General features: G+C 36.4%; 1 pseudogene across 1 annotated transcript; it reads left to right on the forward strand.

Annotated features, from left to right (window-relative positions):
• The first annotated feature begins 15,494 nt into the window (after nucleotides 1-15,494).
• LOC309849967 (protein STPG3 pseudogene) lies at nucleotides 15,495-52,725 on the forward strand (annotated as a pseudogene). Its single transcript has 3 exons — nucleotides 15,495-15,539; nucleotides 30,036-30,258; nucleotides 51,878-52,725. The product of its transcript is annotated as a protein STPG3 pseudogene (transcript).
• Nucleotides 52,726-72,089: the final 19,364 nt, after the last annotated feature.

Consider the following 72,089-nt stretch of genomic DNA (forward strand, 5'->3'; position numbering starts at 1 on the left):
TAGTCATCAAGGAAATACAAGTCAAAATTATAATGAGATATCACCCCCACCAGTACATATTAAGTTGGTCATTTAAAAAAAAAAAAAAAGAGAGAGAACAGAAAATAACATGTTTTGGTGAGGATGTGGTGAAATTAGAGTCTTTGTACACTATCAGTAGGGTTGTAAAATGGTGTAGCTGCTACGTAAAACAGTATGAAATTTCCTCAAAAAAGTAAAAAATAGAACTACTATATGATCCAACAATCCAACATTTGGGATTTACCTGAAAGAACTGAACACAGAATTTTGAAGAGATACTTCTGCTCCCTTGTTCCTTGAAGGATTGTTCACAATGTCAAGATATAGACAGAACCTAAGTGTCTGTCAACAGATGAACAAAAAAAGAAAAAACTGTAGAAATGTGGTACACAGGTACAATAGAGTGTTATTCATCCATCAAAGAAGGAAATCTTGCTGATGTGACAACATGGCTGAGCCTGGAGAGGATTATGTTATGTGAAATAAGCCAGTTGCAGAAGGACAAATACAGCATGATTCCATTTATAAGGTATCTGAAGTAGTTAAATTCATGGAACAGAAAGTAGAATCGTGGTCACCAGGGCCTGGATGGCTGGGGGATATGGGCAATTACTATATAATGGATATAGAGTTTCAGTCATGCAAGATGAAAATGTCCTAGAGATCTGCTCTATAAAAATGTGCATAGAGTTAACAATACTGTACTATACACTCAGAAATTTGTTAATAAGTTAGATATCATGTTATATGTTTTTACCACAATAAAAAAGATTGAAACCATATAAAATATGATCTTTGACCACAACAAAATTAAACTAAAATTCAATAACATGAAGTTATCCTGAAAATCCCTAAATACATGAAACTAAAACAACATACTTTTTAATACCCTTTTTGTCAAAGAAAAAATTACAGAGGAAATTAGAAAATATTTCAAACTGAAAGAAAATAAAAACACAAGTGTATTCGATCCAGTTCCAATCAATAGCTAGAAATCACAGAAATATACTGAATAGACAAAATTTAATGTAAAGAATGATTAACTAGTAAACGGTGATTAACTATAGAATAGAGGAATAGCCAATGCAGAAACCTTTTCCTACCTCAAAGCTGAGGGAGAATCCACAAGGAAAAAGCTTAAAATTGGGAAGAAATCTATCTCCCATAACACGAGTGTAAATTTAAGACCGTATTGGAGAAAATATGCCATAGGAAACCACAACCTGCCAATGGCAAACAAATTTGCAAGAGGTTGAATCCAGAGCTAGTCAGTAAGAGGAGCCACTAAGTGTTCAAGAAACTCAGCAGAGAATGAAGACAGTCTGGAGCTGTTCTATCAGGATTCCCAGCTTAAAGACAATAAAATGAGCCAAACTGTGCTGGCTGGTCAGGGCTGGTCGAAAGAAAGAGCCTATATGATGGCCAAGGAATTTACTGTAGAGTGCCAATGAGCCAGAGTTGATCCACTATCAGCAGACCCAGAGAATTCACTGGGGTCATGGAGTGTGTCATCTTCTCTGCAGAAGACCCCCACTGGGTGCTGGCAATATGGAGGTGTCCCCCCAGCGAGAGCCCACATGAGTGCTGGAGGAATTCACTGATGATTAAGCATCATCAGGCCTCCCTCACATCCCTTGTTGCTGAAGGAGAAAAATGAGAATGAAGACTATTTCTTTTTTTTTTTTTTCAGTGTTCTACTAGAGCCCACTACTGACAAAGCTAACTTCACGTCATTCATCAAAGGGAAATTTTTACAGGTTCATCTTCTGTTTCCTAAAGTAGAACAAAGAAGGGTGGATACAGAATGAGAAGCAATAAATTAATAAGCATTACAATATACCAAAATTTGTGAACTACAGCAAAAAGCAGGGTTTAAAAAGATATTTGTATCAAAAGAGCATATACTAGGAAAGAGAACAAGGTTTCAAATCAGTGATATAAGCTTCCATATTAAAAAAGAGCAAATTAAGCCAAAGTAAGTACAAAAAAATAATAAGCATAAAAATTAATGACATAGCAAATAGAGAAACATTGGGGAAATTGATGAAACCAAAAATTAGTTCCTTGAAAGGATCAATATAATACAAGAAAATTAAATTAAGAAATGCATAAAAAGGATATCACATCACAATCAACTGGCCTTAACTCCAGAATGCAAGGTTAGTTTTACATTTGAAAACCAACCCATATAACTAAGTAATTACTGTTTTTAAGAATAAACAAAAAACACTATGACCTATATCAGTAGATATATAGAAAGCATTTGGCAAATTTCAGCACCCATTGGTAACAAAAACTCACAGCAAACTAAAAGCAGAAAAAAATTTCCTCAAGTTAAAAGTGAACATTTATTTTTTTTTCTAGAGCTAATTTAACACTTCATTGATGAAAAACTGAAAGTTTTCTCTCAAAGATCAGTCATTCATGATAAAAGCTCTCAGGAAACTAAAGATTGTAAGAAACTTTGTCATTCTGAAAAAAACTTCTACAAAAGTCCTACTGCTGACCTTATACTTATGACCTTATACTTATACTTAATGGTAAAAGAGTAAATGACCATAAACAAGACAAGAATGACTGCTCTCAATCAATTCTTTTGAACATTACACTGGTAGCCAGAGCCAAAGGCAAGAAAAAGAAACGAAAGACAAACAGATTAGAAAGGGGAAAGTAAAAATTTCTTTATTAACAGATCACATAATTGTCTATGCTGAAAATCCTTAATAACCCACCGAAACTTACTAGAATTAATATGTAAACTATCAAGGTCAAAGGCTATAGAACAACAGTAACAAACAAAACAAAACACACACAAACACTTCTATCTTAGAAATCAAAATATTAACAGCTGCATAAAATACAACTTATGGATAAATTGAAGCAAATATATGCAACTTCTCTACACTGAAAATTACAAATCAAATGACAAAAGAGACAAATTTAAAAAGACTTAATAAATGGAGATACATGTTTATTGATCAGATGACATGAGATTATCCCCTGATTGATTTTCCCAAACTGATGTCCCCAAATTGATCAATAGACTTATTTGTTGAAACTGGCAATCTCAATTCAATTTCTAATAGGTTTATTCATTGAAGTTGGCAAGTTAATTCTAAATAAATGCAGAAATTCAAAGACTCTTGAATAGTTAAAAACGATTTTGACAGGGCCCCCTGGGTGGCTCAGTTGGCTAAGCAACTGCCTTTGGCTCAGGTCCTGGCCTTGAGCTGCACATCTGACTATGCTCAACGGGGAGCCTGCTTCTCTCTCTCTCAATCTCTCTCCCTCTGCTGCTCCCCCTGCTTGTGCTCTCTCTCTCTCTCTCAATCTGACAAATAAACAAACAAAATCTTAAAGAAAAAAAGAATTTTTTGACAAAGAAGAACAAATGTATAAGACTTAAACTATCTATTTCAAGATTTACTTTACTTGTATAAAGATAGACATACAGATCCATGGGCCAGAATCAAAAGAACAGATATAAACACATATATGGCTAGTTGGTTTCAACAAAGATATCAAGGTAATTCGGAAAGGAAAGGATAGTCTTTTCCACAAGTGCTACACAACAATTGGATATTCATATGCAAAGCTAATAAACCAAACTTCCTTAAAGTCATACTATATCTAATTAATAGGACTAACATTTTTAAAACTTCTGGAATGAAACAAAATTCTTTTGACCTTGAGAGAGAGAAAGATTTCTCAGATAAAAATAAGAAGCATAAGTCATAAACAATGCTAAGTTAGACTTCAAAAATTTTTAAAATTGTTCTTCAGATATAGCATTTAAAAAAAAATAAAAGGGAAGGTTACATACTGATAGTATTTCCAAATATGTATCTGATAAAGGACTTGCATGTGGCATATACAAAGAACACTGCAACTCTATAATTTAAAAAAATAAATTACAGTTGAAAAATGGGGAAAGATTTGGACATATTCACTAAAGGAGATATGCAAATAAATAAGTGTATGCAAAGAGGCTACACATCAATAATGATTAGGCAAATGGAAATAAAAAACACAATGACATACCTTTACACACCCACTAAAGTAGCTGAAATTTAAAAAAAAACTGACAATTTCAAGAACAGAAGAGAAGATAAAGCAACTAAAAATTACATACATGTATTGCTAGTGGAAATGTAAAATATCACATCTACTTTAAAAAACAATATGACAATTTCTTATGTCCCTGCAATTCTAATCCTAGATGTTACTTTAGGGAAAAAAAATGATACAGATATAGATATAGATAGATATACAGTTATTATCTCCACAAAATAAAAAACAAAAACAAACCAAAACTTTGAAGTTAAATGTTCATGAATGTTTACTCTTAATGTAGCCTCAAACTGCAAACAGTTAAAATGTCCATTGTATGGTGAACAGATACACATATTTTGTTATACCTACATAAGAGATTATTATTCACTACTGGAAAAGGTTGAACTCAGGATGAATCTTGAAAGCATTATGCTATGTCTTTACAGTGACACACTTCATGATCTACATGATTCTATTCATATGAAATTTTTTAAAATGACAAAATTGTAATAACAAAGGAGTTGCATGTCTACCAAGGCTTGGAGGTTTGGAGATTGACTCAGAGGACATGAGGAAACTTTGGGGATGATGACAATGTATTATATCCTGATGGTGGTGGTGGTTATACAACCGAATGTATCAAAACTCACCAAATCATACTCCTAACGTTAGTACATTTTTTGTATGTATATTATATACCAATAAAAGCTAATTAAGTTGAAAAATCAGAGTAATCCCACAGCCTCATCATCTTATTTATTTTTATATCTCCAAAAGTAACAAGTGATAGAGGAATCCTCTTGATTCCCCTCTTCTTAAGTAATAAAGTTCTTGATTTTTTTTTCAATTCTTGATGTTTTGATGTTGAGAAATCTGAAGGTGTCTCTGTCACCTTTAGATTACACACTCTAACTTCAAATTCCTGTGGCCTTAGCCAAACAAAAGGAGCTGTTAGGGTACAAAGAGACACTCAATACCTAATATAATTATTATTGTCTAGAGTAATGGTACAAGACGAATGTTGCAGGAAAATACTGCAATACTTGTAGAACAAAAATGTATCATCATAAATAATGATTTAAAAAGTAGTATCAAGTGTTTCTTTGTTGGCATACCTAATTATTGGTCATTGGTTCCCCTGAAAAAGAATTTTTTTAAGATTTTATTTATGTGTTTGACAGAGAGAGCACAAGAAGGCAGAGCAGCAGGCAGAGGCAGAGAGAGAAGCAGTCTCTACATTGAGCAGGGAGCAAGTCAGGGGGCTCAATCCCAGGACCCTCGGATCATGATCTGAGCCAAAGGCAGATGCTCAACTTACCAGCCACCCAGGGTCCCCCTGAAAAAGCATTTGACTTTCAAGTTATTTTCACTCTTTTTCACTGGGGATACATGAAATTTATTCTGTTGGCTAACTGAGAAATCAAATCTCAGTATCTGTCTACTAAAGCTTGGAATTGTTCATACTAGAAAATCCTCCATGTTACAGATATTTTTCCCATCATGTTTATGAAACATTATATTGAATCTGTTTTAGTGTTTGTACAAAATTTCAAATCACATACTATGCTGGCGTTTGGATTTTCTGTGATTTGAAAATAATCCATAATTATATCTCATTTTGAGTTAATAAAAAATGATCTGCAAGACTACACAGAGTAGGCTATATACAATTCGGTTTCTTAAATGCTGTGTTCAAATAAAACTTAAACACAGAATGCATTAAAAGAACCAGAGTATATGACATCAGAATTTATATTTCTATCACTCTCTAATACAAGAAGGGGAGTAATTCTAAAACTAACTGAAAATGCATACCAAATGGAAACACATATCGATGAAATTAGGTATTTCCACTTAAAATTGCTACTTGGATAATATGTTTTCCATATTCCCACACATTATAATTACATTATAATACTGTAAATATTTTTTTGCCCAAAGTTTGCCTCTTCATGAAGAAAAATAATGAGTTACGAAGAGAATTATTACTTTCCAGATCTTATTACTTCCTGATTTGGAGTTTCAATGATCAACCTATATCTTCCTCTTAAATATCTGGCTGCATTTTGATATAGAAAATTCTGTACCAAGGGAATACGTAAGGCAAAAGCTGTACACAGATGTTCACATTTTAACTGTAGTTTGGTTCCCATAATCAGGGTCTTATCCTCACTTTCTTACTTGTGCACTAATTTGTTCAAGTCCTACCTTTTGAGCAAGGTTGTCTACAATCATCACATTTCTAGACCCCTGGCTGAGACATGCTTTGTCATTATTCCCAACCCTACTGTACAAATGCCAGACTTGTCTCGCACCTTGGCCTGGCTTAGCATCTGGAACTCCAGAGGTCCACTTAGGGGAGGGCACGCATTGTTTGGATGGACCGTATCAGACCACGGAGAAAAGGAGCCCAGTGAACGACCAGAATTGGCTCATCAGAGGAGAAGCGGAGATGTGGAGCTGCCGAAAGAGACGGGTGAGCTTTTTTGTAGTGGAGACGAAGCCAAATGGACTGATGGGGTTCAGGAGGCAGTAGAAAGGTGTCGCTGAAGTACAAGCAAGTGATGCCTAAGATTGATGGTGTGGAACTGGGCTACGCTGCCTGAAACAACAGTCATGTTTTCTTTATTTCTCTTGGGGAGGCAGCAGGGTCAAGACCTAAATATCCTATAGGAACCATTTTGCCATTTTAAACGAATCAGCGATCTCAAACCTCCCTACCCCAGGGTTCATCGGACCTGTGTAATCCTTCGGTTACAAAAAGCACTTCAGAACCCAAAATGCAGGCCAGTTGTGAAGCCTTCAGTTCACCAAGGCCCAGCCTCGGGGCTAAATGGGAGCATTCTGCCAGCCACCAAACTTAACAGGCTTTAAACATGTGCAACATTTCTCTAAGCAAACTGGTCCCTTAATAGGGTAAAATGTGCGGCACCCAAGGGGAAATGCTGGTGATCTCATGGCCCAAAACTGATGGAGTCGCAGAACCGTATTCCTGAAAAGCACTCATACTTTCCACTTTGATAAAGCCAGAAGCAAATACGAAAGTCAGTTGGTTTTGACACCCATTGTTCATTCTCACTGAACTTTTCTTCCTATATAGCAGAGCACACTGGTTTAATTCATAGTGTATGAGATTTTTAAAATAGAAGCCATTTGAAATTTTTTCTATATTAATCCGTGGTTTCTAAAGATCCACAGGGATAAATAAACCCTGCAGGCTGGCAGGGGGTTTTGTGGCATAACCTCTGGTAGTTATAAACAGTAAACAAAACATAGTAACCATTTTAAGCACAAGAGATTGCTGTATCGCAGGGGGCATAAATCATTAGCTTAATAATTTCAGCAGCAGTGTCTCCAAAGCAAAATTAAGCCAACAGTTCCCCCTGTGGCAATAATGAAGTACTGTAATGCTAAAAGAAAAAAAAAAAAAAAAAGCAACCAAGAGAAGGCATGATTGTGCCTCTCAAATGATTGAAAATCCAAGTTCAATACATAACTGTAGAACTCTTGTCCCTGTGCTGCTGTTTTGAGAGATGGGAAAGGAGCTGCCTCCAAAGCCCATGTCTATTCTTGTAGACAGTTTGACAAACACAAGTGTGCTTTCATTCAAGCCCCCAATGGCTAGGATGTGCTGTAGGTAGGGCATGAATGTGATGACATATCATCATTGAGAAGATGACAAATTTCTCTCTGTTGTATAGGGAGACATTATTCATAGATTTAGAAGACAGCCAAAAGAATGCTAGGCCCAGGATAGGACAGAGAGATGACAAAGCTCCCCTCTCAGAGGCTCTCAAGCCACATGCCAATAATCTGAAAGAAAACACCTTCCAGTCGTGAGCGGGACCCCTGTACCCAGCCACAGAATAAAACCACCCTGCTCCCCCCTCCTTCCCCTGAGTCTCCCCAACTGCCAACGCTCATGTTTTTCTAACTGGCGAATGACTTATTCATTTTGGACAAGTGTACTTGGCTATGGGACATTATCAAACAAGAGGAATCAAGCAGGTCTCGGTTGTGTTAAGTCTATAGAACCTTCAGTTTTCACCTTGATTTTTTCATCCAGTTTAAGAAATCAGTATAGTCTTGCCCTTATCCTCAAAAAAGAAAGTTCTGATTGAAGACAGCTTTTTCCCCTCAATAATGCCATTTCTTTAATTTAGCATCTTACCTACTAACCACATTCCCTATGTTTTTGGAGTGCCTACTATGGATATAATGATCTCTTGAGAATGGATCTGGTTTAAAAATGGTATGCTTCAGTTAAATAGAAGCTGTATTATTTGCACAAAGTTAACTATCACTTCGACTATTTTATTCAGTGGACTGAGGTGGTGATCTGTTTGACAATATAGGGATACAGAATAAACTAGAGTGTATAGGGTCAGGGTCACTTGTATTGGATAAACTTATCTAGACACTTTAAAAGTGGTCAGGAAATGTCTTTTCTTTCTCATTTTTGTTATACTTTATTTCCAACTATGATGCTTTCTTTAGACAAAGTTGTCTTAAAGAACCCAATGATTGTCCTCTGAAAAAATTTAATTATAGATATCTTTTATTTTGGATACATAGCCTCTCTTTTATTAATCCGAAATAAGAAAATGGGAAGGAGAGATGGCTCTCTCTGCAACTATAGGAAAAAACCTTTCTCCACCAACTAAATAAATTTTTACATCTCGTAATTCTCTTAAAAAAAAAAACAAAAACCCACCAACCAACAAACAAAAAACCACCTCTAGCCTAATCACTATTCCGTGTGTTGTAAGAATGGCATGGAAGTAATCTTGCATACAAAGTGGTGAGCAGGGCATCTTGCTAATCGTCCAAGAAGGTCAAAGCTGGATCCTAAGGAAAATTGTGTATTTGTCTTTATTGCTCCTTTCTCCCTTCTCCAGGCCCTCCCCTCTTCTTAGCCCCTCCCTGTCCCACCTTACCTCTTCAGGGAGTCTGCTAATTAACGTCACCATTCTTATCTAAATTTAGTTCCTTCCAAAGGTACCTCATTCTTATGGCTGATAACAGGATACTACTAACCTAACTCCTGCAGCCAGAGGCAAAAACACATAGAAGATAAACCCATCTGACACACAGTGGAGGAACAGGCTAAGAATGAACCTAACCAAAGTCAACCCCTCAGAGTGGATTGGTAATGCTCCACTCTAACAGGCCACAGAGCTCTCCCAACCCAAATAAGCATCAAAATACACCAGCTGGGCCCAGAGAATGGGAGATCATTTGAAATCATGTATTTCGTGTATTTGATAAGAGTCTAGTATTCAAATATATAAAGGAAACTTACAACCCAACTATAAAAAAAAACTAATTCAAAAATGGGCAAAGGATTTGAATAGACATTTCTCCAAAGAAGACATGCAAATGACAAATAAGCACTCGAAAAGATGTTCAACATTATCAGACATTCGGAAAGAATATGCAAGCCAAAACCACAAAGGTGCCCAGTTGACACCCACCTAGGAAATCTATAATCAAGAGACACACAACAGCAAGTGTTGAGGAGGATGTGGAAAAATTGCAGTTTTTCTACTTTGCTGGTGGGAATGCAAAGGTTGCAACTGCTTTGAAAAACTATTTGTTTCTCAAAAAGGTAATCATAGAGTTACCCTATGTCCCTGCAATTCCACTCCTAGGTATACATCCAAGAGAATTGAAAGCCTATGTCCAAAAAAACTTGCACACAAATTTTCATAGCACCATTATTCATAATAATTAAAAACTGGAAACAACTCAGATATACACCAACTGATGAATGGATAAGCAAAATATGATACAACCGTGAGAAGGAATAAAACCCATAAAAGGAAATGAAGCATTGGTACATGCCCCAACATGGATGAACTTTAAAACATGCTACGTGAAAAAAACCATACATAGCGGGCTACATAATGTGTATTCCATTTATATGAAGTGTCCGGAACAGGTGATTCCCTAATGACAGGAAGTACATTACTAGTTTCCAAGGGCTGAAAGGAAGAGAAAATATGGTGTGGCTGTTAATGGGTATACAGTCTCTTTGGGAGGTAATGAAAATGTTCTGGAATAAGGCAGTTGTGATGGTTGTACAACCTTGTGAATATGCTAGAAACCAGTGAAATGAACACTTTTAAAAAGATGAAATTTATGGTGGGTAAATTTTATCTCAATTTTTTTAAGTATTAAAGAAAAAGTATTGATTACCATTCCTCTTTCAACCTACCTCTACCAAAGCTAGTAATTCCCTTTCCTCTCATCCTGATTCAATACAAAACAGGGTTTTAATTAAGTGATATCTTTATTTCTTCCTGTGTCTAGAAATGCCTCAGATACCTAAAAAGTCAAACAGGCCATAGGTTCCTAGAAAGAGGTTATAGAAAACAATCAGAATGGTACATATCAATGTACTCAGCTACCTTTTCTACTAATACAGTTTTTCTATCTTTACTACTAATTCAGCGCTCACTTTTCTGGAAACACATCCCAACACCCTCCCCTCACTTACTCTCCTTGACTTTTCCTCAAAGGACTTATAAAAATGAGGCAAATCATGTATCCATTTTTTATTTGTTGCCTATTACCTATCCTCCCCTCTAGAATGCAAGCCCCATAAGCCAGGAAGTTAGTTTTGTTCACTGCTGTATCCTTATCACCCAGAACAATGCTTGGCACAGAGCAAGCACTGCACTGAAGAAATGCGCATGGAGTGAGAAAACTGGAGTAGGTTTTTTCCCCCCAATTAGATGATAAGGAAGAATAAAATGGTAGAGACATCCAATACTTGCTGAAGAACATCAAGTCCTCCCTTAAGCCTACAACTTACCTTCCTCATGTGATGTACCCATATCCCTACAGACCTCGCCACTGAGTTCTTAAGCACCCCTGGTCCCAAGGGCTCCAAACACCAGGCATCCCCACCTTCATCTTCTGCTTTCTGTGTCTCACTCAAAGATCCTTTCCAGTATTTCTGAACCTAGTCTAAAAACCTAACTTCTATTCCTAATCGAAGTACATGCTTGGTAGTTTGGTTTGGGAATCTAAGGCCTGACCTGGAAATGAATTCTGACTACTACTGTTCTTGTGGTCAAATCAAAAGGCCAAAGGTCTTTTCCTTTCCTACAACTATGCATTCAAAATCATATTTTGAAAACACACACACACACACACACACACACAATCATATTTTGATGAAACAAGACATCCTATTATCAAGTTTAAGGGGTATGTAAGTCATAGCCTTTAGCCATAAGAAGCTAAACTTGTCACAGAGATCTTCTCAAAACAAAACAAAAACAAAAAAACAAAACAAACAAATACAAGAAACCACTATAGCTTCATTTTTGACATTACCCTTGTTTTGCCCTAAGTTTTGACTTGGGCTTTATTTATTTATTTTTTTAAAGATTCATTCATCCGTTTGAGAGAGAGGAGAGAGAGTGGGGGAGGGACAGAGGGAGAGAATCCTCGAACAGACTCTCCACTGAGCGCAGAGCTAGACACGGGGCTTGATCCCAAGACCCCGAGATCATGACCCGAGCTGAAACCAGGAGCCGACTTGAGCCACCCAGACACACCTAGACTTTATTTTTAGATGTCACATTGTATGGGCCTATGCTGAATTATTCCAGATCATTCAGTTCATTTAAAGCTGCTTTTTTATATTTTTGCTGCCATTATCTATTAGGTAGAACTCAGTTAGTCATCTTTCAGAAAGTAGGATTAAAAGTAAATGATATGAGGTGTGCTTGAGTGGCTCAGTAGATTAAGCATCTGCCTTTGGCTCAGGTCATGATCCCAGGATCCTTGGATCGAGCCCCTGCACTGGGCTCCTTGCTTTGCAGAGAGCCTACTTCCTCTCCCTCTGCCTGTTGTTCCCCCTGCTCTCTCTGTCAAATAAATGGATAAAACCTTAAAAAAAAAAAAAAAGACATGAAATTTACTTTTAAAAAATTAACTCTTCAATCATTTCTAACATATAATTCTTTCACTAGAATCTAACAAGTCAAAGCCCCTGGTATTGCTCCAAGGGCCATGAAGACAAAGGATGGTAACTGATCCCCACCTTTCCATAAACTCCTTACAGGCTGATCATGCAGAGCTCTCCTATGACTTATTTCTGTTCAACTTCCATTTCAGTACGATTTCAACGGAGTAGAAGTGTTTGAGGGGAGTGTGGGAAGACAACGGAGTAGAAGTGTTTGAGGGGAGTGTGGGAAGACAACGGAGTAGAAGTGTTTGAGGGGAGTGTGGGAAGACAACGGAGTAGAAGTGTTTGAGGGGAGTGTGGGAAGACAACGGAGTAGAAGTGTTTGAGGGGAGTGTGGGAAGACAACGGAGTAGAAGTGTTTGAGGGGAGTGTGGGAAGACTGATCTTTGCCTTCGCTCTGCCCCTCCCACCCCGTGATGACCCTGATGACAACACACATCTGGCTGTTTTGAATCACCCCAATGATTGATTTGATTTTTCCACTCTTCACCTAGGCTTTTGGCATTGCCTACACAAAGCTATCTCACGTTGGGCTTTTGTCCCCAACTTGCTTCCAGCTGCCTGTTTTGCACTACACTCTGCTTCACCTTCCTTCTTGGCTACATGCATCCTGGCCTCAATGCGCTTTTTTCCCCATATGTCATTCCAGTCCAACTGAGCATCAAACCTCACTCTATTCTCTGTCCAAGATATACTTCTTCCTTGAATTCTGCCCAGGGATTCACAGTCACAAGTCACTCTGTGTCTAATTACACCTATATAGCGTCATAGGAGATAGCAACAGGTAAAAGTGGTATGAAGAGAAATGCCTGCCCCCCATCCAGCAACTGACTCGCACTGATTAAGTGTTGCCTTTATTTTTAGCATGCAAGCAGGTCCTGAGCATCCAGATTATGAAATCTCACTCTGCAATCTTAGCTCCTCCCAGCATGAACTATATGGAACAATTCCACTTCACTTAGGCAACGCTGACTTGAACATCTACTTCCTTCAAAGGCTACTGCTAAGATGTGTTAGGGGTTACAAGGATAAAGAGCAATCACCCCCTGCCCTCAGACCAGTTTCACAATACATACAAATGAGATTCTAACATGCAAAAAATTGAAACTCTGGGATTAAAGTAATGTTTATACCAATTTTGAACTGAGAAGAAACTCCAATTTATTTAATTCTTGCAGAATTGCATAATTTGAAAACTGAGTCAATTGCAACCTGTGTTTATGTTATTGCCATCACCTATAATGCCTGTGAAGAGAAACACAAACCCTCCTTTGTCAGTATTATGAGAACCACTCTTGATTACTTACATCAGAATTTCTAAACTTGACTTTTGGTTCCATAACCTAAGCAAGCAAGCACTGTTATTATCATTTCAAATCTCATTTTCTGTATCTTTGCACAATGTTATCCAAGTTTATTAAATGGTACTGCTAAAACTAAGGCTGAAAACAAACCCAAATTCAAGAACTTTAGAGTAGAAGATAGGATAAAGCGCCACAGAGAGCAAAAACAAAACAAAACAAAACAAACAAACAAACAAAAAAACCCCAACACTAATTTAGAAAAGAGCCCTCGGTCATGTAAAAAGAAACTTCAAAGAAAATATACACTAAAATAATTATAAATTTATAAGTTCCAAAAGTGCATTCTCCCTTTGGGAAAATTCTTTTTGAATTATTTGAGTTTTAGGTTGTACAAAGTCTCCAGGAATAACATTTCTCTCATATGAAAATCAAGTGCCCTGTACTTAAATTTTATTTCCCACTGATCTACCTTACAATACCCACAGTTTAGTTAGAAAAATCTCTTTATTATTCCACACATCCTCTGCCAAGGAAACCAGTATTATTCCTTTCACTATTTCTTTTATTATGCTCCTCTTCCTGTTTTAAATATCTTCCGCTCTTCCTACCCCTAATCCAAATATACGCCCAGCTTCAAAGGCCCTCTCAAGCCCCACCTCATGTGCAAAGTTGTACCTGATTTAGTAGAGTCATAGGATTTTATATTTGGAATGGATCTTGGAGATTATCTAGTTCAAATATTTTCCAACTGTGCAACACAAGAGACATTTAGGAGCCTTCTGAAAAAGCATCAGAAATGGGAAGAGAGGTGTAAATGGGCAGCTGAGTTTTGGGGCTCTCCCCCTCCCATCTGGCCCTGTTTTCAGCATTTTAATAGTTTTCTATATCTCCAAGAAAGATATTGTAAGACCAACAGATTGCTTTAGGGGCAGGGAAAATCCATAGCCCAACATGGTAATGAAGAAACTCAGGTTGTAAGATAAATGTCTTATACTGGTTTATAAACAGCCAAGGGGCAAAATCAGGCTAAATCCTAGGACCTTTGGACTCCCAGCCTATATACACTGATCTATTGTTTTTTTTCACTAAAATACTTGAAATTCCCTGTGGGTGATTCTATGGTGTGTTCTGCTAGCTGCATATGTCTGTCCAATGCACCGAGTGAGGCTCTAGCTGCCCCATGCTGGGGCATTTATACTCTTCTGTTCTCTCAACAGAGTGGCCGTTTCAGCAAGTATGCTTGCTCTGTCTTTCCTTCCCAGAAGCACGGGCATTCCCACCTCATATATAAAGTTGGACAAAATAACATTAAGAAATCAACATTAGGGTATGGACGGAAATACCCTAACCTCCATCCTTTACAGAAACTCTCTCTTCTACTTCCAAACTTTACTCATTAAAGTTGGCATTAAGGTAGTCAGTACAGCCTTTTTTCATTAAAAAAAAAAAAAAAAAAAAAGATATTTCTGGTCTGGTCTCCTTTATATTTTTATTGTCATTGTGTTTACAGATCTAGGTTTAATCAATTAAACTTGTTCTAAATGGCACTGTATTTTTGACCTTGGGGTCTCATTTTGGTGATCTTTTACAACTGCAACAAGATACTTTAACAAGAAAAACTGACCTCCACTCTTATTAAAAAAATTCAATTTTTTAAATAATTAAAAACTCTTCTCAGTTCTTCATCCTTTGTAACCTTTTCCTCCAGCTGTTGTTTCTTGCGGTGAAATTCTTGAAAGGGAGCAGCACTGTTTAGTCACCTTTCCCTCCACTCCTCTCACGCCATCTTCAGATTCTTCATTTATGTCTTCGGTGAGGTTCTAAGGTTCCATCTCTTTTCTTTCTCTATTGAGTCTATTTCATTTGCTTCCTTGAGCATGTGAGTCTCAAATCTACTTTTCTAGGAGCGTCTTCTCATCACCGTCTTTAGACCAGGGCAAGGGGAGCCCTCTTCTGGACCCCAGGCTGTAGACACCTGCTCTGCCGACATACTCCCACCTAAACTACACTCCAAGGACCCGGCACTTCATAATGTCTTGTCTGAATCTCGCAGAGTCTGCTTCTAGCGGTTGAGTGCCTTCTTCTAGAATTTGGGACTCCCCCTCTCATGTGTGCAATGCATACCAAATACTACGATGGCCAAGCGGTTGTTTGTGAGAAGAGGGATGTCGGCAGGGAAGGTGTGGACAGGGCTTAAGCTGCAGGCTGGAGCCTCCCAAAAGGGCACCTGAGGCCCATGCTCTGTGGGTAGGGCCAGGGTAAGAACCGTCAGGGATGGAAAGCTCTTCCGAAGCTACTGTCTCCATATTTTAGCACAGAATTGTAATTCAAACCAAGCCATCAAGGTTCACATGAAGACAATTTGGTCACAATAGGAGGTTAAAGGATACTTAACAGTTTGTGGCTTGATTTGTGACATACATTTATTTATTTATTTATTTATTTATTTATTTAAGATTTTGTTTATTTATTTGAAAGAGAGAGTAAGGGGAGTAGCAGGGGGAGAGGGAGAGAGAGAATCATGAGCAGGTTCCATGCAACCCCGAGATGATTGTGATCTGAGCTGAAACCAAGAGTTGGCTTCTTGCTTAAGTGACTGAGCCAACCAGGCCCTCCTTGACGTATAACTTCTAAATATTTAACATATGGAATGTAATACTCCAATTTCACTCTTACCCAAGGACCTACCAACCTTATGGCAAAACAGGGGATTTTTCTATCTAAATTGAGATTAATTTGTGACTTCATACCAGTCTTCTTTTTAATGGTGCACAATGCAACTTAAAATACCAAAGCTAAATTAATATTTTCTTTCACATCTTAGATCTGTTTGTTCATGCTCCTGTCTTTTCTTTGTTAATAGAATCATGATCCACTCAGTGGCCAGCTAAAAGCCTTGAAGTTATGCTCAATTTTCATCCTCTCCAAACCTCAGGATTTAATCAGAGAGAAGATATGTCCTATGCCTAAAATGTCTGACTCCACCTTTCAAGGACCATCTCTCATTGATTCATTACAGCAGCCACTCAACTGCCCTCTCTGTTTCTGTCCCTCCCTCTTTAATCCACCAAGCACATGTCCACCAGAATGATGACGCTCACATTCATTTCTTGTTTCCCATCCCTGCCCCGTTTCCCATGAAAAGGAGAACAAATTTCTTTTTACTTTCCATATCTTCACAATCCAACTCCTGCTTAGCCTTCCTACATTACTTAATTTCCACGATCATCCTTGTTTCTTAGTCTTCACGCTCTCCAATCTAGTCACTTCAGACTACTTACTAATCCCAAACAATTGGCTAATCTACAGATTTGTCATAAATTTTCACATAAATGCACATTTACTTACATGACTCCTTCTATCTGCACAGTTTCCTTTCTCCTTAGGCTTCTATAAAATTCCAATTAACTGTTCTATCGACATTTATTCCATGAAGCTTTCCACAAATATCCTGCCAAAATTACCTTGTCTCTGATGCTCACATTTATTTATGCCACTATTACAATGCTTACATTTTTTGCAAGTTATGAATAGATGCCTTTGTATCCCTTACATATAAATTCCTTTTATGCGGGAACTAGTCTGCACTGATTTCTGTGTATTCCTCAGGCCTTGCATATTGTCTCACCCATAGTAAGTGCTTTGTAAATGTTTGTTTAATTTCAAAGACAAATTTAAACAGAGATTGGTTTTAATAAAAATAAAAACAAGCTGAACACCGTATTGACTCAGAGAGGACTATCAGAATGTCCTTGTTCTATTCCACCGTGCAACCCTCAAACATTTATTTTATCAGGATACTAGAAGATTTCTCTCTCCAAAATGGGTTTAACATCTCCCCTAAAAGCTGCAGGGGTGTCTGCAAAGGTTGTCAAGAAGCCCTGATGAAAGGCAGTGCAGAGAGCTTCGGGCATGGTTACAAAGACAGGTATAGTGTTCAATCCAGAACCAGCCACCTGCACGACCTTGGTTTTCAGAGAGGACTCGCACATGTAGGCCACAGGTTTCCCCAAGTCACTTATCACTCTGTACACAATGCCCCTTAGATGGAAACCATCTGGGATCGCCAACTTTTCCATCCTGAACTTGTCCAGTATTTTGATCACCTGCTCTGACTTAAGTCTGGTTTTGTTTTGTGTTTATAGAGTGTCTCCTGCACAGTTGATGGGTCTGTTTCTGGCATTTTCCCTCAAATCATCTTGGGAATCACAGAATGAAGTTAGGGGAACAAAAATCTAAATTGCTGTTTTAATTTTCTGTCCTGGGATTTCCATATCCTCTTGGTTTTTAGAACCGGTGACAATAAAATGCTGTGCCTTTACTCAGTAAATATGCAGATGAAAACCAATTAAGCCTATCAAATATCTAGATAATGGTGACAGCATCACAAACTGCTTGGGAGTTCAGAAGTGACTTTCACACATATTATTTAATTTAATTCCTAGTAGAATCCCGTGAGGTATGTGTCCTGTTTTATAGCTCAAAAACAATGGTTCACAGATTTTTCTTTCTTGGAGTTACAGAGCTAGTTAGTGATTGAGCTAGGACACAAATCTCATGATCTTTAGCACAGTATAGCATATAGGAAATAGCCAAATTTTTTAAAAAGTATCAGCTATCTTTCAGAATAAAGGATACAATGTTTTATTTGAAGAGCTAAGAATTATTTAGAGCATAGTAAATTCTCACTCATATGTCACAAAGGATATTTGTGAAAAAGTAACAAAAAAGGAAAAGAAAGTCCAAATTGCAGTATTTTAAAGCCATTTTATTATTGATAAACACGATGTGTATGATAAACTAAAATGTAAATGGCTAATAAGTTAAATATAGTCAATAAAAGGGAAAGAATAATTTGAAGCAGGCCTTTATTATTGCCTTCAATTACCAAGCTCAAAAAATTTATTATTAAACTATTTTATATATCCTATGTAAAAATTGTCATAGATTTTATAATACTAAACAAAGCTCATTACACACTGTGCTGAATTCTGCCTCACACAGCATGATGTTTGTTTTTCTCAATAAAATTATTATTTATACTATTTCAAATATTGTTCATTAAGATTCATGAAAGAAACTGATCTTTAAAAATCAATTTATCGATATTAAGCCAAATCATATTTTATTTATTTGTTTGTTTGTTTGGGGTGGAGAGGGGCAGAGGGAGAGAGAGAACCTCAAGCAGGTTCCAGGTCCAGGATGGACAAGCCTTGACTCAGGGCTTGATCCTAGGACCCTGAGATCATGATCTGAGCAGAAATCCAGAGTTGGACATATAATTGACTGAGCCACCCAGGCGCCCAGGCCCAGTATTTTTTTTTTTTTTTTCTGAGCCCATTTTTTTAAAGATGAAGTAATTGCAATGGTATTGGTAGCAGTAATAGCATCAATTTCTGGTATTAACTTCTTGACTTTGGGCAATAATTTGGGTTTTTTATGCTTCTTTTATTTTTCCACATCTAATATCAGCAATTAAGTATGACTTTTTTTTCCTTGTGGGTAATAAGGAAGACCAAGAAGAAATGGAGAATGCCCAAGATCCTGTGTATATGTCTTGTGTTATTTCCTAAATTATCTGAGGGACTACAGATGTCAACAATCTAATAAAATGAAGTTATTTCACCTTCCTTCTACATTATGAGGATTGACTACATTTTAATTCTTGTTGTTTCTACTTGAAGTGAATCATAACTTCTTTTCAGTATATCTTCTTTTCTAACATAAATACCTAAGGTTATAACCGGCCACCGATACATTGCTTTAGCGGTGTCTCACAAGTTTGGGCACAGAGTGTTTTCACTGTCATTCAGTATTAAATGTGCTACAATCACCCTTGTGATTTATTTTCACCCATAAGTTATTTAGACTTGTGTCTTCTTTAAACATAGATGAGGGAGTAGGACGATGTGTATTACTTGTTTCTATGTTTGTTTCATTGTGATCAATAAACATCATCTACTTAGGTACTGACTGGTATTTGTGGAGACTTCCCTTATGTTCCAATATGTGTTTAGTTTTTTAATCTTTATTTTAATGTTCCAGGAATGCTACAAAAGACTGTGCATTGACAAGTTACACATAGTTTTCTTTATGCACATTAGATTGAAATTGTTGCTCAAATGTGTTCTAAGTTTACTAATTTTTATTTGGTTTATCAGTTTCTGAGAAAGCTGAGTTAAAATCTCTTACTATATTCCTTTTAATGGTTTTATGTATTTACATATATTTACATAGTGGTATTACATATTATGTATTATGGACACATTTTTCAACTATTTTCTAGGTATTGAAAATTATTCTATTTTCCTAGAAAAACATCACTTCTATCACTAAGTAATGAAAATGAGAGTTCTTTAAGACTTGAAGTCTATCTTGTCTGATATTATTATTGCTACACCAGCTTTCTTTTAATGAACATTTACTCATGAGATTCTTTTGTATCCTTCCATCTTTGGCTTCTCTGCACCATTATGCTTTGGAAATGTCTTTTCTAGAAAATATTTTTTCTTATTCATTATCAAAGTTTTTAAAAGGCAAGTTTAGATGATTTATATGCTTTGTAAATGTTTATTATATTTGGGAATTTATGTTTTTTCATTGCTTTTTATTTTCTTTTTTCTACCTTCTATTAGTTCAGATCTAGTCATTTCCTCTCCTCCTGCTACTAGTTTATGTTAACTATCTTGTTTCTATTCTTTAGTTGTTGATCTCAAAATTTTAGCATATAGGCTCAAATTAACAGCCTAATTAATCAATATTAATTTTCTTGAGCAATATAAAAAAGTCTTTAAAAAAATCTTTTCCCCAAAACCTCCCATGTTCATGCCTAGTATTTAATTATTTTTTCTACAGATTTATTGAAATATAATTCACATATCATACAATGAACCCATTTGAAGTATGGAAATCCATAATCTGGCTATTATAGATAATGCTGCTATAAAGTATTGAGGTACAAGTATTCTTTGATTGTATCAAGTTACTGGATCATAAGGTAGTTCTATTTTTAACTTTTTGAGCAAACTCCATAGTGTTTTTCAGAGTGGCTGTACCAGTTTGCATTCCCACCAGCAGTGTAAGAGGGTTCTAATTTCTCCATATCCTTACCACACTTGTTTCTTGTGGCTGTCAATTTTAGCTATTCTGACAGGTGTGAGGTGATATTTCATGTGGTCTTGATTTGTATTTCCCTGATGCTGATTGATGTTGAGCATCTTTTCATGTCTGTTGGCCATCTCTATGTCTTCTTTGGAAAAATGTCTACTCATATCTTCTGCCCATTCTTCAATTCAATTACTCATTTTGGGGTGTTGGATATCATAAGTTCTTTATATATTTTGGATACTAACCCTTTATTATCAGATAAACATTTGCAAATAACTTCTCCCATTCCTGGAAAATATCACAAGTGCCTGTTGACTAATGAATGGACAAGAAAGGTGTGGTGAATATTTATACACACACACAAACACAAACACTGGACTATTACTCAACCATAAAAAAGAATGAAACCTTGGCATTGGCAATGACATGAATGGAACTAAAGAGTATTATGCTAAATGAAGTAAGTCAGTCAGAAAAACAAATACAATATGATTTTACTCAAACGTGGAATTTAAGAAACAAACAAACAAAAAAATGAGCAAAGGAGGAAAAAAGAGAGAGAGGCAAACCAAGAAACAGACTCTTAAATACAGAGAACACACTGACCGTCACCAGAGGGGAGGTCAGTGGGGTAATGGGTGAAATAGGTGATTTGGATTAAGGAGTGCACTTGTGATGAGCATGGGTATTAGATGGAAGTGTTCAATCTCTATATTGTGTATACCTGAAACTAATATTACACTATATAATAGCTAACTGGAATTTGAATAAAAACTTAAATAAATATGATAATTGTCTTTCTCTGACTGACTTATTTCGCTCAACACAATACCCTCTAGTTCCATCCATGTTGTTGCAAAAGGAAGATTTCATTTCTTTTGATAGCTGCATAGTATTACTTTGTATATATATATATATACACACACACACACACATACACACCACATCTTCTTTATCCTTTCATCTGTTGGTGGACATCGAGGTTCTTTCCATAGTTTGGCTATTGTGGACATTGCTGCTACAAACATTCGGGTGCTCGTGCTCCTTCAGATCACTACATTTGTATCTTTAGGGTAAATACCCAGTAATACGATTGCTGGGTCATAGGGTAGCTCTATTTTCAACTTTTTTTTTTTTTAAGATTTTATTTATTTATCAGAGAGAGAGGGGGGAGAGAGCAAGCACAGGCAGACAGAATGGCAGGCAGAGGCAGAGGGAGAAGCAGGCTCCCTGCCGAGCAAGGAGCCCGATATGGGACTCGATCCCAGGACGCCGGGATCATGACCTGAGCCGAAGGCAGCTGCTTAACCAACTGAGCCACCCAGGCGTCCCTATTTTCAACTTTTTGAGGACTCTCCATGCTATTTTCCAGCGTGGCTGCACCAGCTCTCTGATGTGAGGAATTTGAGAAGCAAGGGAAGGAGGCTGTTGGGGGTAGGGAAGGAAAAAATGAAACAAGATGGGTTTGGGAGGGAGACAAATGATAAGAGACTCTTAATCTCACAAAACAAACTGAGGGTTGCTGGGGGGTTGGGGGATAGGGAGAAGGTGGTTGGGTTATGGACACTGGAGATGTTATATGCTATGGTGAGTGCTGTGAAATGTGTAACCCTGATGGGTCACAGACGTGTACCCCTGGGGCAAATAATACATTATATGTTAATAAAAATAATTTTAAAAATTCAAAAATAAATAAAAAATAAAAAGACTGTTACCAAAAAAAAGTTTAAATAAATAAAGAAGTTATATAATTCATAGCCTTTTAATATATTCACAGAGCTTTTCAACCATCACCACACAAATTTCTAGGACATTTTCATCACCTCTAAAAAGATATTCCACATTGCTTAAAATAAGTCTACCCTTGGCCCTAGGATAGCACTAATCTAATTTCTGTCTCTATAGATTTGCCTACTTTGCACATTTATATAAACAAATCATACATGTGTTCCTTTGTGTCTGACTTTCACTTTAGCAAGAAGTTTTCAAGTTCACCCAGGTGGCAGCATGTATAAGAACTTTGATTCTCTAATTTGCTTGAATATTCCATTGTATGGATATATCACATTTTATATACTACCCATCAGCTAATGGACATATAAGTCATTTCCACTTTTAGTTATTATGAAGAATGCTGCTTTGCACATATGCACGTTTATGTGAGGATATATATTTTCACTTCTCTTAGGTATACACATAGCTAGGAATGGAATTGCTGGATCCCATATAATTCTATATTTAGCCTTTTGAGGAACTGACAGAATATCCTCAAGGACAGCAAACTATTTTACATCTCTCCAACTTATATTTACTTTTACATCAACTTTTACAAACTAGCAGTTCAGATTCCCACCACATCCTCTCTAACACTTGAAATTAGCTGTCATTTTGATTATAGTCTCCCTAATAGGTGTGAAGTAGTATCTCATTTTGGTTTTAATTTGCATTTTCCAGATTCACTTTGAGCATTTTTTCAGGTACTTATTAGTCATTTGTATATCTTATTTGGAGAAATATCTATTCAGATCCTTTGCCTAGTTTTAATTACTTTTCTTTTTATAATTTAGTTGAAAAATGTCTTTATAAATTCTACATAATAGGTCTTCATTAAATCTATGATTTGTAAATGTTTTCTCCCATACTGTGGGTTGTTTTCTCACTTTCTTGGTAGTGTCCTTGAAATATAAAAGATTTTTAATTTTGATGAAATCCAATTCATCTATTTTTTTCAATTCATCTATTTTTAATTTTGTTTCTTGTGCTGTTGTGTCATATCTAAGCATCCTTTGTCAAATATGAGCATAAGATTTACTCCTATATTTTCTTCTATGAATTTTATAGTTTTAGCTTCTATATTTAGATCTTTGGTCCATTTTCCAATTAATTTGTATGTACAATGTGATGTAAGGGTCCAAATGCATTCTTTTGCCTGTGGCTATTCAGTTCTCATTTCATTTCTTGAAAAGACTGTTATATTCATTGAATGGTCTTGACATCCTAGCTGGAAATTCACTGACTATAAATACATGGTTTTACTTTATTCTGCCTTTTATTCCATTGATCTATATGTCTATCCTATGTTAATACCACAGTCACATTTTTTTAAAGATTTTTTTTTTAAATTTAAAATAGAAAGAGAGACCATGGGTGGAGAGAGGGGTAGAGGGAGAGGAGAAGCAGACTCCCCACTGAGCAGAGAGCCTAATGTGGGGCTCAATCCCAGGATCCTGGGATCATGACCTGAGCTGAAGGCAGATGCTTAACTGATTGAGCCACCCAGGAGTCCCAGTGCCACACTCTCTTGATTAACATTGCTTTGTAATAAATTTGGAAACTGTGAAGTGTGAGTCCTCCTATTATGTTGTTCTTTTTCTAGATTGTTTTCACTGTTCTGATCCCTTAAATTTCCATATGAATTTTAGGACAACTTGTCAATTTTTTCAAAGAACCCAGGTGGGAGTTTGACTGGGATTATAACCAGTCTATAGGTAGATCACTTTGAAAGCATTATTATCATAAGAATATGTGCTTTGGTGAGTTCTGTGAAGTGTGTAAACCTGGTGATTCACAGACCTGTACTCCTGGGGATAAAAATATATGTTTATAAAAAATAAAAAATTAAAAAAAATATATTGTCCTCTAATCCATGAACATGGGATGTCTTACCATTTGTTTAGGTATTTCTTAACTTCTTTTAACAATATTTTGTGGTTTTCTGAATATAAATTTTACACTTCTTTGTTTGCTTTATGCTTTTTGACTATACTGCAAATAAACTGTTTTTAAATTTCATATTTGGATTGCTCATTCCTACTGCATAAAAATACAAATTGATTTGTATATTGATCTTGATCCCTGCAGTTTTGCTGAACTTTATCAACTTTAATTGTATTTTCTGGATTTCCAAGTTTTTTTTTTGTTTTTGTTTTTGTTTTTTATATACAAGTTAATATCATCTGCAAATAGAGACACTTTCCTTTCCCATCTGGATGTCTAATATTTCTTTTTCTTTCCTAATTGCCATGGCTAGAACCTCTAGCATGGCGCTAAATAGAACTGGTAAAGTGGACATCCTTGTCTTACTACTGATCTCTAGGGGAAAGTTTTCAGAGTTTCACCACCAAGCATAATGTTAGCTGAGGTTTTCATTGATGTCCTTTATTGGGTTAAGGAAGTTCATTTCTGTTCCTCTTTGTTGAATGTTTTTATAATAGTGTGTTGAATTTTGTCAAATCCTCTTCTAACTTGTTTTTAAAACCCTCTTAAAATAATCACTATAATTTTAAGTATTTTACAGTGAAGTATATTTCTATCCATCCACTTGTTTACACAACTTTTAAGCCCACCACTGCTTCTTGTATTGCATTCTTTTTCTTTGGGCTTAATCTTATTGATGGTCCTAATGGATAAGATCTCTAACAAAACTCTGTGAGTCCTATGAGCCTAAAAGGACCTGTGAATTTCACCCTTGATACTTCTTTATCCTCATCCCCTTCTACAGTCCCCTTAGTTCATTCACACCAGCCATATTAGTTGCTTATCATTCCGCTATATGCTAAGCAAGATCTCATCTCGAAGACTTCACACCTGCTAGTCACTCTATTTGGGAATGTATTGAATAAACCATTTACTCCCTAACTTTCCTCAGTACTCTGGTCAAAAGCTACCTTGCATGGCAATCCAACATAAAATAGAAATCAACACGCACCCCTCATTCTCCATACACTATTTTTTTCCCCCGTTCACAGCACTTATCAGCAACTAACACGTTATTCTTAGGTTTGGTTATTTGCTTATTGTCTGCCCTCTTCTCATAGAATATACATAGATTCCAGGGGGACAAGTTTGGGGTTTTTTTTGGGGGGGGGTTCTTGTTTGGTTTTTAGTTTTGGGGTTTTGTTGTTATTGTTCTTGTTGCTGCTGCTGCTGTATCCTTGTGCCTAGAAGTTTGTGTAGCATATAAAAATATTTAATTTGAAACACTAAAGGAATACCATAATTTATACTTTTTCAAACATGAAAAAAAGCTTCATGTAAACAAAATTTGTTTATGAATATTATTTGAAGGACACATACCCACTCATATCTATATTAGATATATATAAATATCTATATATATTAATATATATTAGTATATAATATATGTAATATGTTATATATAATATAAATAAATATAAACATAAAATAAATGTAATATAATACAAATATAATATATATTTATATAAATAATATTTATATATTTATATAAATAATATTTATATATTTATATAAATACATATATTATATATAATATATAAATATAAATATAATGCATTAAATATAATATAAATATAAAATATAATATAAATATTATATATGTCTATATATAATATATATTATTATTTATAATTATAATGTATTTACAATACAGACATATATTATTTATGCTATGTATTGAATATATTAAGGTTACATAGTATATATTATAGATTTTACTATATATGTGTGTATACACAGACATACACACACACACACACAGATACAGAGAGAGACAGAGACAGTGACAGAGGGGCATCAGCTCATATAATCCAAAAGCATGGACTTACTAATAAAAATCCTAAGTTAAATAGTAATGGAGGAAAAATGCTCTTTCTTTTCAAGTAATTTCTCCAAAGAACCTTCCATCTTCATATAATCTATAGAGGAAACACAAGGAGTCCGAAGAGACTCTCATTATGTGAGTCATAGCCAGTGCCACCTTAGAATATGGAAGACAGGGGTTGAGGGTAATGATCTCAGTATCATACCAGGGAAGAGAACCTAGAGAAATAGAATATTAATTCAGTAAATATTCTGATAAACTAGTCCATGCTGTTTATGGCTCAGAAAAAGAATATAAATTAATATCAGGATTTTAAATAGTCTGAAGTGTTTATGTAAAGCATTAGTGGTTGAGAAAAATAGATATTATCATGCCTCAATATATCTTTCAACTATGAGTTATGATTAAATCTTAGAAATGTTTTCGAAATAACCAGTTGTGCTGCCAAAACATTAAAACTTCAATAGTAATAAATAGCAGCAGATGGAGGGAGGAAAATGTACAGATAAAGTCATTTCTAAATTCCTAATTGTTCAGAGGGCATTACTTTTATTTAGCACTAACTAGGAAACTAATTTTAAATAAATAGTGGGTTTTTGAGAAAGTTACAAAAAATACTCAGAAAAGAGGCACATTTTGCTAATCAAGTCACCCAACTCAGTCACATGGATTACAGTGGTATATGATGGAAAGAAAATGGAACACAGAAAAAACATTGGAGATGGAGGTCCACCATTGGCTAATTTGGGGATTTTAGCTATACAGATGTCATATAACATACCAATGTACTCAGCTTGAAACATGAAACAAGTAAGGTGGACAACTGTACCTTTCTTTTCTTCTTCAGTTATTTCCATATAAATATACTGGCAATCTTTGCTACTTCTCCTTCTGTTTGATTAATTTGGCTGCTGACATAGCCAAAGAACGGTCAATCTATTATTTCATTTGTCTGCCATAAACAGAGCCTGAGCCAGCATGAAACAATGCATAAACCATCAGATTCCCTTCAGAAGCCATATTTAATGAAAAAAAAAAATTAAAGGATGATCAAAATACCTTTTTTGCATGCCCACTTCCTAGCCTTTTCTACTTAATTTCTTATATATTTAATATAAATAAGCCATACGAGACACAAGTTCTATAGATTGCATCTTTAGTCTCAGAAAATAATAACAGAAACACTGATATGATAATGAGATATTCTTGGTTTTCATCCCAAAATGGATTTCCCTAGGTCACTTCTGTGATACTTCTCTTATTTATATTCTGTGTGCCTAATTTTCATGGCTTTTTAAGTCACGTGAAAAACATTATTTTTACCAGAACAATTCAACTAGTACGTGACAGCAGAAATCAACAGTTTGCCCTTACCCCTATATTCTCCTTCTACTCCTTTAAAAAAACAAAAACAAAAAATGACAACTCCTGTTGATTGAAAAGAATTTAATTTGATTTGTGCACCTGACCATCATTGTGGGACCCTATTTATTTCTCTCTTCTAATAAAATTTGGATTGTTGTGGCACAATGTCTCATCTCCACTGGCAAGAAGAGAGACAAATACTATTAGCACTTACCTACACTACTTCTTGTCAAAGGGTCCTCACAGCTCTATTCCACTTGAGTGTGAATGTACCACTTAAGGCACTAAAGTATTCTGCTAGTGGGAAAAGCCAAGAAATAACTTTATATGCTGGTAATGGGTGATTTGACACCAAACATATTTAAGATGAGGTTAAGAGTTATATACATATATGTGCATTATTGGTAGAGTAAACTTTCTACATCAACAAAAGCATAGTTTTCCACTGCAAATTAATAGATTATAAAATCAGTGGGCTTTTCATGACAGCAATTTAAAAAAAAAATGGGGGTAGAAATAACTTCAACCTTTCAAGAATATTTTGCCTTTAAAACAACTTTCTGTAAAATCACCTAAAATAAAATATAAGTTAACTCTGATTCTATGAGTTCAGTGGAGTCAAATTTAACTTGAAAACATCTTTCATTTCTATAGCTACTTTATTATATTTATACAAGACTACAAAAAATTAATTGGGTGATTTAAGTGAGTCAACTGTCACATATATTATGAGCTCTGCATGTGTGTGTTATGAAGCAATGTTGACTATGAGTTCAGCCTTTTACCAATTTATTTAGCCAAGGTTGCTAGAAGTTACTTAATGAGCATGAACACACAAACTGTCAATAAACCTACAGGAAGAAAAGGGGCCCATGACCTAAAAGGACCCCTCTGTTAGGCCAGGGAGATGATGAAGTATGTTAAGTCACCAGTCCCTCTGTGTGATGCTTGTTTGTGCTGCCAAGGCACGTGTGGCAAATTTGCAGAGTTAGGGGAGAAAAAGGGGAGTAAATGGGAGGAGAAGGTCAGTTTCTAAAAACTCATCTCACAGCATGTATTAAATAGAAAGCCTGAAAGAAGTACTTTTTCCTCTTAAAATGTAAGAAGGCATGAATATTTGCAGCATCTGCTCTTTGGCCTCTCAGTACCTAAGCTACTCCTTGATTATACTTGGCAATCTATTTGATGCTTTCAGCTTATAGAACATTAGATTCAGGGAAAAATACAAGCTACCTATTAAATGAATATATGAAACGGTTATGAGTAGTGGTTCAAGAATCAGGCAGAGCTGACTTGCACCCTGGCTCTACCATTGACAAACTCTGTGGCACTGGACAAGCTATTTAAACTCCTAAAGCCTGAGTCTCTTTATCTGTCATATGAGGAAAATAAATAATGCCAACAAAGTAAAATAAAACAAAAATTCATATACTATAATTGCCTCAGAAGTATTACCTTTTTACAATTACCAGGGTCCTCAGTTTTAAGCAATAGAGACTGACTTTGGTTTAATTAAACAGAAAGGGAATGAATTGACAAGATATCAGTAACTCAGAGAATCCAACAGAAGAGTGGAGAATGAATCTCTGACAGAAAACCAAGGGACACAGTTATAAGAACAGAGGACACAAACTGATATTGTTGCTATTGGGTTCTTGTTATCATACCACTGGGCTCCCAACTCCTCCATATTGTCTGGGAAAAGTCTTGAACTGACCCCATTTTCACATAATTCAAAACCAAAGACAAAGGAATTATTATTAGGTAAGCTTAACATGTATAACCTTATTCTACAAAGAATAAGTAAGGGCCTCTTCTGTTTCTATAGTGGGAGATGGGCCCTGTTTACGCATCTTAAAAATTCCTCTGTATAGGAATAGAATGGCATGTGGGACACACCACTAGGTTGTAAACCAAGACTCAATACACTTCAGAGGATCACTATCAAACAGAATGCTTTCTCTGACCACAATTCCAATGCCAATAAATTAGAATTTGTTAATAAAGGACAGGTTTTTAAAACTCTATATATCTATAAAACTCTATATACCTATATATCTTGTTTAAAGTGCACTTGAAAATGATTCAGCCAAAAAAAAAAAGAAATAATGATGAAAAATATTAAATACTTAGAAATGAGTGAGAATAAAAATATCAAAACATAAGACAGAGCAAATATTTTGAGAGAAATTTATAGTCTTAATGCTTACTTTAGAAATAAAATAAAATCTAAATCAGTGACAAAACTTCCATTTAAGAAGTTAAGGACAGAACCATGTTCCCTCACTTCTCTCCCTCTTCATCACTCTCCCTATTCTCTGGGACACATTATTGAAATTAAGCCAATTAGTATCATTGCAATGGCCTCTAAGTGTTTAAATGAAAGGAAAAGTCACATGTGTCAAATTTTAATAAAATGTTAGAAATGAGCGAAATGATTAAGCTTAGTGAGGAAGGCATGTTGAAAGCCAAGACAGGCCAAAGGCTAGTTCTCTTGCACCAAGCTGTTAGCCCAGTTGTGAATGCAAAAAAAAAAAAAAAAAATTCCTGAAGGAAATTAAAAGTGCTACATCAGTGGACATGCAAATGATAAGAAAGCAAAACAGCCTTATTGCTGATACAGGGAAAGTTTGAGAGGTCTGGACATATCAACTTCTATGTGGAAGTTAAGCCACAACTTTTTCTTAAGTCAAAACTGAAGAGTAAGGCCTTAAATCCCTTGAATTCTGTGAAGTCTAAGAAAAGTAAAGGAGCTGCAGAAGAAAACTTTGAAGCCAAAAGAGGTTGGCTTATGAGATTTAAGAAAAGAAGCCGTCTCTATAACATAAGAGTTCAAGGTGAAAGCAGTGAGTGCTGATGGAGAACCTGCAGCAAGTTATCCAGAAGATGTAGGTAAGATAAGGAAGGTGGCCCCACTAAGCAACAGTTTTTCAATATTGACAAAACAGCCTTCTGTTGGAAGAAGATGCCATCTAGGACTTTCATAGCTGGAGAGAAGAAGTCAATGCCTTGCTTCAAAGCTTCAAAGGACAGGCTCACTCTCCTGTTAGGGGCTAATACCTGCCCCCATGGGTTAAAGCCTCTGCCTTTGACTCAGGTCATGATCCCAGAGTCCTGGGATCAAGCCCCACATCAGGCTCTCTGCTCAGTGGGGAGCCTGCTCCCCCTCTCTCTGTTCCTGCCTCTCTGCCCACTTGTGATCTCTATCAAATAAATCAATAAAATCTTAAAGAAAAAAGGGGATTATGCTAAATCTACTCTGTGTTCTACAAATGAAACAACAAATCCTGGGTGACAGAACATCTGTTTCTAGCATGGTTTATTAAGCCTACCGGTGAAACTACTGCAGCTTAGAAACAAACAAACAAACTTTCAAAATCTCACTTCTCATTGATAATACTCCTGGTTTCCAAAGAATTCTGATGTAAATGTACAATGAGATTAATGTTGTTTTCATGTTTGCTAACAACATCCATTCTGCAGCTCAGGCACTAGGGAGTAATTCAGACTTTCAAGTATTATTAGCTAACAAATAAATTTTGTAAGGTTGTAGTTGCCACATATAGTGATTCCTCTGATGGTTCTGGGTGAAGTACATTGAAAATTTTCTGAAAGGATTCACCATTCTAGATGCCACTAAGAACATTTGTGATTCATGGGGAGAGATCAAAATATCAACATGAACAGGAATTTGGAAGAAGTTGATTGAAACCCTTATTTTGAGGGGTCCAAGACTTCAGTAGAGGAAGTACCTGCAGATGTGTTGGAAACAGCAAGAGAACTAGAATTAGAAGTGGAGTCTGAAAAATGGGACTGAATTATGCAATCTCATGATAAAACTTTCATAGATGAGGAGTTTTTTTCTTATGGATGAACAAAGGAAGTAATTTCCTGAGATGGAATCTACTCCTGGTGTATGGACTATGAAAATTGTTGAAATAGCAATAAAGGATTTAGAATATCACACAAACTTAGTTGTAAAGCAGTGGTAGGGTTTGAGAAGATTGGCTCTAATTTTGAAATAAGTTCTACCATGGGTAGAGTGGGTAAAGTGCCATCAAACAGCATGGTATGGTAAGAGAATTCATTCATGAAAGGCAGAGCCAATCTATATGGCACACTTCATAGTTGTCTTATTTTAAGAAACTACCCCTGCACCCCAGTCTTCAGCAACTATCACCCTGATCAGTCAGCAACCATCAACATCAAGGAAAGACCTTCCACCAGCAAAAAGATCATGACTTGCTGAAAGCTCAGATGATGGTTGATATGTGTTTTTAGCAGTATTTATAAATTAAGGTATGCACATTGTTTTTTTAGACATAATGTTATTGCACTATATGTGTTATATTGCACTATATAATGTTAATTGACTAATATATTACAGACATAACTTTCGTGAGTACTAAGAAATCGATAAATACATTTGACTCACTTTATTGTGAAATTCCCTTTATTGTGGTGATCTGGAACCAAACATGCAGTATCTCTAAGCTATGCCTGAACTTATGAAACATGGAAACTAATTCTAGGTAGGTCAAAAAATTCAATGTGAAAAGCAAAGCAGTTAATTGAAAACTCAGGAGAGTATTTTTCTGACATTTTGTTAAGAAAAGTTTTATACATAAAATACAGAATCATTAATCCTAAAAGAAAAAAATATATGATAAAAATGAACTACATTCAAATAAAGGATATGTGCTCATCAAAAGAAATAACAGAGCAGAAAAGAAAAAACAGCTTGAGCTGAGAGAAAATATATGTAACACAGACTCTTTCCTTGACAAAGAACTAGGAGTCCAAATCCTTCAAGAAATTTCTACAAACTAATAATAAAAACACACAACTAGCAAGTCAGGAGAAAAACTGATATGATCATACACTTCACAGATTGGGAATGGCTAAATATATGAAAAGATGTTTAACTTCATTAGCATTCAAAGAAATAGCAAAAAGTTTAATATGTAATAGATTGGCAAAAATTAGGAAGTCTGAACATATCAAGTGCTGGCAAGGCTATTCCCACATACTGCTTTTGGGAGTGTAGACTGGGAAAACCTCTTTGGTGCCCTTTTTAGCTTTATCTTCCAAAGTTGAACACTGTATACTCTATAACCCAGAGATTTTACTTCTGGATATATACCCCAGAGAAACTCTTGTTCATAAGTACCAGATAACTGTAAAATATGCAACATATTTATAGCAGCCCTCTTTATAGTATCAGAACACTGAAAGTCACCCAGTGTCCAAAAGAAAAAGAGATATAAAACTGTGATAGTCACATAATTGATATCATAAAATGGTAAAAATGAAGGAACTGAAACTACACACAATAACATAGTTGACTCCTAGAAGCATAATATTGGATAACAAAACAAGACCTGGAAGACCACATACAATATGAGCCCTTGCTTGTAAAAATGTGGAACAGGCTAAACAAACAAACAAACAAAACCAGATAGTTTAGGCATACATGCTTATGTGATAAAATCATTTTGTAGAAGGAAGGATAAATACAAAATTCACAGGGAATTTTGGGAAAGTGCAGATGCTATAAAAGAAACCCAGCTATATTCAAGATCTGATTTAAAAGCCCCCATAATGATTTCTCTAAATTAAGCGATGTTATCCAGCAAAAATGTTTCATAATCAAACAAAATTCTTATAACAAATTTTTCCTGTGTACCCTCAGTGTCCTTTCTTCCTTCTTCAGGCTCTAGCTGCACCAGGGAGCTGAGGCTAAGATAAAGTGAACATAACTTTAAGTGCTAGAAAACATTATGCAAGAAACAGAGTTAAAAAAAAAAAAAAAAAGAAAAAAACAGAGTTGGCAAACAAACCATTCAGCATTTGAATGATTTGGGCAAGTTGTTCTAGAGCTAGTTAAGAACAGAATCAGAGCTATCAGCCAAGGGTTACTACAATGTTCCCGGTAAAGGAGGACAGTAGCCTAGAAGAGGACGGGATGGACATAGAAAAAAAACAAATTCAAGAGGTATCATCTCCATCATTGTTGTCACAGTAGTGACAGTGACAACAGTGACAATGTTCTTATCATGGTCATCATCTAATTCAAATGACAGTCTCCAAGAGTTGACAGAGCCAGGGTCAGGTGATGACACAACATTCCAGACCTGTATGCTTGTGTCACTCAGTGGTTGGGTCCTTTACTCAATCTCCACAAAACTGTTGGGATCTTAAACTTTCTTATATATATGTGGTATGCATACATAATGCAGTATTACTCAGCCATCAAAAAGAATGAAATCTTGTCATTTGCAGGACATGAATGGAACTAGAGGGTATTATGCTAAGGGAGATGTTAGAGAAAGAAAAATATCCTATAATTTCACTCATATGTGGAGTTTAAGAAACAAAACAGATGAACATAGGGGAAAGGAAGGAAAAATAAAATAAAAAAAACAGAGGAAGACAAATCATAAGAGACTCAATTCTAGGAAATAAACAGGGTTGCTGAAAGGAGGTTGGTGGGGGGAATATATTTTAAGGGGAAGTGGTAGACATTAAGGTAGGCACTTAATGTGAGGAGCACTGGTGTTGCATGCAACTGGTGCATCACTAAATTCTACCTCTGAAACTAATAACACACTATTTGTTAATTAAACTGAATTTAAATAAGAAAATAATAGGGGGGGGGAAAAAAAACCCTTTCTTATCTCCATTTTCTTCAACGTTAAACTGACTTTCCTGACCCTAACCCTGACCCTGCTCTAACGTCTTTGCTTTGAAACTCTCAGGCCTGCTGTTTCACAAGCAGCCCACTCCCTTCATCCCCTACTTTGTTCAGAATATTCCCTTTAACTCCTTGCCTTAATACAATAATTCCCAATCCTTATTGCACATGTGAACTCTTTGGGAAAGTTTAGAACCCTGTTGCCTGTGTTCTAGCCCAAGAGATTATGATATAATTTATCTGGTGTGGAGCCAAGGCATGGGAATTTGATTAAAGCACCCTCTGAATTGCTAATGGGCAACCACAAGTGAGAACTAGTAACTGAAACCTGGATGTCCCTTGCAAACATGAAGATGCCTACTGATCTTTCATGCCTTCACATCTCATGATGGTATTCCCAACTCCTTCCTTCCCACTGCTTCTTTGAAGCCAGTACTCCCTGATCTTAAATATCTTTGCTCCAAGAGCCTCAATCCATAGGAGATTTCTTTGACGTAATATTGAAAGCATGATCCATAAAAGAGAAATATGATAATCTGGATTTCATCAAAATTTAAAATTTCTGCTCTTCAAAAGATACATTAAATGCCTGAAAACACAAGCACAGAGTAGGAGATACCTGCAAATCAAATATCTGATTAGGAACTTATATCATAATATAGAGAGATCTTTCAAAATTAAATAACAATAAAACAACCCAAGTTTTAAAACAGGCAAAAGATTTTAACAAATATTTCACCAAAGATGTATATTTGTCAAACAAAAACAAAAATATACTCAACATCATTAGTCATTAGGAAAACTTGAATCAAAACCCCCATGAAATATTACTACACACACACACACACACACACACACCTATTAAAATGGCTAGAATTAAAAAGAAAATTGTACCAAGTGTTGGTGAGATGATGCACTAACTTTTGGGAAGAGAAACTGGAAAATCACTTTGCAAAACAGTCTGGCAGTTTCTTAAGAAGTTAAAACATGCACTTACTTGTAACCTAGCCATTTCACTCCTAAATACATGCCCACAAGAAAAGAAGGCATATATTCATGCAAAGTCTGGTACCAGAACATTTGTAGCAGCTTTATTTATAATAAGCAAAAACTAGAAACAACCCTCTATTCATCAATTTATGAATAAATAAATTATGGAATACCCATACTATTACAAATTATTCAGCAATAAAAGATAATGATTATCCATACATGGAACAGCACAGATGAATTTATAAAAAAAACAATGCTGTGTGAAAGACACCAGAAAGAAAAAAGGATACTGAATGATTGTGTGTGTGTGTGTGTGTGTGTGTGTGTGTGTGTGTGTGTGTGTGTGTGTAAATGCAAACTAATTCATAGTGATAAGCAATAGAGCAGTGGTTGCTTGGGGAGGGTGGGAAAGAGATTAGAAAGGGGTACAGGACACATTTGGGATAACGAATGTGTTATATTCACTGTTGCTTCTGGTGAAGGTTTCATGGGTGTATACATATGTCAAACATTATAAAATTGTATCCTTTCAACCTCTTCAGTTCACTGTGTTTTTATTATATTTCAGTGATGCTGTTTAAAATAGTAATTCCAAGAAAGAAAAAAAGTAGCTCCATTCCAGATATTGGTCAAAGAAAATAACTTCAAATTCCAAGCCAATATCCATTAAAACTCAGTTAGGGGTGTCTGGGTAGCTCAGTCAGTGAAGCGTCTGCCTCAGTTCAGGTCACGATCTCAGGGTCCTGGGATCGAGCCCCATATCAGGCAGGCTGCTTGGCAGTGAGTCTGCTTCTCCCTCTGCCTTTGTGGTCTCCATCACTTTCTCTCTCTCTCAAATAAATAAATAAAATCTTAAAAAAAAAAAAAAACTCAGCTAGAAATACGATGGCTGTATTTCTCATTCACTACTCGTTCATTCAGTCAAGATATATTTCTTGAGCACCCAATGTAGCACTGGGGATATTAACAGTGAACAAAACAAATTGCCTGCCTTCATCAAGCTCATATTCTAGAGGGATACATTTTATAATAAATAAAGATTTAACTATGTAAAATATTATGTTGATAAATATGATAAATAAAAATTACAGCAGAATCATCTTTCCTGACACCATCAAATGTTCCTCCAAATTCACCAATCTGCATTCTTTTTGCCTCCTGCTGAGTTGTTTGATGCAATGGCACATTTGAAGGGCTGTGACCAGCACACACTGAAGGATCCATTAGGAACAAATGCACAGGAGTCATACAAAGAAGAAAAGATACCAGGCAAGCTCACTTCTACTTGATTTTACATTATTAAAATTTCATTTAACAAATAATGTTACAGAACTTCCTCCATGCCAGACACTGTTCTACATGCTTTATAAAAATGCACTCATCTAATTCTCTTAATGATCTCATGAGATAGATACTATCATTATCCCCATCTTCGAATGGGTAAGGTGAAGTGCAAAAAAATGAGTAACCTGCCCAAATCCTAAATAAGTAGTACATACTGGAGGTAGATAACTGTCTCTAAAGTCTCTACTTTTTTTTTTTAAGATTTATTTATTTGAGAGAGAGAGTAAGTGCATGGTGTGGAGGGACAGATGGAGAGGGAATGTCTCAAGCAGACTCTGCAGTGAGTGGGAAGCACAACTGGGGGCTCAATTTCACAACCCCAAGATGACAACCTGAGCAGAAACCAAGAGTTAGAAACAGAACCGACTGCACCACCACCCAGGCACCTCTAGAGTCTCTCCTTTAAACCATTAATTAAACGTGCCCTCCTTGAAATAAGAAAGCTTAAATAGGGATGCCAGCTTTTTTGATAGTTTTAGGCAGTGACATGTAGTACAGGCATATTCCAGGAGAAGTGATAAAGAAGACTAATGAAGTCTAAGAAGAAAGAGTGTTGCATAGAGAAAGAGCAATTTGAGCAAATACTACAAGTAGGAACTGCCAAAAAAACATTTAATTTCTCAACCAATATTTAGTAAATGGGGACCAAACAAATGGGTTTGAGGCACATCTAGCTGGCAGACAGGGTCAGCTTCTCACATTTATGTCACCATCCTGGCCTTTGAAAATATCATCTTCTCAGTTCCTGACCGGGAAGATCATTAAATGTTGGGAAGAGAGAGAGAAAGAAGACCCCGCCGCTGGGCCAAATAACTCATTATATTCATTCATTCATTTTTTTCTTATACCTGTCAAACTCGTTACGAGTATCTATTATGTGCCGGGTCCAAAGAGGCACATGCTATACACTAAACTAGATAAAAAGTCTTTGTCTCCTGAGGATTATGTTTAGCTTTCTAGGAGGAGATGCAAATGCTAACCTAGGAATTTAATAATGAATTATTAAATTGTACTTGTTATAAATTATCATGAAAATAAGTTCAAACGTTGAGAAGATAAAAACACAGCCACAATTTAGAGTTGAATACTAAGAATGTTAAATATTGGGGATTGAGGGGGACATAGAAGAGAGTCACCAAACCAATCTTTGCAAGACGAGGGAGATGGGGTAAACGGAGAAGGGGCAGGTGGGAGTCAGGGAAAACATTTCAGAGATGCAACCCATTTCGATGACTGAGATCAAAAAGAAAGAAGGAGACTCTAATTTCCATTTTTCTCTCCATACAGGCTGCAGAGATGATCTAGAAAACAATTATTTTCTACCCAAAATTGTTTTGTTTTACTGACATCTAGGTTTGTCCCAGTTTTAGTATCCCATTCATTTCCATATGCATCCCCCAGAAGGGCGTGCAGCTCCCTGTACCCTAATGACACCACCCCTGCACCATCTGTTCCTAATTAGGTACTTCAGGCTCTTCCTGGGTGAATGACTTAGCATGACTCTGCAGCCTATTTTTTTTAAAGGAGCCCGATGATTTTACCACACAAACAAGTGATATGAAACACAGATAACCCATACCCTACCGGACAAAAAATATATTTCTTACCTGTGAACATATAGATTAAATGACTTATGCAAAGTGCCTGCACTGACAGCTGGATTTTACGGATTTTTGTTTTTTTATCTTTAAGACCGTGTTCTTTGATAAGTCTGAGAATGCATTTTCTGAGGGCTCTTCCTGTAGAACAATTTCTTTCAGCAGCCTCCTTTGTTCATTTTTATGAGTTACATCCAAGTTGCAAATAAATGGATCTGTCATCGTTTCTCAGAATGTGTTGTTTTCAACATGACCTGCTGATTTTCCCAAGTGCTCACTGTTATTGCGGAGTCATGGTAGCATGGCCCATCAACCCCATGTGCTTGCTTTTTGGCCACCGAATCCCTTGCCTTTCTTTTGACCTCCACCCAAGTGTACAGCCTTGCATCATTCTTTTCTCCAGATGTCTCCACTTTTTTTTTTTTTTTTTGATTCAAGTCCAAAGTATTTTAACTTGGATTTCTTGACTTATCCTAAGAATAAGAACAGCTGCTGGAAAAAAGCCCAATCTTGCACAGTCAGATCTAGGTAGCAAGACTCCCTCACGTGCATAGCAACCTTACTGTCATACTCTGAAAACAACCCTTCCACTTTTCTGTTACTCCCCACAGTGTTGTGGAGAAACTCAAATGAGATCAACTATGTGAAACTGCTTTGTAGACTGTTAAAATATGAGAGGGATAACCATCTTGTGGCTTTCTTCTTTATGAGTTAGCTTTGTTAATCTGGTCAACAGTAAATTGAAGGCATAGTTTGTTGGGTTGTGATGTGGATGGATCTACTTCATCTTCTTCAAGGTTTCCCTTAAGGGGTCACCTCCTCCAAGAGCCTAATGTTGAACCTTTGTTTTCCACTTAGCTCCACAGTAGAGTCAGCAGGGAAGTGTTTGTGCCCAGGCCACATATCTCAGAGTGATAACATTATACATTCTGGAAGCAGAAGCCAGACATCAGTACTTTTTAAAGCACTGTAAGTGATTCCAGTGTGTAGTCAAGCATGAGAAGTACTGGGCTGTGCTCTTACTCACTGCATACAGATCCCTGTCACAGCCCTTAGCATATCCCATCAAATCTGTCTGTCCATGTGTCCATCTCCCCTACCAAATGTAGCCTCCTTCTTTATTTTATTTGATTTCACATCTAGAGTCAAGCAAAATGACTAGCACACACTAAGTGCTCAAGAAATGTTATATTAAATAGAAGAAAATTACAAATTGTTCCACAATTTGGAAAGTCTGGATGAATTTTCCTACTGTTCTAACCATTAAAGTGGCTCAAAAAGGCTGGTTAAAAGCTCAATTTTTGTTTCTTTTGAATATTTAAACTATTGGCTGTGAATTTTAAAAGATAGTTGGAAGAACTATTAAAATTTCATCTCTGAGAGAAGAACAACATCGTTTTAATACTTAGTGTTTAAGTTTTCAAGTGAAAGTTACTGGACCGGAAATTGGGTGGTCAATGTATTAACAAATTGTAACAATTTTTAAAAAAAATGTATTAGATTTCTCTTAAAAATTTTTTCTCTCAGTATTCTAAAACACTCATCCAAGTACTCTAGTATGCTAACTGAACTTCCAATTTTGTTAAAAAATGCAGGGTCTGGGTGGGTGTTAGTACCAAAATTTCAGATTCAAGAGGGCTCATGTGGAACCAAGACATTTGTGTAGGTAGTTTTGTGGGGTCTTTTTCCTATGCCCAAGGAATGTTTCATTCTCTATACAAATGTATACTATCTCAGGCTCTCATTAACATCTTAAAGAAGCAATGTCAGAGTACTATTTTGGAAAACGAGATATCATCATCAAAGTGCTAGACTAATGTCAAAATCCCTCTATTTTAAACTATTTCCAGCTTAATATTCTAAGTAAAAATAGGAGCTTTATTTTATATGAAATAAACGGAAGACATCATCACTTAGAGGCTCCAATGATAGTATTGGCCAAACAACATTAAATTAATACAGTCAAAACTTGTTAGATCACTCTCTCTTTCAAAAGCATTTCCCTTCAAGCCTGTGTTCTTGTTATACAATCTGGTTTTTTCCCAGTTGAAAGTGGCTGCCAGTGTTGTCAATCCTACAAGAGCAATTATCCGATAGACTAATATTCTTAGTTGTGATAACAGAATCTACTCCAGTTACTTTAAGGAGAAAAGGGTTTTATTATGTGATTTGGGTGGCTCACAGAATCATGAGAGGCCAAGGAAACAGACTTTAGGCTAAGTTCCAGGAACGACTCCCAGAATCACACTCCCAACTGGCCCACCCAGGAAGCTGATACCTCTGCCAGAATAAGGAAGCTAAAGATTCAGTAAGCTGCTATTAACAGCTCTGCCACAGTCCACTCTAAGAAATGGAGGCATCACATCCGTAAGTTTTCTCTACATAATTCAGTTTCAAGCTGAAGTCCTCCCCAGACACATCTGATTTCTAGAAACCTAATTAAATGTTTGTTCCCAGCAGAGAGGGAATCTACCCTAGAAAGTGGGATTAACTGCAGGGAACTCTACAAGTGTAGAAATGGTATTCCCACGTTTGTGGGTAACTGATGCCCCTGTATAAAGAAAGTCATCACAATGATTAACTTTTTGCATCCGGAAGCACTCTAAAATGCTTTTTACTTTTTTTTTTTTAAATCCTGAAATAAAACATAAAAATCCCTAGATCTTCCTCTAAGCATCATGGCTGCTTCAGAGTCAATGATTGCAATTATAAAAAAATTTTTTTTTTTTTTTTAGTTTCACTTTGATTATTCTTTCTCTCTTGGAGGTGTGTTTATTTTCTGGTTTTGTATGGGTAACAAAATAGATTTTGAAGGAAAAGTTTGAGTCAGAGACTCCATGTAGATACTTTTGCCTTTGAAAGTAAATAGCAATTTTTTCTCACTCTGTGAATTAAGAATATTTTAAAATGTTTAATTCTTGGAACATATTAGGGGACAAAATTATTTGCCTACGGTATGTACCAGAAATAGAATAGCCACCTACAGCAGAAAGGGCAAAACAATGTCATTGTGAGATGCTTATCAACTATATTCACTAGTGCATGAGTATGATCCACAATAATATAATAATAATAAAACAAATAAAACCAAAAAAAGACCATTTTCTTTAGTTTAGACAAAGCTACCTGACATTTGGGATGGATACTAATTGAAGAAATAGACAAAATTCAGTCAAACTTGACAACCATAGAAAGCAGCATGGGTTTCCTTTAAACAAAAAGGGAGGTGGCTTGAAATTAATACTGGGCTTAGCTCATCGCCTCTCTCTTGTGTGAATTATCTAGTACAAATACAATGCTTGTGAAGAGCTTCGAGGAGTCCATTATCACTTGCTATTGGAATCTTTGCGTGCGTACTTAATGAAAACTTTCCAAATCATCTCATGAAACTCAATCTGCTCAACCTTCCTTTCTAGTGGAAGGTTTCCTTGCCTTAGTATATCACCTGGTCAAGATTTTGAAGTAGCCACAAACTTCCATTCTCAGTAACCTTAGTCTTCCTATCTGGAAATGTAGCAGGCTCCTTTGCTTTTGCCTATGGGACAAAGATCTTTATACTAATCTACTTATCCCTCATTCCAAATGTATTACCTGATTTCATTCTTGCTGAGAAGAAAATAACTGAAATCTTAAGGGTCAATATTTTATCAGGGTCAATGTTTTTAACATAGCCAAGTCTTTAAAAAAATGGTGGTTCAGAATATCACCCAATACATTAAAGAATTTTAATATGGGTTTAGGAGAAAGATGAATACGTATACAAAGAACACATCTCCCCACTTACATATGAAGCTAAATGTATAGGTAAAAGAACACATGTAATACAATTCCTTTTTTAAAAAGTCTTTAAGTCACATCTTTTTAAGAATAAATAATTCTTAAAGGAACGAATTAGTATTTCCCTATATCTGCCTCCCATTGTCACTGAGTCAATTCAAATAATTCTTACATAGCTTATAATAAGGTAAAAGCCCCCTGATGAAATTCTAAGTTTCCAGGCCTTCCACAACACCTCTAGGGTCATCTTTCAAAAATAAATGTTATGTTTGGTCACTTCTGAAAATTCTACAAAGATTTCCAGTTATCCAAAAGATAAAGCCCAGATTTCTTAGGATTATATAGCAAACTCTTTGATCAATATAAATCATAGCCTATTCAGTCCTATTCAGCCATAAGTCTTAAGAATTTTTACTCCAAAGACTTAGCCCTGACCAGGTTTGGGGTTAATTCTGCATGGGTAAGATGTACCTTTTGCAGGTGATCGGACACTTACGAACTAATCTTGCTGCCTGAAGATTGGCAACAGGTATTTCTTAGTTTAACCTTCAACATGAACGAGCCCACCAAGATTCGCCTTCTCACTGACCTTCCAATATTTATTGCTTCTTTATTACTGTGTTTAGACTTTAATTTCCTAGTTTACCCCCCATGTCTATCACCAGGACTCCAGTCTTATCCAAAAGGCCAGCTTACTTGGACAGGTCCATAGAACCCCATAAGCCAAGGGCAAAAGCCATGACTGAATTTTCACCACTGACTGGAGATCTGACCCATTTTAGTCACCTAGAGGACACCTTGTTATTACCACCACCTTGACATTCTCGTTGCCATGATCTGTTCAATAGGGTAGATTCTTTAACACATCACTGCCAGCCCAGACAGCACCAAATGAGCCTTCCTAAGCCAACAGTATGGTTTATTTCCTGAATCCTAGCCCTACCTGTTCCAGGATTACTCCATCTTTACTAGTTCATACTTAAGAGGTCCCAACATGTTTTTGGCACATTGCATAGCTCCTCATTCTTGAATGCAACATGATGCTCTTTTTACATCAGTCCTGGCCCATGTTATTTGCTCTTCTTGGGTTTTCCCTACCTTTTCCAATTGACTAACTTACCAACCTTTCAAATGCCCTGCTTATGAAGTCTTCATTAAAACCCTAAAACTTGCTCCCACTTGGCATATGCATTGATTATAGAACTTCTCAGATTGCACTGTAATTTTTTTGTTGTTGTTCTCACATGTTTACCTCAAAAAAGACTGAGAACTTAAGGACTAGCTGAGCCCTTAACAGCTCCTTCCTTACTCACAGCTGAGACCATATGTGCCCTATAAAAAATGTCCCTGGGGCTACTCCAATATTTCATGGAGTATGTCCAGGATCCACTCCTACTCTTTTGTCCAAATCCTGTTTTAGTCTAGTACTCACTTGCTTCATATCCAAATGCCTTCTCGGATAAGAGGTGGGCTCTGCCTCTCTGCCTGGTCCCTTAAATTTAAGCCCTTAAACTGTATTCCTGGCTTTCTATTTCGGTTCCATCCTTGTATCCGCTCGAGCAACGTGCTTTTATATCCACTGGTCAGAAATACTCCAGTCTTCATGCAGCCTGGCCTCTGGGGACCCTAACATAGGTCCTGTTTGTACAGGCAGAGAGGTTGGACAAAATAAATAAAACATATTTGAGATTTGTGAAGCTTTTCCTAATGAAAGAGAACAAGACTTCTCCTTCATAAGGAATAGTTATTGATTTATGTCTTGAAAAGTAGGATGATAAGGTATCTGCTCCACAAGCCAAGCTTAGGGCTTAAGAGGCTGCATAGATGAAACCCAAAGTGACATGGGGTAAAAGTGAAGACCACTTCAGGTATTAATTTATTCAGTGAAAAAGACCACAGTATGGAATAATGGAAATACTGAAATCATGACTTCATCTCTCATACTTCCCATCCCTTCATACTGACCTTTTTATGTTCCTCAGATATGTCATGGTTTTCTCATGCTACTGAGCCTACTATAGACACTTCAAATAGTTTGGCTTCTACTATTGTTGTTGTTCTTGTTATTGTTGTTTTTTCCTGATCATATCATTTTCATCTTTCAGATTTCAGGTAAATACCATTTTTTTTCTTGGAATACCTTTTGACTTCTTTATTGTACATGGTACTCCACTCACTAAAGACACTTCTTAATTTGTTTGCAACTCTCACCAGACTTTAAAACAGTTAGGACAGGGATTATGAGTCCAGATACCAGAGTATCTGGCACAGGGTGTGGCATTTAGTTCATGTTCAATAAATATTTGTTAAGTAAATGAATGGACAACAATTATTGCTATATCTTAAGTATAATGGCTGGTCACAAGAAGAATAACAGCATGTGTACAGATGGAGTTCCAGAGACTGGATGAGTTTACTTTCGAGGAGGAATAATGGGAAAGTGGGGGAGAACAAACAAAGACGATTGATCCACTGAGACACTGAGAAGAGACGGTGATGACTAGTAGAAGATGTCATGGCCAGAAGAAACTGTTGGTATCAAAAGATATAGCTGAGATCACAGAAGATACAAAGAACCTTTGATTCAGCAATGTTTACTAATAAGACTCAGGTAGTGAACTTCAGAGGTATCTTTGGGTAAGCATAGCAACAAAAATAAAAAGTTAGTACAACATTTTAATTATCCCATAAGCCCATGGTGTGATACAGAAAGCCTGGGGAACTGCACATTTCGGCAATGTCTGTGTACAGTAATGGGAGGGGGAAGGGCAAACATCCAGTTACAAGAACAATGCCACAAAATAATGACTTTATGTCAAGAGCAAATTAAAAGGCCAGTTATTAGTGTTATATAGCAGAAACAGCATGGAAATTAATCTTCCAGCTTCTTCTCTTTCCTTAGTCAGTATATACTAGACACAGAAGCTTTGGTTTACCTTTAAAATGTAAATCAGATTCCATTACTTTCCTAGCTAAAACCCTTTAATGTCTTCCCATCACACCTAAAACAAAGTCTGAAGCTTATCATGGCTATAAGACCTCTAGTTGATCTAGCTACTGCCTGCTTCTCTAGCTTTACCCTGTAATGCACTTTTTCCTACAATCTCAGTTACAGTTATTCTATCTTCTTCCACACCTCAGACACATCGAATTTGTCCCAGCCTCAGGGCCTTTTAGATATGCTTTTTTCTCTACCTAATATCCTTTCCTTCAAATATTTAGATGACTTCAAGTCAAGTCTTAGGCAAATGTCATCTTATCAGAGAGGGTCTAGCTAAACTAAATATTATGGCACTACCTACTTTAGTCTTTATCTCCTACTGTGCTTCTTTTTTAATAGTCCTTAGCATCCCTTAACATTTTTTTTTTTATATATCTATTCTCCCAGAAGAACATAAGCCAGTGAGGGCACAGGCCTTGTCTATCTAGCTGATTACTTTATCTTCAATGCCTTGCTCATTGTAGGTACTCAGTAAGTATTTATTAAACAAGAATATAAGTTCTCCTACTTCTTTCATTGTCAATTTAGTTGTTTTCCTTTTCTTCCAAGGCTGCATCTGGAATGGAGTAATCACAACAATTTTTTTAAGTCCTTTTCAATCTTAAATTGAAAAGAAGATATGAAGTGGTTGGGGGCAAAGGCAGAATCTGGGGGAAAAAAGTCATTGTTATAGGAAGAACAATGATCTGTATGTATTACACTACACAGGTCTGGATTTGGCAATGAATAGCACCAAATGCAGGGAAGCATATTTAAAGTGAGCAAGACCCACAGGCAGAGGCCCTGCAGATGCAGTGCTTCTAGGGGATAATGACAGAGGGTTGCTACCTTTGTACAAGTGGCAGCAGGAGGAAAAGAAGGAAGTAAGGAAAATCTAGGGTCTTAAAAAACAAAAACAAGTCACAAAACATGCCAACCTACATTCAATCACATTCAAAACCTAATTATATACAATCACATTCCTACCACCAATAAGCATCCATTAAAGAAATCAGGCTTCACTATTCTAAGAGAAAGACTGCTACTAAACTAGAACTTCTATCTACAATATTATTTTAACTAGAAAAAGGCAGTCAAGATCCATGTAAAGCTGCTTTTTGAAAAAAGCAGAGGTTGAGAATTAAATTATTTTGCTGCATGAAAATTTCTAAAACAAATATGAATTATTGTAATATACCACTCCAAACTGTTTAATAAATCAATAAATGAAACAATTAATGACTTAAAAATTGGACATTTAAAAACTAATATCAAAATGGACAAAAATATTAAATGAAATATGTGTCAATTGATTGATATCCTAAAATATATTAAAAGATAAAACCATTTCAGATATTTAGAATAATTTTTAAGGTACTAGAGGGAGATCTAAATGAAATCTGAGTGAAAATATAACAAGAGGCATTGAAGAAAACCAAAGCAAAAACAAGAGAATGAAAATGAAATAAAATATAAAGTAAAAATAACTCAGTTTACAAGTGTTGAAATGAAAGAGAATAAACAAAACCATGAAACACAGCTAACAGCTAATGCAATAATATCGGAGAACCTTCCAGAAATAAGAGAGAACCTAAATCTATGTATTGAAAGGTTTAACCATGAGGCTACCAGGAAAGATGACCTAGAATGATAAATTTTCAGACAGTATAGTTACATACTAAAACAACACAACTTTAAAGAAGAATTAAATTCTTCAGGACCTTCAGGCAAAAGAAACAAATTACAAGGACAATAAAATTAGATTGGCATAAGGCTTCTCTGAAGCAACATCAAAGCATAAGAATACTGACACAGCATTTTTAAGGAATTCAGGAAAAAACATGAACCAAAGATATTTTTATGTATAATAGAACTCTACTAGTTTCACAGAGATAGAAAAATGGTTTTAAATATGTAAGAGCTAAGGTAATATTGTATTCACAAACTCTTTCTGAGAAACCTGTAAGAAAAGAGACTTCATTACCAAAAGATAATTGGAGAGATTTTGGTAAAAGGACTGAAAGTGCACCTTTAATATGTGTAATTGCAGACCTAGAATGAAAACAAGGATGAGTCTATGAGTCCAAGAATTGTATGAAACTGTTATATGTTCCAATAAAGTAGAACGCAGAATATGATCATTGAGTTTTCCAGAAGTACTAGGTGGGAGTTGAAAGACTGAACCTAAAATTTTTAAACCAGAGTGAAAGTGATAAAAAGGGAATAAAGGCACCATAAAAAGTATGGATACAAAATGAACCATTAGGACAACAAAAAAAATCCTTTTTATTTTTATTTTTTTTAATGTCAGCTTTATTGTGGTAAAATTGATATATAAAACTCTAAGATTTTTAAAATGTACATCATGGTGATCTGATATACCTATACCTATCCGTATAACTTGTGAAGAGATTCCCCTCACCTAGTTAATTAACACATACAACATCTCACTTTTTTATTTTGTTGTGAGAATATTTAAGTTCTACTCTTTAAGTAAATTTTAATTTATAATTGTTATCAACTCTAGTCAACATGTTTTATATTAGATCTTTAAACCTCATTCATCTTATAGCTGAAAATTTGTACATTCAGATTCTCTGCCCATTTTTCCATTTAATTTTATTTTATTTCTTTCCAGTGTTCCAAAATTCATTATTTATGCATCACACCCAGTGCTCCATGCAATACATGCCTCCATAACACCCACCACGAGGCTCACCCAAACCCTCATCCCCCTCCCCTCCAAAACCCTCAGTTTGTTCCTCAGAGTCCATAGTCTCTCATGTATGATTTGTCTCCCCCTCCAATTTTCCCCATTTCACTTCTCTCCATCTCCCAATGTCCTCCATGTTATTCCTTATGCTCCATAAGTAAGTGAAACCATATGATACTTGGTCTCTCTGCCTGATAGATTTCACTCAGCATAATCTCTTCCAATCCTGTCCATGTTGATAAAAGTTGAGTATTCACCCTTTTCGATGAGGCATAATACTCCATTTTGTATGTGGACCATATCTTCTTTGTCCATTCGTCCATTGAAGGGAGTCTTGGCTCTTTTCACAGTTTGGCCACTGTGGCTATTGCTGCTATAAACATTGGGGTACAGGTGGCCCTTCTTCTCACTACATCTGTATCTTTGGGGTAAATACCCAGTAGTGCAATTGCAGGGTCATAGGGTAGCTCTATTTTTAATTTGTTAAGGAATCTCCACACTGCTTTCCAAAGTGGCTGCACCAACTTGCATTCCCACCAACATTGTAAGAGGGTTCCCCTTTCTCCACATCCTCTCCAACACTTGTTGTTTACTGTCTTGTTAATTTTGGCCATTCTAACTGGTGTAAGGTGGTATCTCAATGTGGGTTTGATTTGAATCTCCCTGATGGCTAATAATGATGAACATTTTTTCATGCATCTGTTAGCCATTTGGATGTCTTCTTTGGAGAAGTGTCTGTTCATGCCTCTTGTCCATTTTTTGATGTGATTATCTTTTGTGTGTGTGTTGAGTTTGAAGAGTTCTTTATAGATCTTGGATATCAGCCCTTTGTCTGTAGTGTCATTTGCAAATATCTTCGCCCATTCCATGGGTTGTCTCTTTGTTTTGTTGACTGTTTCCTTTGCTGTGCAGAAACTTTTATCTTGATGAAGTCCCAAAAGTTCATTTTCGCTTTTGTTTCCTTTGCCTTTGGAGACATATCTTGAAAGAAGTTTCTGTGGCCGATGTCAAAAAGGTTATTGCCTATGTTCTCCTCTAGGATTTTGACAGATTTTTATGCCCCCAATATGGGAGTACCCAACTCCATAAGACAACTGCTAATCAAGATAAAGAGTCATATTGATATGTATACATTAATAGAAGGGGATCTTAGCATGCCATGCTCAGTAATACATAGGTCATCCAAACAGAAAATCAATAAAGAAACAAGAGTTTTGAATGACACATTGGATCAGATGGACCTAATGGGTATATACAGAACATTCCACCTTAAAACAACAGAACACGCATTCTTCTCAAATGCACATGGAACTTTCTCCAGAATAGACCACATACTGGGTCACAAATCAGGGTTCAATCAGTACCAAAAGATTGAGATTATTCCGTGCATATTCTCAGACCACAGTGCTTTGAAATTGGAACTCAACTACAAGAAGAAGTTTAGAAGGAATTCAAACACTCGGAAGCTTAAGACCACCTTGCTTAAGAATGCTTGGATCAACCAGGAAATTAAACAATTCATGGAAACCAATGAGAATGAAGACACTTTGGTCTAAAACCTGTGGGATACAGCAAAGGCAGTCCTAAGGGGGAAACACATGGCCATCCAAGCCTCCCTCAAAAAAAAAACTGAAAAATCCAGAATACACCAGCTCTCTTTACACCTTAAAGAACTGGAGAATCAGCAATTAAATTAAGCCAATGCCAAACACAAGAAGGGAAATAATCAAGATTAGAGCAGAGATCAATGAGATAGAAACTAGAGTTACAGTAGAACACATCAATGAAAGTAGAAGCTGGTTTTTTGAAAGAATCAATAAGATTGATAAACCACTGCCCAAACTAATCCAAAAGAAAAGGGAGATGACCCAAATTAATAAAATTATGAATGAAAAGGGAGAGATCACGACTAACATCAAGGAAATAGACACAATCAGAAATTATCAACAGTTATATGCCAATAATTTAATCAACCTAGATGAAGTAGATGTATTCCTGGAAACCTATAAGCTTCCAAAACTGAATCAGGAAGAAACTGACAACCTGAATAGACCAATATCTAGTAATGAGATTGAAGCAGTGATCAAAAACCTCCCCAAAACACAAGAGTTCAGGACCTGATGGATTCCCTGGAGAATTCTATCAAACATTCAAAGAAGAAATAGTACTTATTCTCTTTCCATTTTTTAATTGGGTTTTGTTTTCCTGTGGAATTGCATGAGTCCTTTATATATTTTGGGTATTAACCCTACATAAGATATATTTTCTCCCATTACAAAGGTTGTCTTTTCGTTTGGAGACACCAGACATGTGCACCCTTTAAAAAAATTTAAGAGAGATAAAAGAGACATCCCTCATAAAGAAAGAAACATAGTACAATATATATTAAATTAAAGCAAAATTATACTATACAAGAGGAGTCAAGACTAAACAATATCAGTAAAATCAAAATAAAAAGGATTAACTCAATAAAAGAAAAAATGTTTTCAATTTGACTTATTAAGTAAAACTGAACTCTATGATAGGTAAAAATGACACTTAAAGTGACTCTACAAGGCAAGGCAATGAGCAAATTACACAAGATGTCAGTAGAGACAGAAAGAAACACACAAATCATAGGAGATTTTAATACATCACTCCTAGGACATGACACGTTGGGTGAACACAAAACAAGAAATTTAAATAACATAATTAATAAGGTAGATATTACTGCTATATAAAGAATATATCTTCTTCTGCACTTTGGTAATACAAACATCCCTTCTCAATGGCACAAGAAATATTTACAAAAATTAAACATGTATTATTAGATCACAAAGAAAACATCTATTAGTTCATGAAATAAACATATCACTAATGACACTCTAATCATAATGAAATTAAAAAATTAGAAATAAATTCAAAATCAAAGGACCTCTGCCTTTATTTTTAAAGGTTTTTTTTAACCTTTTTAAAGGTTTTAAAAATTTTTTTAACCTATTATGAAATACTTTTGAGTAGGAGGGGAAATACAAACAGAATTATAAAGTTTCTAAAAAAACAATAAGGATAAAATTACAACATATCAGAATCTATAGAATACAATTTAAAAAGTGATGAGAGCACCATGTATCACCTTAAACAATAGAATAAAAGAGCAAAAATAAGTGAAATAAACTCTTAACTCAAAAACGGAGACCAAAATACAGTAAACAAAGAAAGTTCAAGAAAGAAATAACAATGATAAAGCAGAAATTAAAGAGATAAAGAAGAAGAAAAATAGATTGAGTTAATGAATCAAAATCCCAGTTCTTTGGGATTCAACAAAATACAGAAATCATTAGCTAAATCGATTGAGGTAAAAAGGGAAGGACCACAAAAATGTAAGAAATTACTTTGGGAAAAAACTACTGACAAAGAACATTTAAAAGTCATGGGAAAGTATTTTTTACATCTTTATGAAAATAATTTTGAAAAACTAGATGAAATGGATAATTTCTCAGGAAAATCAGTTTCTGAAAATTATCTCCAGGATAGAAAGTAAGCTTAGTAAGATCAATTTGCATAGAAGAAATAGATAAAATTATCAAAAATGATTCTATAAAATTATAACAGGACCAGATGATTTCCTAGGAAAATTCTACCATATATTTAGAGAACCATATTGGGAGAAGGAATCTACCATGGATCCTGAGCTTCCCTGTACATTCTTGCTGGTATGCCAAGGATGCAAGACCCTGAACATTTTTGACTGAAGCTATTTTTCTGGATTGTTTCCAGTGACCATCTTTGATGGATCAAGTAATTTCTCCCACACAAAGAACAAGTTTGTTTTTGCTTACTATAAATACAGTGGTTCTCCAAAGCTCAGTGTTCCTCTCCTGTAATGCAACTACTGTGATTGTGAACAACCATCTAAGACCACCAGGATTGCCCCTGTGGGATTTGTATGGGATTGATGGGAAAATAAAGCTCCGGCTGCAGCCTTTTGCCAATAAAGTTCTTAGTCTCTCACCCAAGAATTTCATGTCTTCTATTAGCACCCATGAGACAGGAATAGGCTAACTTGCTAGCTTATAAATAGGGAAAAACTACAGACCTATTCAGTTGTAGACAATCAGATAGTCCCAACACTATAAAAATATCTCAGGCCATGAAAAATGAAAGAAAACCTCTAAAGTACTTTTACCAAAAAAAGTAGCATCAGTACCTAAGCCTAATAAATATAGCACAAAAATGAAAATTATAGACCAATATACTTAATAATATCAATACAAAAATAAAACATGAAATTTTACTAAGATTCTAAAAACCATGTTAAGAAAATAATTCAACATGACCAATTGATGGGATTAATATCAGAAGTGTAAGAATTATTCAATATTAGCCTGCCCCCGGAAGCGGGGCTCGGGCCGCCGGCCTTCCCTGCCCCACAACCGCGCTGCCGCTGCTGCAGAGGGCGGTGGCCGCAGGGCGTGGCAGACCTTGTGGTTCCAGAGCGAAAGCCCCTTCACGCAGAAGGCCGACTTTAACCAAGAGCAAAAGTGGCCATCACCCGCGGACTACCAGCCACTCAGCCCGCCTGCCTTCCCGGCTTTCAGCTGTGGGGTCCGCCGCCCCTCTTCCAAGACAGTTGAGGCCCCCGCCCGCCCTGGGCTGCCGCGGGCCGGGGGTGCGGGTCACCGTCCCCAGCCCCAGCTTCAGGGCCCTCCACAGGCCCCGCGGGACAAGAAGCTTCCCGGCCCTAACACCTACGACATCTTTCCTGGGTGCCGCCTGCAGAACCCGCGCCCGCCCGCCTTCTCCATGAGCCGCTCACCGGCCTTCGCCTCCTGGCTCAGTTCCTCCCGCAGTCCCGGCCCAGCTGCCCACCACGTGGAGGGTTGCTCTAACTCGCGCTTCCCCGCTGCGCCGGGAGTGGTGATCCAGGGTGTCCGAAGACCCAAGCGCCATGACACGGGACCCTTCTGCACTGTGTAGCGCCGCCTCTGCACAGCCGGCCACCCGCTTATTCACAGAACCCTGGTTTCCTTGGGGGCCTTCCCAGGCCTGCCTGGAACTAAGGGCCTCCCCCTCGGCCTTTTGACTCTGTGGGTGTCTCTGACCCACCCTCCTGGCTGACCAACCCCTCTGTGGAGCTGTGGACATTGAGAACAGTCCAGCCCAAAGCCCATCTACCCGCCCCCCCCCGCCCAATACAGAGATGCTGAAGGTTAAAAAAAAAAAAAAAAAAAAGAATTATTCAATATTAGAACATTTAATAATGTAATTGAGTATATTGATATAAAGAGAAAACAATGTAATTATCAACATAAATGCTAATAAAGCCTCTAATAACATTTAATATCCATTCTTAATTAAATCTACTAAAGGCTAATTCCTTTTTTTTTTTAATATTTTATTTATTTATTTGACAGAGACCACAAGTAGGCAGAGAGGCAGGCAGAGAGAGGAAGGGAAGCAGGCTCCCCGCTGAGCAGAGAGCCCGATGTGGGGCTCAATCCCAGGATTCTGGGATCATGACCTGAGCCGAAGGCAGAGGCCTTAACCCACTGAGCCACCCAGGTGCCCCAAGGCTAATTCCTTAATATGAAAGATTATGAATATGAAAGATATGCCTTAATATGAAAGATATGCCTCATTCCTAAATCCACCATATTGCTTAAAAGAGAGTGTGGGGAGTGGAAGGGGGGACTACAGGCATTACTATTAAGGAGAGAATAAGGCGAGGATACCCACCAGCTCCATTACTATTTAACAGTTGACCTAGAAGTATTAACCAATGCAATTATATAGGAAAAAATAACTACAGCCATAAAACTTAGAGAAAAACTATTTGAAGATAACAGACTATTGCTAGAAAATGTAGAATATTAATAATAAAACTAAGTAAAACAGTAAAAGAATTCAGTTATATAGTAAATTATAAAATAGACATACAAACAGTAAAAGCTTTATTGTACACAAAAAACAACCAGATAGAAGATATAATGGAAGAGAAAACTCCACTTGCAACATTTTCATTAAAACAATAGTCAGGAATGAACTTACAAGAAATGTGCTAAACCTCATGAAGAAAACTATAAAACACTACTGGAAAACTAAAAGTACATATGAACAAATGGATCTCCCTTTTTTAAAAATAGTTCATCATCATCAATTATATCAGTTATCTCAAAGTTAATTCATAAGTTAAATATAATCCCAATAAGATACCAATAATTATTTTCCTTGAGCAGGAAATAAGTGGTTAAGGTGATATTAAAATTCATTTCTAAAATAAACACACAAGAATAGCCAGGAAAACATTAAAAAGAGAGAAGAGGAAGAACTAGCTGTACCAGACCTTAGAACATACTACAAAGTGTCTTTAATAGCACTGTCCAAAAGAGTAGTCATTAGCCACATATGATTAAATGGAAATTTTCTATATCCACACTGTTCAGTATGGTAGCCACTAGCCTCATGGGGTTAAATGAACTAAAAATGTAGCTAATGCAACTAAAGAGCTGGATTTTTAATTTTATGTAGTTACAAAAAATTTAAATAGCCATATATAGCTAATGACTACTGTATTAAATAAGGATATTTTTATAATTAAGTTAGAATAGTACTGGTGGGGCAACTGGGTAGCTCAGTCAGACCTCTGCCTTTGGCTTGGGTCATGATCTCAGAGTCCTAGGACTGAGCCCCACTTTAGACTCCCTGCTTGGCAGGGAGCCTGCCTTTCCCTCTCCCTCAGCCTTTCCCCACTGCTAATGCTCTCCCTCTCAATGGTGGGAATGCAAACTGGTGCAACCACTCTGGAAAACAGCATGGATGTTCCTCAAAAAGTTGAAAATAGAGCTACCCTACGACCCAGCAATTGCACTACTGGGTATTTACCCTAAAGATAGAAATGTAGTGATCCAAAGGGGCATGTGCACCCGAATGTTTATAGCAGCAATGTCCACAATAGCCAAACTATGGAAAGAACCTAGATGTCCACCAACAGATGAATGGATAAAGAAGATTATATATATATATATATATATATATATATATATATATATATATATATATGCACACACACACACACACACACACACACTCAATGAAATACTACACAGCCATCAAAAGAAATGAAATCTTGCCATTTGCGATGATGTGGATGGAACTAGAGGGTATTATGCTTAGCGAAATAAGTCAATTGGAGAAAGACAACTATCATATGATCTCCCTGATATGAGGAAGTGGAGAGGCAACATGGGGGTTTGGGGGGTAGGAAAAGAATAAATGAAACAAGATGGGATCAGGAGCTGTAAAAGACTCCTAATCTCACAAAACAAACTGAGGTTGCTCGGGGGAGGGGGGAGGGGGAGAGGAAGAGGGTGGTGGGGTTAGGGGCATTGGGGAGGGTTTGTGCGATGGTGAGTGCTGTGAAGTATGTAAAACTGGTGGTTCACAGACCTGTACTCCTGGGGATAATAATACATTATATGTTAATTTTAAAAAATGCTCTGCCTCTCAAATAAATAAATAAAATCTAAGGAAAAATAAAGAATGGTACTTGTGCATGAATAAACAGAACAATTAAGTGGAATATCATGTCTAGAAATAGATTCTCACATAATATGAATATAATACTCCATATCATCATCTCAAGCCAATGGGAAAAAGAATTTCATTAAAAAATGCTGCTAGAACAACTGGACAGTCATTTAATAAAAGGAAAAAATAGATTTATTCTTTATGCCATAATCAAGAATAAACTCCAAATGTATCTGTACTATAAATGTAATAAATGAAACCATAGAAGTACTAGAAGGAAACATGAGTGAATTCCTTTCTATTAGCCTTGGGATAAAAGAAAACTTTCTATTTATCAAAATTCAGAGGCAACATAACACTAATAAATTTGACTATATAAAATTTTAAAAACATTTTGAATAGCAAATCAAAATATCTTCATAACCGAATCAAAGACAAAGGACAGAAAAAAATCAGAAGAAATCTTATTTCCTACATCTTCTTTATCCATTCATCTGTCAATGGACATCTGGGCTCTTTCCATAGTTTGGCTACTGTGGACATTTCTGCTGTTAAATCTGGGATGCAGGTGCCCCTTCAGATCACTATTTTTGTATCCTTTGGGTAAATACTAGTAGTGCAATTGCTGGGAAAGAGAGTAACTTTATTTTTTAACTTTCTGAGGAGCCTCCACACTGTTTTCCAAAGTGGCTGTACCAACTTGCATTCCCACCAGCAGTGTAAGACTTTCCCCTTTCTCCACATCCTCATCAACATCTGTCATTTCCTGACTTGTTAATTTTAGCTATTTTAACTGGTGTGAGGTGGTATCTCATCATGGTTTTGATCGTGTATTTCCCTGATGCCAAGTGATATTGGGCATTTTTTTATGGGTCTGTTGGCCTCTTGTATGTCTTCTTTGGAGAAACGTCTGTTCATGTCTTCTGGCTATTTCTTGACTAGATTTTTTGGTTTTTGGCTATTGAGTTTGTTAAGTTCTTTATAGATTTTGGGTACTAGCCCTTTATCTGTAAGACATTTGCAAATATCTTCTCCAATTCAGTAGGCTGTCTTTGATTTTGTTGACTGTTTTCTTTGCTGTGCAAAAGCATTTTATCTTCATGCAGTCCTGATAGTTCATTTTCACTTTTGTTCTCCTTGCCTTTGAAGATGTACCTAGCAAGAAATGCTGTGGCTGAGGTCACAGAGGATACTGCTTGTGTTCTCCTCTAGGATTTTGACAGACTCTGTCTCACAATTAGGTTTTTCATTCACTTTGAGTTTATTTTTGGGTACAGTGTAAGAAAATGGCCTAGTTTCCTTCTACACATGGTTATCCACGTTTCCTAACACAATTTGTTGAAGACTGTCTTTTTTCCATTGGATATTCTTTCCTGCTTACTTGACCATAGAGTTAAGGATTCATTTCTGGGTTCTCTATTCTGTTCCATGGATCTATGTGTCTGTTTTTGTGTCAGTACAATACTATCTTGATGACTATAGCTTTGCAATACAACTTTAAGTCCAGAACTGTGGTGCCACCAACTTTGGTTTTCTTTTTCAACACTCCTTTGGCTATTCAGGATCTTTTATGGTTCTATATAGATTTTAGGATTATTTTTATCAGCTCTGTGAAAATATTGATGGTATTTTGATAAGGATTGTACTGAATATGTAGCGTGCTCCAGGTAGCAGAGACATTTTAAGAATATTCGTTTTTCCAATCCATGAGCATGGAATGTTATTCCATTTCTTTGTGTCTTCTTCAATTTTTTTCATAAGTGTTCTTAGGCTTTCAGAGTACAGATCCTTTACCTCTTTGATTATGTTTATTCTTAAGTATCTTACGGTTTTTGGTACAGTTGTAAATGGGATCAACTCCTTAATTTTTCTTTCTTCTTTCTCATTATTAGTGTATAGAAATGCAACTGATTTCTGTGCATTGTTTTTATAACCTGCCACTTTGCTGATTTCCTGTATGAGTTCTAGCAATTTTTGGGTGGAGTCATTTGGGTTTTCCACATAGAGTGTCATGTCACCTGTGAAGAGTGAAAGTTTGACTTCTTCTTTGATGATTTGGATGCTTTTTACATCTTCTTGTTGTCTGACTATTAAGGCTAGGACATCTAGCACTATGTTGAACAACAGTAGACATCCCTGTCATGTTCCTGACAGGGGAAAAGCTCTCAGTTTTTCCACATTGAGGATGATATTCACTGTGGGCTTTTTGTATATGGCTTTTATGATACTGATGCATGTTCCCTCTATCCCTAAACTTCAGAGAATTTTAACTAAGAAAAAATGCTGTATTTTGTCAAATGCTTTTTGTGCATCTATTGAGAGAATCACATAGTTCTTTTCCTTTCTTTTATTACTGCGGTGTATCACATTGATTGGTTTGCAGATGTTAAACCCAGGAATAAATGTCACTTGGTTGAGGTGAATAATCCTTTTAAAGTACTATTGGATCCTATTGGCTAGTAGTATCTTGGTGAGAACTGTTGCATCCTTGTTCATTAGGGATATTGGTCTGTAATCCTTCTTTCTGGTGGGGTCTTTGTCTCGCTTTGGGATCAAGGTAATGCTGGTCTCATAGAATGAGACTGGTACAGTTGTAAATGGGATCAAACTCATAGAATGAGTTTGGATATTTTCCTTTCATTTCTATTTTTTGAAACAGCTTCAGAAAAATAAGTGTTAATTCTTTAAATTTTTGGTAGAATTCCAGTAGGAGGCCATTTGGTCCTGGACTCTTGTTTGCTGGGAGAGTTTTGATTACTGCTTCAATTTCTTTGCTAGTTATGGGTCTGTTCAGGTTTTCTATTTCTTCCTGTTTCAGTTTTGGTTGTTCATATATTTCTAGGGAATGCATCCATGGTGGGTGTATATCTATAAAAGACTCAAGACATAAGAATATAAGATACAGATAGTGCCCAGACTGATTTCAGCATTGCATGACAAAGAGTGGAATGGATAACTACTTAGAATAAGAAAGCAGACTAAAACCCTTTCCCTTCACAGGGCCAGCCAGGGGAGAAAGAAGATGAGTAAAATTCAAAAGAAATGGCCATTCATTCTTCCATTTGATGTGTTCAGAACCATAAGAAGGTACTTATTTTTAAACATGTCTAGAAAACATATCCTCAAATTATTAATAAACATCTCTTTCAAAATTCCCAAATACTCAGTTGTCTACATATCAATGCACTTGTAAACAATTTTAATTAAATAGCTTTTCATTCAACAAATATTTATTAAATACCTAAGTAGTGCCAAATACTACTCTGTTCACTGGGGATATAAGAAAAAAAAAAAAAAAGACAAAAATCTCTGTCCTCAGAATCTTCCATTCTAGTAGAGAGTGATAAAACTGAAAGACATATCTAAGTCTATGTGTGTGTTTGTGTGTCTTTTTTTAAAGATTTTATTTTTAAGTAATCTCTTCACATAATGTGGTGCTCAAACTCACAAGACCAAAATCAAAAGCTATAGGCTCTACCAACTGAGCTAGGCACTCAGACATATTTAAGTATAAAACATGGTAGACTGATGATGGTTAAGAATGTGTAGAAAAATGAAGCATGAGGAGGAGAGGAAGGGTTGAGGCAGCTGTAATATTAATTAAAGTTTCCAGGAGAGTCTTCCTGAGGAGGTATTTGAGAAAAGACTGGAAGGATGTGAGGGAAGAGCCATATGGCAAGTTAAGAGAAAGTGTCTGGAGAGGAAATAGGGAGTGCCCAGAACTGACCTGGTGTGTCCACAGAGAGCAAGGAGGGCAAGCAGAAGGGTGATTGAAAGAGTCAGCAAGGAGCCTGAGCACAAGACTTGGCCATTTTAGGTAATGATGTTGGCTTTTATTCTGAGGAGTGGAGAAAATTTCTTAGTAAAATGATAACATGACTTAGATTTTAGAAAATCAATCTGGTGTCCATGTAAAGAATAGATCACAGGGAAGCAAAATAAGGAGCAAGGAGACCAGTAAGGAGGTTACTGAAATAATCCATGAAGGAGATGCTGCTCTCTGGGTAAAGGGACATGCAGTGAAGTAGATTTATTTTGAAAGTAGAAAGAGAATTTTTTTAATCAATTCACTTTCCTCTTAGAAGAAATATTTACATTCAGGGAATAATTTTCTATGAAGTATTTGAAAGTAAGGAATGTGTGGACTTAGGCAAAAAAAAGTCCCAGGCTGCCTAAAAGACACAAAAAAGAACATCTAGAAGGGAAAAATGGATGCAGAAAGGTAAGGGCACTTCAAACAGAAATTTTTCAAAAAGAAAAAGAGGCACCCGGGCAGCTCAGTCAGTTAAGCGTCTGCCTTCAGCTATGGTCATGAACCCGTGGTTCTGGGATGGAGCTCCATGTCAGGCTCCCTGCTCAGTGGGGGCTCTGCTTCTCCTTCTCCCTTTGCCCCTGCCCCTGTTTCTGCTCTCTCTCTCACTCTCTGTCTCTCTATCAAATAAATAATAATTTTAAAAATCTTTTAAAAAATTTTTAAAAAGAGATAATTGACCACATTGTAATTTTTCCTAGGAACTGAGTTACAGCACCTATTAGGCCACTGGGTTTTTCCCCAATTTTTGGCAGTTAGCACTCCCTCTTACCCCAGCTTAATGCCTCTGGGAGAGGCATAGAGATAGAGATAGGTCTATCTCTAGGAGTTCTTATCAAAGTAATCAGGGAAGGAGTAAAAAGAGAGAGAACTGAAGAGAAAAACAAAGAAGAAATCTAGAGAAAAGGAATAGAAAGAGGAGAGAGAAGGAAAAGAAAGCTTCAAGAGGAAAAGAAAGAGGAGAATGGGCACTCTTCTAATAGTTTCACAAGCAACTGTTCTAGCCGAGGCTCGGCGGCACTCCTGGTCCCAGCAGCCAATGTCTGATGGAGGGCATTCAAGAATATGGTTGAGCAGGGAGAAAAAGATTTCTGCCTACACCAGTTCGACAAACTTTGTGCATCAAGGTAAGACAGACTATCTGGTTATATGTCAAATATAATCACTGACCCTTTTTTGAATTAGCAGAATAGAGATTAAAATGATTTATGCTATCATTAAATTAACTCAGATTGTTTTTAATTCCCTTTGATTGTACTGTTATTTTCAGCTACAGATGTGGAAAATAATTGAATATAGAAATCAGAACTGGATGAAGTTCAACCCAAAACTTCACTGGAATTTGGTTAATCCAATCAATTTAGACAGCTAAACTAGATAATTCAAGCTTCCAAGTGGATTTTTTGGATCAAGTAATCATACAAAAATGAGTAATCTTCTTTGGCTGTTGGAATTGCCCAGGCAAACTGGATAATTGTAAAATGTCTCTCTTCTTTGTGCTGTATAGATACAGTTCAATTGTAGAAAGGTAGTTTTGAGAAACCCTAATGGAATTACATTGGCCATGGAATTTTTAATTCTCATCTCTTCTCTTAATGATTTGTTTAAACAGAATTGTGGTTTGCAATCCAGGGTTGAGGACAAACGGTGCTGGAGTGTTTATTATTATTTTGTGGGCTCTTTCAGCTTTTTATCACAGTTCATGTCCCTGTCATGATCCTAACGCAGGTTGCTAGGTCATTACTTTTCTTCCTCCTCTTCCTGACACACATCTGGAAGCTCACCAGCCTTTTTTCCTATCCAACTGCTGAGTAGGCCTATTTAGAAAGTCAGTGCCAAGCAGCAATTTTGAGTAACCGCCCTTCTCCCTTCTCTTGAATTTCTCCCCTTCCCTTCCCCCTGCACAAGCTGTGTACTCCTCTACCTGGCTCTACTTTGGGACTGACACAAGGGAAAGACACAAAGGCAAAGCAAGCCAGTGTCAGTAACAACGGTGCCTCCACGCATCTGACTATGTTACACTCTCTCCTTCTACCACCTCTCATCTATCTCTTATGGGTCATAGGCCCGAAATCCCATTTTCCCCCTCTCCATTATATAAGTAGTTGCCTTGTATAATAGCCAGCACATCAGTGCTTAATAAGAGCCAGGTACTGTTTTAGCCACAATATACATATTACATACATTAGCTCATTTGATCCTCATTCAAGTACTATGCAATAGACACTATTATTGGCCACACTTTACAAACGATAGAACAGGAGTATCACTAAGTAACCTGCCCAAGATCATCCTGCTCACAAATAGGAACATAAGGCCCCATGATTCGGCTACAAAGTTTATGCTTTTCACTACTCTTCCTCAACTACATCTCAGCAGATCTTGCTACAGCTATGTGTACATCTCCTGGCCTGGCAAACAACTGAATGGTTTTCTCTGCTGGTTTTCCTCTAGGAGGACAGTAAGCATTCCCCCAATGCATGCAGGGAATGGGGAGACTCCTCTCTTCCCAGGACCCAGGGGTCACAAGTACACCCCCATGGTGCCACGGGGGTAGAATCAGGACTAGCGCTGATGTTGCTGGAGCCCCTGTTTCCCCGAAGTTCCCCTTCCCACTCTTCTGAAAGGCTCTGGAAACACTGCAAGAACTAAGGAGCCATTATAAACTGCTGAATTCCCATTCTGGTGGCCAAAAAAGTCACAGGTTAATGTGTGGATGTCGATTCCAAGGTCTAGCTAAAAGGAAGCCCACTGGGCTAGAGTCATTCAGTTGCACTTACTAATGCACCAGGCACTAGAGCAGCTGTTGGTATTCTCCGTACCCTTGTCTGTTTCATTCCATGACAAGCATTAGCCCTTCTTTCTTTTGCTTACCTTGTTTTATTCACTCATTAATTCATGTGGCTTTTATTAAGGACTTATTGGGTAACATCGGAAAATGTGCTAAGGTGGAGAATACGAAGCTGAAATAAAATCTCTGGACTGCAGTTCCTCATAACAGCTGAGGAGTGATTGCTTGGTGACTCGTACCATTCTTGATATCCTTTTTGGCAGGAGTGCATGTGTCTTTGTTCATACAGGCTCATAAAAGTAACTCCCTGAGTACCAAACTTTTGACCATTAAGAAGCTCTTTTTAGGGGGTGCCTGGATGGCTCAGTGGGTTAAAGCCTCTGCCTTCGGCTCAGGTTATGATCTCAGGGTCCTGGGATCAAGTCCAGCATCCGGCTCTCTGCTCAGCCGGGAGCCTGCTTCCCTCTCTCTCTCTCTCTCTCTGCCTGCCTCTCTGCCTGCTTGTGATATCTGTCAAATAAATAAATAAAATCTTTTAAAAAAAAAAAAAAAGCCCCTTTTAAGACTAAACTACAGCCAATACCTGCAAATCAGAATGGCTAAAATTAGTAAGTTTAGGGCTTTCATTTCTCTGACTTTTGCAGAATTCCCCATTTTAAAATATTGGTTATTGTTGAAGTGGAAGAGAGGATAGAGGCTATGTGCCGATATCTATGTCACAGTAATTATTCCAAACCAGTTTCTAACTGAATCAGTTTGAGAAATGAATCTTTCCAAATTTGTAAAATGGGATAATGATGTCTAATTTGAAGATTATAGTGAAGAGTAAAGGAAATAATGTGCATAAGTTGCCTATATAATATAGGACACTGAAATGGCAGTGGAGAGAGGACTCTGGGTGGCTCAGTTGGTTAAGTGTCTGCCTTTGGCTTAGGGTTCTGGGATTGAGACCTTTGAAGTAGGGCTTCCTGCTCAGTGGGGAGTCCGCTTCTCCCTCTCCCTCTGCCCCTCCACTCATTCTCACTCTTTCAAATAAATAAATATATTTTTTTTTTTAAAAAGGCAGTGGAGAAAGAGGAAAGGAAAAGAACAGAATTTATGCCATGTGGTTTTTGCAGGAGTAAACATACTGCAGTACAGTAACCGCTAGGACCAGTGAAGTATCAGGATGGTGATTTTCATAAAGAAACAAAGGGTTTTTTCATTGTTTGGGGGTTTTTTGTTTTTGTTTTTTTAATTTTAGAGATCTTTTTGTCAAAGCACAAGAATCTTTTCGATATTTTTAAGTGCTTTAATTATATTCTTTCTTGGCTTTCTGTTCTCTCAGTCTAAATCTTATCCTCCACACTATTTGGGAAATTTTCAATTGCCTCACAGGACTACAATGCTTTATTTTAGCACGTGGTGCTTTTTTCTCTTCGTTTTAAAATACTGCTGAGACAAGAGATGAGCCCACATATTTCTGTTTAATAAAAAAGCAGTTCAGAAAGCCATGGTGACAAGTCGATTGAGAAAATCCAAGATCCCTGGTTTCAAAGGCCCACTTTTATATTAAGTAAAAAGTATTTCAGACCAAGAAACCACAAAGAAAAAGGGAAAGAAACATAAATATATTTTATCCACTTTTAGAAAAATATATATAAGATAAGTAAATATGAGTTCAATAGCCAGCTCAGAATATGATAGGAATAATTAAAGAGCTAGAAAGACTAAAGCATCCTGACCTGGTTTTCTGGGGCTCCTGGGAAGCTTACTATAAGAGATGAAATATATTTAAGAAACTACTAAAGATCCAGCAATTGAAAATATTTCAAGTTAAAACCAACCAGAGTAAGAATAATATGGGCCACTACAGTAAAGTGGGGAAAGGGATATAAAACTTTTATATGCAGAAAGCCTTCAAAAATATATATAGAAATCTAGTATGCTTGGAGGTGCCATATGTAAAAATAAGTAGAAGAAAGGCCAGAAATTTTAGCTTTAGCAGTGACTGAAAGGATTATACGCCAAACCACAGGAAAATATTTCAGTGGAAAATAATGGGCCCTTGAAATATATTTTCAGAATAAAGGAGCAAAGGTAAAAGCTGTTCTCCTGACAAAATACAATGAGGAATTGAAGACAGGGAGGGGGCAAAAACTGACATGAATAGTACTAACCCCAGTGACTGTAACTTCCTTGAGAAGAGGAACTGGCCAACACTGGGAACCCATTTTCTGGAATTACTGGGAAAATGTTCGATAGTGAGATGGTAGAAATCCAAACCACAGTGAAAAGGCAGGAAACTGATAAGGCAAAATATATACCAGGTCTTAATAATATATCATTATTATTATTAGATTGATAGCATATTCTTCCACTATATCAAAACCTTTTGTAGTAAAGGGATCATATAAAAGGATCAATAAAACAACTCTTTAAAACAATAAAGCAAACATATTCCATATGTTTTAGAGGAAATGAAGGAAAAAAATTAGTTAAGATTTAAGCCTGTTTAGGTCTCTTTTGCCAGGGTAGATTAGTAAAAATTCAAAACAGAAGTAAATATTATTTTTCTAAAAATTTAGAATTTAAAAATCAAAGGAGGAGCCCAGGCACTATGTTCTAAAGATCTGGCAGTTTTCTGGTTAATTTGTTTAAAGTGGATAGCCTCCAAATTTTTTTTTAACTTGTACTATTAAGAATTATCTTTCTATAATATTAACTATGTATTGCCAAGTTTCCACTTTGTGCCTTATAAATATAATACAGGATTTTTCAGTAATATTTGTATCAATAAATTATGAAATAAATATATATTATACAAATATTATATATAAAATTCTGTGGCTACAATAAATAAGGGAAAATACTTACAAATCTAAACCCCTTTCATATATCTTATTTATTTCATATGAAAATCCTCTAAGGTAAATTCTCTTATTATCCCCATCTTGTAAGTACGAACACAAAGGTTCCAAGATTAGAGTGAATTACTCCAAATCACAGAGCCTGTAGCTTTGATTTGAATCTAGGTTGGCTGGTATTCATGGTCTCCTACCCACTGTTTTGCAGGCATCAAATAAATACGGAGATACATATACTTATAAAATCTCTCTGTTGAAAGTACGAAAACTTGGTATAAGGGCAAAGGAAGGTATAGCTTACTGTCTGGCAGGAGGGAGGCAGGGTTAGGCAAGTCTTTGAAAGTTAAGTAGGAAATCACTTATGTAGTATGTTGGAGAATGGCATTTCTTGCAAACATAAAAAACATGGCCTGAGCGAGCATGTAATTTAGGGAAAGGGAGATTACAAATAGTAAAATGTCACTAGTATACATATAAGCATGTATATTCACCATTTTTTTTTTGAAAATGTGTTCCAAAATGAGTTTTCATATGCAAAATGTGTCCTCCTCAACCTGAAGCCAAAAATGTTTTCCCTTCAAGTGAAGCAGGCTTATATGTTAACTCTAAGTGATTATAATTGATTGGTGTGCTGGAGGTAGATTAAACTTGTTCAGGATGGCTGATCACTTCAAACTCCAAATATTTTGATTTTACCAAAAAGCAAAAATACAAAATGTTTGACCAGTCTAAACTGCACAGAGAGAATTTTAAAAACTTAGGTTTCCTCTATATTCTCTCTGTGTAATTCAGCCTTAGGACTATTCTATCTTCCTAGTGAACACAGTTCTCTGACTCCATTAGCTTTTATGCTCTTGTAATCTCTGTTTTTAAGTTATCTGAACATTTAAAATATACCATATTATTATTATATTTTCTAACAGAATATTTAACGAAATAAATATGAAGACAAATACAGACCACAGTACAATGAAGTAACTAAGTATTACTAAAAAGGATTAGACTGTTAACTTTTAAATCTTTCTATTAGCCTTCCCTTACTTAAAATCACTGAATTTCTTTTTCTTGACTTCTTAGAAAATGAATCATATTTTCAATGGAATCAGTTTCTTGAAATGCCTTAGAATTTCTCCTAAAAAGAAAGAGTAAATGTTTAATGTTCTAGTGTGTAACTGATGTCCCAAAAAGACAGAAGTGGACAATCAGTTTGGAGATGGACCAAACTGCATGAAAAGCATGGTTTGAGGGCAAAAGGAGAGAGGGTTAAGAAATTAAGTCACTTCTGCACATGCTTTTGGGGGGAAGGGGTAATAGACTCTTCTCCACTTTAAAAGAGTCATTTTATGAAGAAATCCTATAAAATCGCTTTAAGCTGTGTGGTAAGGAATACCAAACCTCTAAGTTTATGATAATTTAACATAGGCTAAGTCGAAGTCTTGTGTACTCCATGATAGCATGATCCGTGTCCGTTTTATTTATTTTTTTACATTTGCCTTCCCCCAAACACCTAGGGACACTACTTTAAACAATACTAAATATTGGTGAATAAACTAAGAGAGCTCATCTACTTGAAAGCATCTCAATTCAACATAACTTCAACTTCGCTTCACAATGTAAACTGCTTTGTAATCGGGCCAAATGCCCTTTATTTGGGAATACATTTGAATTATGTCTAGCTATGGTATCATTCGCTGGGATAAATTTCATTACTTGGTATTAATATAATGAGCGAGATTGGTAAATTCATTGTAATGCATGTCCTTGTGGATCTATCACATCCCATGAAAAGGTAAGATTAAAACAACAGAGAAAATACACGACTAAAGGAGAATAACCTGGAACAGACGCACTAGAAAATGTTAAACTTTTTTGGTGGATTTGGGTTTTGTTAAATTCTTAAATATGTTTGGCCTAACACATTTCCCTTTAATTCCCTTAATATACCCTGTGGATTTCCACAGAAATGTGAACCGTATGTTTCTGATTCATTTATACTTAACTCATCAACATGTTTGGTAAAAATGATTTGAAGCACAAAGCCCCACGAACAGTTTCTGTGGGCTCTTTTATTTTCGTTAGTAAACAACTGGAATCTGAACCCAGAGATCTTGGGGCTTCGTGTAATACTCAAATTCCATAAAGAATGACGGAGTACTTAACTGGATCAGGCACACTTTGCCTTTGACGGCGCCTCACTCCAAATCTTGCAGCTGGGAGGAATTATTTTGATAATTTACTCTATTTCTTGTCACTTTTATTTTAGAGACTATAAGCCTTTGATGGTGCAAAATGTGTCTGAGCTCAGGACTAGATGACACCCCGTCAGCTGTGTTTGTTTCTGCAGGCCTAGGTAGTGCCCTGAGTGCCCTGGGAGCCTGCTCATCAAGGGAGTTTGAAGAAAAGAAGTGTTTTCTCTCTTGGTACAAAATTAAGAGTAGCCAGCAGTGTCATTCTGTAATCTCTCAGGACCCACCCACTACAGTTTGCTTGTTCATGTAGGGAGAGAAAGAGACAGAAATGTTTACCTGACTCTTCCCAGGATGCAAAGGAACAAGTATAAAATCATCTATTTAATAACTAGTTTTATCAAGCTAATTATTCCTTGGTTTTCTGGACTAAGCCCTGTATCTTTGACAAAGCATAGGGATACAGTCATCTTCTTTCTCTCCCAGCTTGGGAAAACATACACAAAAGGTCTAGGAGTATTTAATGAAAAATGGTTAGTCCCAACATTCTGGCTAGCTGCTCTCTGCCATTAGTCTATCATCCCGTGGTGGTTTATTTTTCTCACTAAAATGGCTGACATCTTGTTTTTTGGAAATTAGCAACCACACCTCCTGTTCCTCCTTCTTCTTCATGGGCATTCCTCCAAGAGCTGTCAGATCCCAGTTACCCTGTGGTTTGTATTTATAAAGACCTTAACACTCTGTAAAACATTAGAGATAATCTGCTTATACTGATGTCTATTTTCCCTCCTGCCACCCCCACTACTCCATTATCCAACCCCACACCTTCCCTGTTACTTCTAAGGACTCCTTGGGAAACAAGCTTTTAGGTCTAGAGGCATTTCTTTCCTTAAGCTAATCATTGCAAATTAGGAAGAAAAAAAAAAAAAAAAAAACTCTGGCTATGAGATATGTGTAATTTCTGTAGAAGAAACTTAAAAACAGAAGATTAACATGCTGAAATCAGAATAATCCGAAGGAAATGCCTAAGGAGAAAAACAGCTCCCTTTCATCAGCTCACTTTAGAGAATTAGAGATAGATGAAACAGATATGTGTGGTATTCGCAGAAAAAAAGAGTGCTTTTCAACACGGAGCATAAAATCTACCTTCTAAATTTCATAAGCAAAGATCCTGATCATTTATCAAACTAGGGTGGCTTAACTTATCAGGAAAAAAAATACAGTGAAAGAAAACTGTGGGCAAATGGGTACTAAGCCATGCATTTAGAAACATTTCTGGCCCAAGGTATTGTAGAAAACAAGGCATTAGATGGAAGTGTGTTGCCCATCACCTATAATCATTAAGAACTTTTTGTTCCTCTAGTTGCATAGATCATTCTGCCCTATGAAGGTAAAAAGTCTGAAATGGCCTCACCTTCCAGTTGAGGGAGAGGAAGAAATTCCCAGTACATATATATAAATACGTACTATTACATATTATATATACATATATACATATATATGTATATATAATAAATTATATATAGTATATATTCCTCCAAGAGTGGTCAGATCCCAGTTACTCTGAGATATATATATTAATAGAACATATATTAATATAGAGAGAGTTTAATATATTTTATGTATATTAAATATATATTTTATATATATTTTAACTCCATCTTTTAAAACTTTCTTTTAAAATATACTGTATAATGTGAAGAATACACTAGTTATGTAGTACATACATACATTTTACAGATGAATACACAGATATTGAAAGAACTGGACCAAAATGCCCTTTGTTTTGTTTTGTTTGACTAACAGGGAGGCATAATCAAAATTCTGTTTGGAGCGGACTGACATTAAGACAAATCTTGGACTGGTCATTCTGGATCTGAAGCATAGGTCCAGACCCGCTACCACTTAGCTGCTTTCCCCTGGACAACTCACTTTGGTCTCTCCAAATCTCCGTGTGAAATTCCAATATTAAATTAGATTCTGCCTAAGGTCCCTACTGGCAAAATGCCAGTCACATGGTGTACACATTCTTGTTAAAACCAGTAGCTTGAAATTCACAGTGACTTGCAACTGAGCAGGCTGTAAAGGTAAACAAGAGCCGGGAGTGCAGCAGCAGCAGAAAAAAAAAAATAAAAATCTTCAATTGTAGCCTTTGTAAGGCCACAGGAACAGCTCCATTCTACTGTACTAGATGGTTGCATGTTAGATACAACAAGGTCTCTATCCCAGGAGTTTCCTGGTGGTGAGCTTATGGGCATAGCGTATCCACATAGCATAGGGAAAGCTCTTAATGGTCGTAAATTGGGAGAAAAGGAAGGCTCACCTGTTAAAGATGAATAAAGAAAAATGGGTAACAAAATTTAGAGCCAGCTTTGATTGAGTATTCTTGACCTTCACTTGACCTTCACCTTCAACTGTCAAGTATTCTTGACTTCACTTGACCTTCACCTCAACTGTGTCCTCATATTTTTATTATAGAGAGTTTTTTGGATTGTATGGTTTATTCAAAGCCACTTTCTTAAATTCTTACAATTCATGTTCTTAAACTGAGGTTCTTGGATGTATCCCTTGTGAGTTCAGAAAGTCAGTGGTCATGTTCACTCAGCTAATCAAGTTCTACCCTCTAAATTACACTGATCAACTATGCATCACATGAAGCACATTTCACTCACTTCTTTTTAAAATTCAAAGATAATGTAGTATGTGACATATTTCCCTCATTATATCTTTGATTTCTTGAAAAGAAAAGTCAGTGTTTTAATTTGCTTTGGATCCTCCAAAGTACCAAGCATGAGATTTTTCACAGAGCAGGCACTCAACACATATATTGAATAAGTGAATGAATGTGTAAGATGAGAGCAGTATCTTTCCAAAATCTAGAAGAGCTTTCCCAAAAATGTACTCTATGGACCATCTGAATCATTCCCCCTTTTGAGACCTTATGCAAATGTACTTGACTGGGCTCCACGTCAAACCTATTGAGTCTCTCAGTAATAAGCTCACCAAAAGATTCTGGGCATGAAACATTTGGAAACCACTGACCAAAAGCAATGTTAATGTGGTAATCTAAGAGTAGGGATCTTATTCTAATGGTGCAGGGGTATGGAGCCAATTAAAAGTAAATTGTAATAACGGTTGCAATGATTATTTATGATGTGCCAGGCTTTGTTTTAAGCATGTTTTATATAGATTAATTTATTTAATCTTCATATTGACCCCTATTTATAAAGTACTGTTAGTAGGTCCATTTTAAGAAAACAGAGGCACAAAAAATGGTAAGTAACTTGCCCATGGTCACATAATAAATGATAAAGTTCAGCTTCAAACCCAGGCAATGTGGTTCTAAGGTCCACACACTTAACCACTAGGTTTAACTGCCTGACAGGAGAAGGTGGGGAAAGAAAAAAGTTCTAAGGAGTTTAAGGGAGAAAGAGATCACTGTTCTGCCATTTAAAAAAAAAAAAAAAAAAAAAAAAAACCTTCTCATTGAGAAAAAACTAATGATGTTCTTTGGTGACTATGAGCTATTAAAAGCCATTGTGCAGATATGATTTGATAGCCTTTGCCTGAACAGCAGTTGTTTAGCTCCTCATACAGCCACTACACCCCTGTCAACATATGTCATTCTTGGAGTTGATGGTTCTGGCTGATATTAGTATGAGCTGTCACCCAAGGGATGTGGGTTCATAGTGTGGGAGAAAGTTCAGGAGTTACAGGGAAGTTTAGACAAAAGACGACATATCTAAGTGGAATTAAAGATTCTTATAGAGCATAAATAAAAATGTAATTTTAGAAAAACATAATATATTCTTCACTATGGACACATTACAAAGTGGGAGAAAAGAACTTATTACAAGCCTTGATGCTGGTCCACATTATTGAGATTTATCAAAATGAAAGGAGTATGGAAAATTTGACTCCAGACCAAGTCATTCTCACCAGCTTAGACAGAATGCAGTTTCCTGGGGTTGGGAAAAGTCACTGACTTGGCTTAGGGTAGTTGTACAGCAAGAGGTGGCGCTGATAGGCACTACACACTTCAGTCCTCTCTGAATATGAAGGGTTGAGATCCATTCACTTTCTTTGTCTAGTTGTGATACCCAACTGTCATCAACAAGAGGGATATAATGTCAAGTATGTCCTTCTGAGGCAGCTTCTTGCTGTTTTGCTTACTTTCAATAATATATGAGGAATCTTGACCTCAGTAGTCAAGGGGAACAGGTTTAGAAGACAATTAAGACTCAGAATTACGTGTGGCATTGAGATGGACACGTACTTCTGTCATCAAGTTTTCTGAATGCCTGCTCTATGGCAAATAATGAAATTTTCCAGTGGGAGAGTTTCCTGCAAATCACATAAAAAAGTATCTAATAGGACGAGAGGTAATGGGAATAACCCAGATTCTGGTCACTAGTTCTGGTGAACAAACACAGGAAAGCACATAAAGTAGATTACTCTTCTGAGGGTTGCCGTTACCCAGATTAAATTCCCATGGTAAGATTTTAAAGAGAGAGAGAGAGAAGAAAAGTTGTATTCTCTTTCCCTCAACAAGGTGGGATGATTTTTTTTAAAAGCAAATACTAAACACAAACTTGACACAGGGGAAAGGTCTTTGAAAAGATACGCTGTCAGCATAAATATTTCAATATAACTCAGCAATGCATTCAAAATGAAATGTGAATTTTTCACTATCAAGAAAGTTCAAAGCCCTCCAACTGAATGTGTTTGACCTGTTTGGTAGCAAAATAAATATGATGGGTGGTCTGGTTCAGGCACCTGTCCAAGTCCAGTCCCATTTTCATAGTATCAGCATTTAAAAGCCCCATTCCCACTACATCAACAACAGCACATGGGAACATCTCCTGGACACATGGCAACCAATGCATTATACAAACACATTTGCTCCGCCAGCCAGACTGTAGTGCAAACTCAGCAAATGAAGAAGGGATTTGCATGTTACAACTCAGCACTTTACCACTTGAAATACATCACATGGATTTGAGGAGTTAGGATTCATGTCATTAAGAGTCAGTACACTTCACAAAAGCAGGGACATTTTCCAGCTCAAATGGCAGAGAAGAGGCTAAAACACAGGTTTTTGACTTTTAAATCAGTCTATTTTCTATTACACAGGATGCTTCTCAGCTCAGTTTCTCACATCACTAAAGCCTGGTATAAAGCTACTATCTACCAACTTCCCCCCACTCTTTTAACATATAAGGTGTAGCCTATAGGCCAAGTAAACTAGATTTCAGTGTACGACTCTGCCATTACTTTTGTGTACCCAAGTAAGTCCCCTAAGTTCTCTTACATCCATTTTTCCCTAGCCTAACTGTATTGATTAGATTGAAGGGGTTTTGAAAGGATTGTATGAAGATTCTCAAAAGTTACAAGTACCATACAAGTATGTTAGTATTAATAATAATAATAATCAT

This window comes from Mustela nivalis (genome assembly GCF_964662115.1).
Source record: "Mustela nivalis genome assembly, chromosome: 16".
Classification (NCBI taxonomy): Eukaryota; Metazoa; Chordata; class Mammalia; order Carnivora; family Mustelidae; genus Mustela; species Mustela nivalis.